The sequence below is a fragment of the Ranitomeya variabilis genome, chromosome 3 (assembly GCF_051348905.1).
Source record: "Ranitomeya variabilis isolate aRanVar5 chromosome 3, aRanVar5.hap1, whole genome shotgun sequence".
NCBI classification, from domain to species: domain Eukaryota; kingdom Metazoa; phylum Chordata; class Amphibia; order Anura; family Dendrobatidae; genus Ranitomeya; species Ranitomeya variabilis.
The window spans coordinates 342,003,815-342,075,903 of record NC_135234.1 but is presented as its reverse complement, the minus strand read 5'-3'; the positions used below and the strand labels follow the sequence as shown (position 1 = coordinate 342,075,903).

The following is a 72,089-nucleotide window of genomic DNA, read 5'->3' as shown; positions in this document are numbered from 1 at the left end:
TCCATTCAGTGTCGACGGCCCACCTCCTATACTCCATAGCATATTCTGCGACGGGACGTTTGCCTTGTCGTAATGCCAGCAACGTTGATTCAGCTGTAGCTGCACGATTTGGGTCATCAAACATCTGCTGCATCGCCCGAATAAACTCATTCAAATTGTCTAAACGTGCATCCCGAGTCTCAATCAGAGGATTAGCCCAAGCGATCGCTTTGTGGGTTAACAGCATAATGATGCATAACACCTTTGACCTATCGGTCGGGAACTGATTAGGATGTGTATCGAAGAACAGATAGCATTGGTTCAAAAATCCACGAAATTTATCTCGATCACCTCCAAAACGAAACGGTGGCAATTTGGGGGGCCTGTCAGACGTTGAGACGGAAGCTTGTCCTTCTAGCTGTGTAATTCGGACAGTCAACACCTGTACCGTATTCTGCAAATCTTGGATAGTTTGTTGGAGATTCTGTACATTATGGTCGTTTTGTATAATAAATGCATCCATCCGTGCTTTTCCATTCATCTGTTCGGCGTGCAAATTGGACATTGCACCCTGCAGCTTTCTGACACGTGTATCCATAGTTTCTGCCCCAGCGGCCTCCATTTTTGGGCTGAGTATCCTGTCACGTTACTGGCGATACAGGACTGAAGGTCAGTGGCCGAAGCAGATGTATACAAGTGACCGGACCGTGGAAAAACCTCTGGAGATGCAATATATGGCAGTGGCAGTTCAATATATCCGCAGATGCAAGGACCAGCCCAAGCAAGGGCCGGCCTGGATAACACACGTGCACAAAGTCCGTATGAGCAGCAGGAGTTCAGGGTAGTAGCAGCAGAATATCAATAATAAGCAGGAAGATGCCAGCAAGACACCTTCCAACCAGGAGCTCAGAGATTGCTTCACTCAGTTAGACTGAGCACACAAAATACTCAGCAACAGGAAGCTGCACAGGGCCAGGTATATATAGTAGGTCCAATCAAGCTCAATCAGGGCGGGGACAAATCAGCAGGGCAGGTGATGATCTCTATCCCAGACGAAGTTCATATGGTTTCAGGCAGAAGTCAAGCAAGTTCCAAATAGCTCATCAAGCAAAGGAACAGACTAGCAAACAAAGGGTCGCAGGTTCAAATCCTAACACATTGTATGCATGGCTCCCCCATTCCTGTCATTGTATGCATGGCTCCCCCATCCCTGTCATTGCATGCATGGCTCCCCGTCCCTGTATGCATGGCCCCCCGTCCCTGTCATTGTATGCATGGCTCCCCGTCCCTGTCATTGCATGCATGGCTCCCCGGTCCCTGTCATTGTATGCATGGCTTCCCCATTCCTGTCATTGTATGCATGGCTCCCCATCCCTGTATGCATGGCCCCCCGTCCCTGTCATTGCATGCATGGCTCCCCGTCCCTGTCATTGCATGCATGGCTCCCCGGTCCCTGTCATTGTATGCATGGCTTCCCCATTCCTGTCATTGTATGCATGGCTCCCCCATTGCTGTCATTGCATGCATGGCTCCTCGGTCCCTGTCATTGTATGCATGGCTCCCCCATTCCTGTCATTGTATGCATGGCTCCCCCATTGCTGTCATTGTATGCATGGCTCCCCCATTCCTGTCATTGTATGCATGGCTCCCCATCCCTGTATGCATGGCTCCCCGTCCCTGTATGCATGGCCCCCCGTCCCTGTCATTGCATGCATGGCTCAACGGTCCCTGTCATTGTATGCATGGCTCCCCCATTCCTGTCATTGTATGCATGGCTCAACCATTCCTGTCATTGTATGCATGGCTCCCCCATCCCTGTCATTGCATGCATGGCTCCCCATCCCTGTATGCATGGCCCCCCATCCCTGTCATGGCATGCATGGTTCCCCTGTCCCTCTCATTGTATGCATGGCTCCCCGGTCCCTGTCATTGTATGCATGGCTCCCCCATTCCTGTCATTGTATGCATGGCTCCCCCATTCCTGTCATTGTATGCATGGCTCCCCCTGTTGTGAACTCTATTTTTAGGCTCCCTCTAGTGGTCACAAGCGGTACTGTGTAGTGTTGTCTTTCTGTAGGTTGGCTGCATCAGCTGGTTCGTTATCCTTGGTTGGTTTCCTATTTAGCTCACCTGGATACTCAGTTCCTTGCCTGCTATCAATGTATTCAGTGCTCTTCAGATTCCTTGTGATTACCTTGCTCCCAGCCTCTCCAAGACAAGCTAAGTTTTTGTCCGTTCATTTTTTGATTATCAGCATTCATCATGTTTCTTGTCCAGCTTGCTAAGATGTGATCTCCTCGCTTGCTGGTTGCTCTAGGGAACTGAGTTTCTCCCCCCACACCGTTAGTTGGTGCGGGGGTTCTTGAATCTCAGTGTGGATATTTTGTAAGGGTTTTTTACTGACCGCACAGACCCCTTTACTATTTTCTGCTATCTAGTATTAGTGGGCCTCATTTGCTGAATCTGTTTTCACCCCTGTGTATGTGCCTTCCTCTTGCCTCACCGTTATTATTTGTTGGGGGCTTCTATATCTTTGGGGATTATTTCTCTGGAGGCAAGAGAGGTCTTTCTTTCTCTCTAGGGGTAGTTAGTTCCTCAGGCTGGCTCGAGACGTCTAGGATTTTTAGGCACGTTCACCGGCTACTTCTAGTGTTTTTGGATAGGTTCATATTTGCGGTCAGACCAGTTTGCCACCTCCCTAGAGCTTGTCCTATGTTTGTTACTTAGCTGGAGTAATTCGTGATCCTCAACCACTAAGGATCATAACAGTATAGCAGGCCAAAAAAGTGTTTAATGCATCGCAGAAGTGGGATAAAAAGAAGACCTGAGTACATTTTTTTTTTCTCCTCCCGCTTTTCCTTTGCTGCAGTCTGTTTAGCTTCTTTCATCCCCTTGAACTCTGGGTGGTTTTGAGCTCAGCTGCAGACATGAATGTTCAGACTCTGACATCTAGTGTGGATCATCTTACTGCACGGGTGCAAAGTATTCAGGATTTTGTTATTCATAGCCCTATGTCAGAACCAAAGATACCCATTCCTGAGTTGTTTTCTGGAGATAGATCTAGGTTTCAGAATTTTAAGAATAATTGTAAGTTATTTCTGTCTCTGAGACCTCGTTCCTCTGGTGATTCCGCTCAGCAAGTTAAAATTGTTATCTCCTTGTTGCGTGGCGACCCTCAAGATTGGGCTTTCTCTCTGGCACCAGGAGATCCTGCATTGCTTAATGTAGATGCATTTTTTCTGGCTCTTGGACTGCTTTATGAGGAGCCTAATCTTGAGAATCAGGCAGAAAAAGCGTTGCTGGCTATCTCTCAAGGTCAGGATGAAGCAGAGGTGTATTGTCAAAAATTTCGGAAATGGTCGGTGCTTACTCAATGGAATGAGTGTGCCCTGGCTGCAAATTTCAGAGAAGGTCTTTCTGAGGCCGTTAAGAATGTTATGGTGGGGTTTCCCACCCCTACAAGTCTGAGTGATTCTATGGCTTTAGCCATTCAGGTTGATCGGCGTTTGCGGGAGCACAAATCTGCTCATCCTTTGGCGGTATTTTCTGAACAGAGACCTGAGTCTATGCAATGTGACCGAACTCTGACCAGAATTGAGCGACAAAGTCATAGACGTCAAAATGGGTTGTGCTTTTACTGTGGTGATTCTACTCATGTTATCTCAGCATGCTCTAAATGTTTAAAAAAAATCGCTAAACCTGTCACCATTGGTACGATACAGCCTAAATTTATTTTGTCTGTTACTTTGATTTGTTCTTTGTCGTCCTACCCGGTTATGGCTTTTGTGGATTCGGGTGCTGCCCTGAATCTGATGGATTTGTCGTTTGCCAGGCGCTGTGGTTTTGTCCTGGAGCCTTTGGAATTTCCTATTCCTCTGAGGTTTTAGATTGGAAAGCTATGTCTGTGTCAAGTTGGGGTTGTCAGGGAATTCATGGCGATACTCCGTTGGTGTCTATTGCTTCTTCCACTCCTTCTGAGATCCCTGAGTTTTTGTCTGACTACCAGGATGTATTTGATGAGCCCAGGTCCAGTGCCCTGCCCCCTCATAGGAATTGTGACTGTGCTATAAATTTAATTCCTGGTAGTAAATTCCCTAAGGGACGACTTTTTAATTGGTCTATACCAGAGCATGCCGCCATGCGGAGTTATATAAAGGAGTCTTTGGAGAAGGGACATATTCGCCCATCCTCTTCCCCTCTTGGTGCAGGATTTTTTTTTGTGGCCAAGAAGGACGGTTCTTTGAGACCTTGTATAGATTATCGTCTTCTGAATAAAATCACAGTCAAATTTCAGTATCCTTTGCCACTATTGTCTGATTTGTTTGCTCGGATTAAGGGGGCCAGTTGGTTCACTAAGATAGATCTCCGTGGTGCGTATAACCTTGTGCGCATTAAGCAGGGAGATGAATGGAAAACAGCATTTAATACTCCCGAAGGCCATTTTGAGTACTTAGTGATGCCTTTTGGACTCTCTAATGCTCCTTCTGTGTTTCAGTCCTTCATGCATGACATCTTCCGAGAATATCTGGATAAATTTATGATTGTTTATCTGGATGACATTTTGGTCTTTTCTGATGATTGGGAGTCCCATGTGAAGCAGGTCAGGATGGTGTTTCAGGTCCTGCGTGCTAATGCTTTATTTGTGAAGGGCTCAAAATGCCTCTTCGGAGTACAGAAGGTCTCCTTTTTGGGTTTTATTTTTTCTCCTTCTACTGTGGAGATGGACCCAGTCAAGGTCCAGGCTATTCATGACTGGACTCAGCCTATGTCTGTTAAGAGTCTTCAGAAGTTCTTGGGTTTCGCTAATTTTTACCGTCGTTTCATCGCTAATTTTTCTAGCGTGGTTAAACCTTTGACGGATTTGACCAAGAAGGGTTCTGATGTGACTAATTGGTCTCCTGCGGCCATGGAGGCCTTTCGGGAATTGAAGCACCGGTTTTCTTCAGCTCCAGTCTTATGTCAACCAGATATCTCTCTCCCCTTCCAGGTCGAGGTTGATGCTTCTGAGATTGGAGCAGGGGCTGTTTTGTCGCAGAGAAGCTCGGATGGCTCTGTGATGAAGCCATGTGCTTTCTTCTCAAGAAAGTTTTCGCCTGCCGAGCGGAATTATGATGTTGGTAATTGGGAGTTGTTGGCTATGAAGTGGGCATTTGAGGAGTGGCGACATTGGCTCGAAGGAGCTAAACATCGTGTGGTGGTCTTGACTGATCACAAAAACCTGATTTACCTCGAATCTGCCAAGCGCCTGAATCCTAGACAGGCTCGTTGGTCGCTGTTTTTCTCCCGTTTCAACTTCGTGGTCTCATACCTGCCTGGTTCGAAGAACGTGAAGGCTGATGCACTTTCTAGGAGTTTTGTGCCTGACTCTCCGGGAGTTTCTGAGCCGGCTGGTATTCTCAGAGAGGGAGTGATTTTGTCTGCCATTTCCCCAGATTTGCGACGAGTGCTGCAGAAATTTCAGGCGGATAGACCTGACCGTTGTCCACCAGAGAGACTGTTTGTCCCGGATAGATGGACCAGCAGAGTTATTTCCGAGGTTCATTCTTCGGTGTTGGCGGGTCATCCTGGGATTTTTGGTACCAGAGATTTGGTGGCTAGGTCCTTCTGGTGGCCTTCCTTGTCGCGGGATGTGCGTTCCTTTGTGCAGTCTTGTGGGATTTGTGCTCGGGCTAAGCCTTGCTGTTCTCGTGCCAGCGGTTTGCTTTTGCCTTTGCCTGTCCCGAAAAGGCCTTGGACGCACATTTCCATGGATTTTATTTCAGATCTTCCTGTATCTCAGAAAATGTCTGTCATCTGGGTGGTGTGTGATCGTTTTTCCAAGATGGTCCATTTGGTGCCCTTGCCTAAGTTGCCTTCCTCCTCCGATTTGGTTCCTCTATTTTTTCAGAATGTGGTTCGCTTGCACGGCATTCCTGAAAATATTGTGTCTGATAGAGGATCCCAGTTTGTGTCCAGGTTTTGGCGGACTTTTTGTGCTAAGATGGGCATTGATTTATCTTTTTCGTCGGCCTTCCATCCTCAGACTAATGGCCAAACCGAGCGAACTAATCAGACGTTTTGGCCGAGTTTGCCCTTAATAATCGGGCTAGTTCTGCTACTTTGGTTTCGCCTTTTTTCTGCAATTCTGGTTTCCATCCTCGTTTTTCCTCGGGTCAAGTTGAGCCTTCTGACTGTCCTGGGGTGGATTCTGTGGTGGATAGGTTGCAGCAGATTTGGAACCATGTGGTGGACAATTTAAGTTTGTCACAGGAGAAGGCTCAGCGCTTTGCCAACCGCCGCCGCGGTGTGGGTCCCCGACTTCGTGTTGGGGATTTGGTGTGGCTGTCTTCTCGGTATGTTCCTATGAAGGTCTCCTCTCCTAAATTCAAGCCTCGCTTCATCGGTCCTTATAAGATCTTGGAAATCCTTAACCCGGTGTCTTTTCATTTGGATCTCCCAGCATCGTTTGCCATTCATAATGTGTTCCATAGGTCTTTGTTGCGGAGGTATGTGGTACCTGTGGTTCCTTCTGTTGAGCCTCCTGCTCCGGTGCTGGTCGAGGGAGAATTGGAGTACATGGTGGAGAAGATTTTGGATTCTCGTATCTCTAGACGGAGGCTTCAGTATTTGGTGAAGTGGAAGGGCTATGGTCAGGAGGATAATTCCTGGGTTGTCGCCTCTGATGTTCATGCGGCCGATTTGGTTCGTGCCTTCCACGCGGCTCATCCTGATCGCCCTGGGGGTCTTGATGAGGGTTCGGTGACTCCTCCTCAAGGGGGGGTACTGTTGTGAACTCTATTTTTAGGCTCCCTCTAGTGGTCACAAGCGGTACTGTGTAGTGTTGTCTTTCTGTAGGTTGGCTGCATCAGCTGGTTCGTTATCCTTGGTTGGTTTCCTATTTAGCTCACCTGGATACTCAGTTCCTTGCCTGCTATCAATGTATTCAGTGCTCTTCAGATTCCTTGTGATTACCTTGCTCCCAAGACAAGCTAAGTTTTTGTCCGTTCATTTTTTGATTATCAGCATTCATCATGTTTCTTGTCCAGCTTGCTAAGATGTGATCTCCTCGCTTGCTGGTTGCTCTAGGGGACTGAGTTTCTCCCCCCACAGTGTTAGTTGGTGCGGGGGTTCTTGAATCTCAGTGTGGATATTTTGTAAGGGTTTTTTACTGACCGCACAGACCCCCTTTACTATTTTCTGCTATCTAGTATTAGTGGGCCTCATTTGCTGAATCTGTTTTCACCCCTGTGTATGTGCCTTCCTCTTACCTCACCGTTATTATTTGTTGGGGGCTTCTATATCTTTGGGGATTATTTCTCTGGAGGCAAGAGAGGTCTTTCTTTCTCTCTAGGGGTAGTTAGTTCCTCAGGCTGGCTCGAGACGTCTAGGATTTTTAGGCACGTTCACCAGCTACTTCTAGTGTGTTTGGATAGGTTCATATTTGCGGTCAGTCCAGTTTGCCACCTCCCTAGAGCTTGTCCTATGTTAGTTACTTAGCTGGAGTAATTCGTGATGCTCAACCACTAAGGATCATAACATCCCCCGTCCTTGTATGCATGGCTCCCCCGTCCTTGTATGCATGGCTCCCCCGTCCCTGTATGCATGAGTCCCCCGTCCCTGTCACTGTATGCATGGCTCCCCCATTCCTGTCATTGTATGCATGGATTCCCCGTCCCTGTCCTTCTATGCATGGCTCCCACGTCGCTGTCCTAGTATAAATGGCTCCTTATCCCGTATCCTTGTATGTAAGGCTCTTTATCCCCTATCCTTGTATTATTATTATTATTTATTTATATAGCGCCATTAATTCCATTGTGCTGTACATGGATGCATGATTCCTGTTAAAAAACAAAAACATCCTATTTACCTGCCTGCGCGCCCTCTCTGGCACTGCACCTCGTTCCGGCACCAGCAGCTCTTCCGGCCGAGCGATCATGTGGCCCCACTCATTAAGGTAATGAATATGCACGCCACGCCTATGGGAGTGGAGAAGCATGAATATTCATTACCTTAATGAGCGGAGCTACATGATTGCTCAGCCAGAAGAGCTACTGGCACCAGAACGAATGAGATCCAGAGCCAGCGAGGGTGCGCAGGTAGGTGAGTAGGATGTGTGCTGGAAGCCGGCGGCTGCAGCTGGCACTGTGCGTTATTACAGCAGCGGCACAGGCTTTAGCCACTGTCGCCGGCTCCTGCCTCTGTGACCTGCTGCTCCGCCGATCCCCCTCCCCTGCCGGCTTTCTGGGACAATGACTCGTGTATAAGCCGAGGGGCACGTTTTCAGCACAAAAAAATGTGCTGAAAAAACTCGGCTTATACACGAGTAAATACGGTAGTAAAATAAATAATTGCAGAATTTTGGGGTCATTTCTATAAAAGAAAAAGACAAATCAGAATATACCAAATGCATACTTCACAATACAGAAACAATTGTCATATACAGTAACATGTAAACATTTGGGCACCCTGGTCAAAATTACTGTTATTGTACAGTCAAAAGGAACCTGTCAGGTCCCTCATGCCCTCCAACCCAGCAGAATTCACTTATTTATGAGTAAATTGTAACGAATAGAAATGGAGGCACAGATGGTGAAGTGCACATTCGTTTATTGAACTTATTGTGGAATCTCTGGACCACTACCCGGGGGGCTCCGAAGGGGGCATGACTAAGCGAGCCCTGGACTCCCGTGGTAAGACCCCTCAAACAGGGCCAGAATGGAAGCCCAGGAGACGCAAGATGCTACCTCCAGTTAGACCTCGGGCACGTGGTAGCTGACCCGGCTGGACTTGCAGGCAGACAGGTGCTCCAAGTACCGAAGAACCAGGCAGGAGACAAGCGGTACAGGCAGGTAGCAGGCGTAGTTCCAGGAGAAGTGGAAACATGGTGGAGACACTGAGGAAACAAACAGTGAGCGAGATGCAAGCAGAGCAAACACGCAGGAACAGGAAACCTGAATACTAGCAGCAGGAAACACTTGTTGCTCAGACACCTCCCTAAGAGCTGAGGTGCCTGAAATAGTACGAGACACTCAGCCATTGGCTGAAACATAATTAGGAAATAGCGTGCTGTCTCTTTAAGAGACCGGGAGTGCGCGCGCGCCCTTAGTGGCGTGCTAGGAGGACTGTCCCGATCAGAGTTACCTTGTCGTGGTGGTGTCATGTCGGACGCTGTTCAGACCAGGTCGTTCGACAGACAGCGGTAATTCCGCTTTTGACCACTATTTGCTCATTGGCGTCAGCTAGATTTTATCTAGCTGTTTCGGGGTTAATTTACCTGATCCTCGGATTGGAAGCTGGGCCATGCCCATTGCCTTTAAATAGTTTTCCTGATCATTGGGCGTCGCCGATTATAGCTTCTGTCTTGTGCGTTGTTATCTCAGTCTGGAGTGGAGAGCTGGTTGTTGGAGATTCGTTGCTGGTGGTGTATTTTCCTTAGTCTTATTTACTCCTACCTATATTTGTATTTATGTTGCCCTGCACATTTATAATGTATTCCTGAGTGACTGCGGCGTGGTGTATATTTTCCTTTATCCTTGTCTGTGCTAACTGTGGGTATTGGTGTATTACCTCTTCACTGGGTGGTGGGCGGAGGTTACAGCCTAGGGTTGAAACAGGAGACAGGGTGAGGTTCGAGGTCTGGACATGCACACCATCAGTGTAAACTCCAGGTAGAGGGTCAGTCAGGATTTCCCTAGTCTGAGGGAAATTGCAGGGGCCCGGGTTATTCGCCCTCGCTCACCTAGTCTCCCCGTGACATTATAATCGGCCCAACAACAAAAAAGAAAAAAAAAAAGAGGTTTATTTTTGTTTTCTTTTGTCATGGATCCCATGACTTTCATAACCCGCCAGTTGGAGGCGCTGTCCCTACAGGTCACTGAGTTGAGGGGGGCAGTTCAGCAACAGGGACTAGCAGTATCTAATGTGCAAGCTGGAGCGACAGGAAGAGTTGCTGAGCCTAAATTTACCCTTTGCCTGAAAAATTTGCTGGGGAACGCAGTAAATTTGTTTCTTTTCGTGAAGCTTGCAAACTATATTTCCGTATGCGCCCGATCTCCTCGGGTAATGAGGCTCAGCGTGTGGGCCTGGTGTTGTCATTGTTAAGCGGGGATCCCCAAGCATGGGCGTTTTCTTTGCCATCTGATTCTGCTGCATTTGACTCTGTGGAGAGTTTTTTTCCTCTCTTGGAAAAATCTACGATGAACCTGACAGAATGGCTCTAGCAGAATCTAAGATACGCACTATTCACCAGGGGAGCGAGTTGCAGAGGATTACTGTTCTGAATTTCGTCGCTGGGCGATCGATACACAATGGAATGATCCAGCATTGCGGAGTCAGTTTATTCATGGGGTTTCTGGAAGGGTTAAAAAAGCCCTTCTGATGTACGAGACTCCTGCTTCTCTAGATTCCGCTATGAGTCTGGTTGTCCGCATTGATCGCCGTTTGCGTCAGGGGGAGCATGAGACACCGCCTATGGGAGAGGGTTTAGGTTCACGTGAGGTTGCTGCAGGTGAACCCACGGAAACTATGCAAATCGCAGAGGTGTCACATGTGAAGCGTCGAGCCCCTGAGCTCAGGAAGCAGGGAGCCTGTTTTTACTGTGTTAAAACTGGTCATGTTATTAACATCTGTCCTCTGCTATCTAAGAAAAACGCAATGGCGGAAAACTTCTAAGCTCAGAGGGTGTGGAGGAGAACAATCTGAGCTTATGTATATCCTCCATGGTGGTTTCTTAATGCATGCTCCCTGCTAAGGTTTTTATCGCTGGCAGTGAGCTGCCAATTACTGTTTTTGTGGATAGTGGTTCAGCCACAAATCTCATTGATGAGGAGTTTGTGCGCACAGCAGGTTTTAGGATTGAAAAACTGTCTCATCCTATCCGCGTGGTCACCATCAATGCTGCTCCTCTCTCTCAGGGGGAGATTACTGAATTTGTGGCTGAGGTGAAACTCCACATTGGGGTTCTACATTCCGAGCAGGTTACATGTAAGGTGCTCAGGAATCTTCCTGCTCAGGTGGTTTTGGGTTTTCCTTGGTTGTCCATGCACAACCCGGTAATTGACTGGAAAACTCAGGACATAATTCGGTGGAGCGAGTTCTGCCAGGAGAATTGCCTGGCCACATGTGTGGCTGCGGTGACTTCAAGCGTTCCGGAGTCACTTCTGGATTTTGTGGATGTGTTCTCTGAAAAGGGTTGTTCAGAGTTGCCGCCACATCGTCCCTATGACTGTTCTATCAGGTTTAAACCAGGGGCCAAGTTGCCTAAAGCAAGGATGTTTAACATCTCCGGTCCGGAGAGACAAGCGTTAAAAGATTATATTGCTGAAAGCTTGAGCAAAGGGCACATCAGGCCGTCATCCTCGCCGGTGGCAGCAGGGTTCTTCTTCGTGAAGAAGAAAGATGGCGGATTACGCCCGTGTTTGGATTTCAGGGAGTTGAACCAGATTACGGTTCGTGATCCATACCCGATGCCACTGATACCAGATTTGTTCAACCAGGTGGCGGGTGCTAAGTGGTTTACCAAGCTTGACCTCAGGGGGGCGTACAACCTCATAAGAGTCCGTCAAGGTGATGTGTGGAAGACGGCTTTTAATACCCCTGAGGGTCATTTTGAAAATTTGGTGATGCCTTTTGGGTTGACTAACGCACCTGCAGTGTTCCAACATTTCATCAATGATGTGTTCTCGCATGTTTTGGGGAAATTCGTTATCGTGTACCTAGATGACATCCTCATATATTCTTGCGACCGTGATGCTCATTTAAATCATGTCAGACAGGTGTTACAGCTTCTCAGAGAGAATAAGCTGTATGCTAAACTTGAGAAATGTGTATTTTCTGTTCAAGAGTTGCCTTTCTTGGGTTATATTGTGTCTGCTTCTGGTTTTAAAATGGACGCCGCTAAGGTGCAAGCGGTGCTGCGTTGGGAACGTCCTGATAACCTGAAAGCACTTCAGCGGTTCCTTGGGTTTTCTAACTACTATAGGAAATTTATCAAGGATTTTTCCATCATTGCTAAACCGCTAACTGACATGACAAAAAAGGGTACCAATTTTTCCGTTTGGCCTGAGGCTGCTGTGCGCGCATTTGAATTTCTTAAGAACAGTTTTGTTTCAGCCCACATTCTTGTGCAGCCAGATGTATCAAAACCCTTTGTTGTGGAAGTCGATGCGTCTGAGGTTGGTGTGGGGGCGGTACTATCTCAAGGCTCATCTTTGAGTGGTTTGCGTCCGTGCGCCTATTTCTCCAAGAAACTGTCGTCCGCCGAACGTAACTACGATATCGGCAACAGGGAGTTGTTGGCAATCAAGTTGGCCTTTGAGGAATGGCAACACTTCTTGGAGGGGTCGGTACATCTGGTTACGGTTATTACCGATCATAAGAATCTGCTGTATTTGGAGTCAGCCAAGCGTCTGTCCCCCAGGCAGGCTCGCTGCGCATTGTTTTTCACGCGGTTCAATTTTGTTGTCACTCACAGACCGGGGTCTAAAAACACTAAGGTGGATGCTTTGTCCAGGTGTTTTCCGGGGGGTGAACCTCGGGAAGATCCAGTACCCATCCTCCAAAAGGGTGTTGTGGTTTCGGCTCTCACTACCGAGGTTGAGGCTGAGATTGCCGAGGCTCAGGAGGAGGTACCATCTGAGCTTCCCATCAACAAATCTTTTGTGCCGCTTCATCTCCGCTTAAAGGTTTTGGCGGAGCATCATGATGCTGTCCTGGCCGGCCACCCAGGGGTTAGAGGTACCTTGGAGTTGGTGTCACGTCGGTTTTGGTGGCCCAAGATCCGACAGGACGTGGTATCATACGTGTCAGCTTGTACCACGTGCGCTAGGGCTAAGACGCCCCGCTCCCGTCCTGTTGGCACACTACTTCCTCTTGAAGTACCTAGTAAGCCATGGATGGAAATCTCCATGGATTTCATCACTGATTTGCCCTCATCAGCTGGGAACACGGTCATCTTGGTGATTGTTGATCAGTTTTCAAAAATGACGCACTTTGTGTCTTTGCCTTCGTTGCCTAACGCTAAGACTCTGTCTCAGGTATTTGTGCAGGAGGTGGTCAGACTTCATGGGGTTCCGTCTGACATCGTGTCTGATAGGGGTACTCAGTTTGTGGCAAAATTTTGGAAAGCATTTTGCTCACGGCTGGGGATCAAGTTGTCTCATTCTTCGGCGTTCCATCCTCAGTCAAATGGTCAGACTGAGCATATGAACCAAAATTTGGAACAGTACTTACGCTGCTTTGTCTCTGATAACCAGGAGGAGTGGTCTACCTTTCTTCCTTTGGCTGAGTTTGCCATCAATAATCACCGCCAGGAGTCGTCTGGGGAGTCTCCTTTTTTGTGTTTACGGCCTACATCCTCAATTTTGTACCTTGAGTCAGAGGGGCTCCTCCGGCGTTCTGGAGGAGGATCAGTTAGGAGCACAATTGTCATCAGTCTGGAGGAAAGTTAAACAGCACCTGTTGAGTGTGGGTGCTAGGTACAAATGTGTAGCTGACAGTAGGCGTGTGCCAGGTCCGGACCTGAGTGTGGATGACTGGGTGTGGTTATCCACAAAAAACATAAGACTCAAAATACCGTCCCTTAAATTGGGTCCACGGTTTATTGGTCCATTTAGGGTCACCGCCGTCATTAACCCAGTAGCGTACCGATTGGAGCTCCCTACGGTGTATAAGATACACAACGTGTTCCACAGGTCTCTTCTAAAGAAGGTGGTGGGTTCTTTGGACGCGGCGCCTATGCCACCTCCAGTCTTGGTGGATGGTAATTTGGAGTTTGAAGTCTCCAAGGTGGTTGACTCTCGTGTAGTGCATCGCACTTTACAGTACTTGGTACACTGGTGTGGTTATGGGCCTGAGGAGAGGTCCTGGGTACCAGCCTCGGATATTCATGCGGATCGGCTGGTCAGGTTTTTTCATCGCCGCCATCCAGACAAGCCGGGTCCTATAAGCCGTGAGGGCCCTGGGGTCCCTCGTAGAAGGCGGGGTACTGTCATGTCGGACGCTGTTCAGACCAGGTCGTTCAACAGACAGCGGTAATTCCGCTTTGACCACTATTTGCTCATTGGCGTCGGCTAGATTTTATCTAGCTGTTCCGGGGTTAATTTACCTGATCCTCGGATTTGAAGCTGGGCCATGCCCATTGCCTTTAAATAGTTTTCCTGATCATTGGGCGTCGCCGATTATAGCTTCTGTCTTGTGCGTTGTTATCTCGGTCTGGAGTGGAGAGCTGGTTGTTGGAGATTCGTTGCTGGTGGTGTATTTTCCTTAGTCTTATTTACTCCTATCTATATTTGTATTTATTTTGCCCTGCACATTTATAGTGTATTCCTGAGTGACTGCGGCGTGGTGTATATTTTCCTTTATCCTTGTCTGTGCTAACTGTGGGTAATGGTGTATTACCTCTTCACTGGGTGGTGGGCGGAGGTTTCAGCCTAGGGTTGAAACAGGAGACAGGGTGAGGTTCGAGGCCTGGACATGCACACCATCAGTGTAAACTCCAGGTAGAGGGTCAGTCAGCATTTCCCTAGTCTGAGGGAAATTGCAGGGGCCCGGGTTATTAGCTCTCGCTCACCTGGTCTCCCCGTGACAGGTGGGATGGCTTTTATGCTATTTTTGATCAAAAACAGTATTGCTAAAAACTTTGTTATTTAAATGCACATTTTTCTTTTTATTTACTTAGTTACAGCAGGGTTTTTGCTCATTTTTTTCTCTTGTAGGTTTTATGTTTAATTGCCAATATGAACATGCGTGTATATGCTGCATGTGTACCAACTCAAGTCAAGCACAATTTTTGTATTTTTCTTTGTATTATGGGATTCTGTGCAAGCCGGGGTGTGGCCTCCCTCTCCTGAGCTGGAAATTGTATATAAGGCTTCCCCAGACTGGTGTTCGATTGGTTTTGACCAGTCCTTTTTTTCTGCCCTTATTCACACACTGAGGTCAAATTTGACACATGGTAAGGTTTTTAATATTAGACAGTGTAGGACTGTCTTGATCAAAGTTACCTTGTCATGGTGGGATGGCTTTTATGCTATTTTTGATCAAAAATAGTATTACTAAAAACTGTGTTATTTAAATGCACATTTTGCTTTTTATTTACTTAGTTACACCAAGTTCTTGCTAATTTTTTCTCTTGTAGCCATGATCGGAGGTATAAAGTTTACCACTGGTCACTGGTGTCAGCTGATGGGACTACTGCTCCCACCAGACGATGCCTGCTACTCCTAATTACAATGAGAGCAGAAGCGGCTGATGAGAGTATTCATCATCCGGCTTATGTGCTCTAAATAAATAGTTAAAAAAACAGCGTGGGTTCCCCTATATTTTTGATAACCAGCCAGGCAAAACTCACAGCTGGGGGCTGCAAATTTCAGCTGTCAGCTTCAGCAAGGCTGGTTAACAAGAATAGAGGGGTCCCCACACCGTATTTTTTAATCATTTAAATAAATAATTTAAAAAACAGCATGGGGTCCCCCCCATTTTTAACAACCAGTCTTGCTAAAGTAGACAGCTGGAGGCTGGTATTCTAAGGCTGGTAAGGGGCCATGGATATTGGACCCCATCAGCCTTATAATAGAAGTCCACAGCTACCCAGAAAAGGAGCATCTATTCTGGTGCTTTGCCTGGCTCTTCCCACTTGCCCTGTAGCGGTGGCACATGGGGTTCATATTTGTGGGATTGATGACACCTTTGTATTGTCAGGTGACATCAAGCCCACAGCTTAGTAATGGAGAGGTGTCTATAAAGACGCCTATACATTACTAATCCTATAGTTATATTGTAATATCCGGAATAACGTATTTTTTTAAATAAAACAAAACACACTTTTACTTATTTAAAAGTAACAAATACAGTTATACTCACCTAACGCCTATTCCACCAAAGCTCTTGTCTTCTGTAATAAAACAAACAAAAAAAAATATCCCTCCCCTGTCCGTCGTTCTGTCCCACACCGTAATCCATGTCTCGGGGATAAATAGTTTTCAACCTAGACGGTGCCAAGATGCGACAGTCCAACCTGATAACCACTGCTGAAGGAGCTGCTGCGAATGCAGCATCAGTGACTAGCGGTGACGTCATTGAGGTTACCTCTGCACCGTGCGAAAAATCTCACAGTGCAGATGCGAGTTCTGTTATGATCCGGTGACCTTGGAGCCGCATGAGAGACTTTCTCAGGAGTAGGTGGTACCTGTACTGACCGCAACCCCTAAACTAACTCCGCAACTAGAAGTAGCCGTGGGATGTACCTAACACGTCCTAGACACCTCGACACAGCCGGAGGACTAAATACCCCTATAGATGGAAATGGGAATTCTATCTTGCCTCAGAGCAGAACCCCAAAGGATAGGCAGCCCCCCACAAATATTGACTGTGAGTATAAGAGGAAAAACACACGCAGGCAGAAAAACAGGATTTAGCAAAAGAGGCACTTCTAGCTAAATAGAAAAGGATAGGACAGAATTCTAAGCGGTCAGTATTAAAATCCTAAAAATATCCACAGCAGATAATACAAATATTCTACATCTAACTAAAGACATAGAAAGTATATCTGCATCTCCTGAGAATCCAGCATGACTGAAAAATCCAAACAAAGTCTAAGCTGGACAAAAACACAATGAATTGCAGTGAATTGCAAAGCACACTGCATGTGTGCACAGAGACAAAAAAAAAGACACTTATCTTAGCTGAATTGGCAGCAGGGCATGAGGAGCCAGAGAGAGATGCAATCCCTCCAAGTACAATGGACAACTGGCATGGACTCATGGATCCTGCACGCCTAAATACCTAATAGAGCTGCAATCAGCAGAAACACCTGCCCGGATTACAACCCAAGACAACTGCACTACCAGCAACAACCACCGGAGGGAGCCCAAGAGCAGAATTCACAACAGTACCCCCCCCTTGAAGAGGGGTCACCGAACCCTCACCAGAGCCCCCAGGCCGATCAGGACGAGCCAGATGAAAGGCACGGACCAAATCAGCAGCATGGACATCAGAGGCAAAAACCCAAGAATTATCCTCCTGGCCATAACCCTTCCATTTGACAAGGTACTGAAGCCTCCGCCTCGAAAAGCGAGAATCCAAAATCTTCTCAACCACATACTCCAACTCCCCATCAACCAACACAGGAGCAGGAGGATCAACCGAGGGAACAACGGGCATCACATATCTCCGCAATAAAGATCTATGGAAAACATTATGGATGGCAAAAGAGGCCGGAAGGGCCAAACGAAAAGACACCGGATTGATAATCTCAGAAATCCTATAAGGACCAATAAACCGAGGCTTACACTTAGGGGAAGAAACCTTCATAGGAACATGACGGGAAGACAACCAGACCAAATCCCCAACCCAAAGCCGGGAACCAACACACCGACGATGACCTCTTCCTGAGACAACACCAAATTGTCCACCACATGAGCCCAAATCTGCTGCAACCTGTCAACCACAGAATCCACACCAGGACAATCAGAAGGTTCAACTTGCCCAGAAGAAAAACGAGGATGAAAACCAAAATTACAAAAGAAGGGCGAAACCAAGGTAGCCGAACTAGCCCGATTATTAAGGGCAAACTCGGCCAATGGCAAGAAAGCCACCCAATCATCCTGATCAGCAGACACAAAGCATCTCAAATAAGTTTCCAAAGTCTGATTAGTTTGCTCGGTCTGGCCATTTGTCTGAGGATGAAATGCGGAAGAAAAAGACAAATCAATGCCCAGCCTAGCACAAAAGGCCCGCCAAAACCTAGAAACAAACTGGGAACCTCTGTCGGACACAATATTCTCCGGAAAACCATGCAAACGAACCACATGCTGAAAAAACAACGGAACCAAATCAGAAGAGGAAGGCAATTTAGGCAAAGGCACCAAATGAACCATCTTAGAAAACCGGTCACAAACCACCCAGATAACTGACATCCTCTGGGAAACCGGAAGATCTGAAATAAAATCCATAGAAATATGCGTTCAGGGCCTTTCAGGGACCGGCAAAGGCAAAAGCAACCCACTAGCATGGGAACAACAAGGCTTGGCCCGCGCACAAATCCCACAACTAGAAGTAGCCGTGGGATGTACCTAACACGTCCTAGACACCTCGACACAGCCGGAGGACTAAATACCCCTATAGATGGAAATGGGAATTCTATCTTGCCTCAGAGCAGAACCCCAAAGGATAGGCAGCCCCCCACAAATATTGACTGTGAGTATAAGAGGAAAAACACACGCAGGCAGAAAAACAGGATTTAGCAAAAGAGGCACTTCTAGCTAAATAGAAAAGGATAGGACAGAATTCTAAGCGGTCAGTATGAAAATCCTAAAAATGACCACAGCAGATAATACAAATATTCTACATCTAACTAAAGACATAGAAAGTATATCTGCATCTCCTGAGAATCCAGCATGACTGAAAAATCCAAACAAAGTCTAAGCTGGACAAAAACACAATTAATTGCACTGAATTGCAAAGCACACTGCATGTGTGCACAGAGACAAAAAAACAGACACTTATCTTAGCTGAATTGGCAGCAGGGCATGAGGAGCCAGAGAGAGATGCAATCCCTCCAAGTACAATGGACAACTGGCATGGACTCATGGATCCTGCACGCCTAAATACCTAATAGAGCTGCAATCAGCAGAAACACCTGCCCGGATTACAACCCCAAGACAACTGCACTACCACCAACAACCACCGGAGGGAGCCCAAGAGCAGAATTCACAACAGAGTTCACAGGGAGAATTTCACTGCAGTGAATTTGAACTGCTATGAACACGTCTCTGCACCGTGAGATTTTTCTCACGGTGCAGACATCACTGAAGTTCATTTACCATATAACTATAGGATTAGTAATGGATAGGCATCTTATAGACTTCTCTCCATTACTAAGTGGTGGGTTTGATGTCACCTGACAATACAAAGGTGACATCAACCCCACAAATATGAACCCCACTTGCCACCGCTGCATAGCAAGTGGGAAGAGCAGGTCAAAGCGCCAGAATTGGCACATCTAGTATATGCGCCTTTTCTGGGTGGCTGCGAGCTGCTAATTATAGGCTGGGGGGCCAATATCCATGGCCTCTTACCAGCCTGAGAATACCAGCTCCCAGCTATCTGCTTTAGCAAGGCTGTTTATCAAAAATGGGGGGGACCTCATGCTGTTTTTTTTATTATTTATTTAAATAATTAAAAAATATGGCGTGGGGACCCCTCTATTCTTGATAACCAGCTTTGCTGAAGTTGACAGCTAAGGGTTGCAGCCCCCAGCTGTGAGTTTTGTCTGGCTGATTATCAAAAATACAAGGGAATCCATGCTGGTTTTTTTAATTATTTATTTACAGCGCATGCGGCGGCTGATTAATACTCCCATAAGCCGCTGCAGCTGTCACTGTTATCAGCGCGGAGCAGTAGTCCCATCAGCTGACACCAGTGACCGGAGGTAAACTTTATACCTCCGACCACATCTGTGGGCTCATTTGACAGCGTAGGAAGCGCGGCTGTCTAACCAGCGGTGATGATTTTACCGCCGATCAGAAGAGGTGTTTGCTGCCCTGTCATGCACATAACAGTGACAAACACCCAGCGTTCGGGCAGCCGAACCCGAACAGTAGCACATCTGTGTTCGGTGTCCGTGCCTGAACAGTAGGTGTTCGGTATGGACGCCAAACTTTACTGTCCGGGTTCGCCCATTTCTAGTTCTGGGAGTTCACATCCAATTCACTCACTTCACTTGACGTCAGCACTAGCACCGTAAGAAATTTTCCCACAGTGCTCGTGCTGACTTCAGTTAGGTGAAGTGAGTCCATTGGATGTGAACTCCCAAGATCTTTGTGTTAGCACCGCAAGCAAGAGAATTTTCTCACTCGAGGTAACGTCATACATGTTCACCACGAGACACTGCTCAGTGTCTCTGCTGGATGACAGGCTGTATGGTCGCAAGATGCAACCATGCAGCCTGCCATTTAGATGTAGCAGAGCTAGACCCATCATGGGACAAATGGATTATCATCTTCTCTACGGATAGGTGAGGAATATTGTTATTCGTTTAAAGTTGACAATAGCATCTCTGGAATGGGCAATGTCATAAGTATGGTTTACTTAAGATTTATTAAAGGAGTTTGTGTCATTCTTTCAATTAAAGGACTTTATTCTGGGTTTATGAGTTTTTATACAATATGACTGTAGGGTTAATAATGGGGGCACCTTATAGACGCCTCTCCATTACTAACCTATGTGCTTGATGTCACCTGACAATTTAAAGGTGACATTAACCCCCTCAACTATTACCCCACTTGCCACCGCTATAGGGCAAGTGGGAAGAGCGAGGCTAAGTGCCAGAATTTGCACATCTTAAAGATGCGCTTTTTCTGGGGCGGTTGAGGGCTGATATTTTTAGCCTGATGGGGGCCAGTATCCATAGCCCCTTCCTAGGCTATTTTTATCAGCATGCACCTGTCTGCCTAGCCTTTGCTTGTTAATAATTTATAGGGGAACCCTACATCATTTTTTTGGGGGTCCCCTATTTTAATAGCCAGTAATGAGTAAGTATACAGCTGTGAGCTGATATTAATAGCATGGGAAGCTCCATGGGTAGTACCCTCTTTAAAGGCTATAAACATCTGCCAAAAGCTGTTGGCTTTACCTCTGCTGGTTAAGAAAATTACACTGGAGCCCACTCTATTTTTTTTTTTTTTAGAAAAATAATCTTTTAATAATTATATACCTGTCCAGTGAGCTGCACATGCATAGTACTAATTGTATGTAACTGACATCTGTATATCTATTCTATGTCTATATACTGTATGCAATCCATCTACTCTATCCTGTTGGGTCCTGCTGTGATTTTACTGTGTGTGTGTATATATATATATATATATATATATATATATATATATATACACAGTGGGGAAAAAAGCATTTAGTCAGCAACCAATTGTGCAAGTTCCTTCACTTAAAAAGATGAGAGAGGCCTGTAATTGACATCATAGGTAGACCACAACTATGAGAGTCAAAATGAGAAAACAAATCCAGAAAACCACTTTGTCTGATTTGGCAAGATTTATTTTGCAAATTATGGTGGAAAATGAGTATTTGGTCATCAACAAAAGTTCATCTCAATATTTTGATATATATCCTTTGTTGGCAATGACAGAGGTCAAACGTTTACAAGGTTGGCACACACTGTTGTTGGGATGTTGGCCCATTCCTCCATGCAGATATCCTCTAGAGCAGTGATGTTTTGGGCCTGTCGCTGGGCAACATGGACTTTCAACTCCCTCCAAAGGTTTTCTATGGGATTGAGATCTGGAGACTGGCTAGACCACTCCAGGACCTTCATATGCTTCTTACGAAGCCACTCCTTCATTGCCCTGGAAGTGTACTTTGGATCATTATCATGCTGAAAGACCCATCTACGTTTCATCTTCAATGCCCTTGCTGATGGAAGGAGGTTTGCACTCAAAATTTCATGATACATGGCCCCATTCATTCGTTCATGTACATGGATCAGTCTTCCTGGTCCGTTTGCAGAGAAACAGCCCCAAAGCATGATGTTGCCACCCCCATGCTTCACAGTAGGTATGGTGCTCTTTGGATGCAACTCAGCATTCTGTCTCCTCCAAACAGTTCTACTTTGGTTTCATCAGACCATATAACATTCTCCCAATACTCTTCTGAATAATCCAAATGCTCTCTAGCAAACTTCAGACGGGTCTGGACATGTACTTGCATTTTGCGTATTTTCTTTTCTTTTTATTTGCAGCGATTACGTGACAAAGGCTCTGGTTGAGCCGAAACGTTGTATAAATAATCGCATATGCTGTAATATTCTGTTACGCTCCCAGTTTATGTATAATAAATTCATACCAAATTTTGCATAAGAAACCTAGAGAGAGTGTGGTGAATTTTAACTTTTACTGTTATTCTGGGCCATTGGTCCATTACACCAGCACCTCGCCCTATTAAGGCTGAGTGCACACCTAAACCTTTACCTTATCGGTGTGTAAAAATCAGACAGCAGTTGCTTGGTCCCAGTGCTGTTCCATTTTTTTCTCGCACCCATTGATTTCTATTGCCGAATGTGATCCAATTTCCGATTATAATCGCAGCATGCAACGTTGTTTCCCAGTCCGATTGTGATCCGATCCGAGCTGGAAAAAAAATTGCAGATGAACACACAATGATAGAATAACATTGGTCCAAGTACAATCCAATTTTTAATCGGATTGCATTCGTCCGATTTCATCACAAGTGAGAATGAGCCCTAACACCTAAGGCCTACATTAAATGAACTGTAAAAAAGTTGGAAAAGTTGTGTGTGAGGCAAGAAGACAATTGTGTCTTGTGGTTTATGGTCCTATATTCTGTTAATAAAAGAAAGCACTTACATGTAAATGGACATTGTGTCTTCAGCATCTTTGAGGGTACATAACCCCTGTTGTGTTTGGAGTCTAAAGGCCCCGTCTCACATAGCGAGATCGCTAGCGAGATCGCTGCTGAGTCACAAGTTTTGTGACGCAACAGCGACCTCAGTAGCGATCTCGCTATGTGTGACACGTACCAGCGATCAGGCCCCTGCTGCGAGATCGCTGGTCGTGTCAGAATGGCCTGGACCTTTTTTTGGTCGTTGAGGTCCCGCTGACATCGCTGAATCGGTCTGTGTGACACCGATCCAGCGATGTCTTCACTGGTAACCAGGGTAAACATCGGGTTACTAAGCGCAGGGCCGCGCTTAGTAACCCGATGTTTACCCTGGTTACCAGCGTAAATGTAAAAAAAACAAACACTACATACTCACCATCTGTTGCCCGTCAGGTCCCTTGGCGTCTGCTTCCTGCTCTGACTGAGCCGCCGGAAAGTGAGAGCGCAGCAGTAACGTCACCGCTGCGCTCTGCTCTCACTGTACGGCACTCAGAGCAGGAAGCAGACGCCAAGGGACCTGACGGACATCAGATGGTGAGTATGTACTGTTTGTTTTTTTTACATTTACGCTGGTAACCAGGGTAAACATCGGGTTACTAAGCGCGGCCCTGCGCTTAGTAACCCGATGTTTACCCTGGATACCCGGGTGCTGCAGGGGGACTTCGGCATCGTTGAAGACAGTTTCAACGATGCCGAAGTCGTTCCCCTGATCGTTGGTCGCTGGAGAGAGCTGTCTGTGTGACAGCTCCCCAGCGACCACACAGCGACCACACAGCGACGCTGCAGCGATCAGCATCGTTGTCTGTATCGCTGCAGCGTCGCTGTGTGAGACGGGGCCTTAAACCATTGCTCTTAAATTGAACATCCTATCTCTGGCTTCTTTGAAGATACATCTGTACACACCCCCTGTGAAATTGGATTAGGAACAATTGTTCTTGAGATGGACAACTAATCTCTGGCCCAAATGAATACCCTCAGGCCTTTTGGCACGGGGACTTTATCCTACATTCAAGGATGCCATCCATCCACAGGAAGATGATGACCACTGCACCCATATACATTTCTCATAATACCGGATACAAGAACTTTATCCTAGATACAAGGACGCCATCTGCCGGAAGATGGTGACCACTGCACCCATATAATTTCTCATGTTATCAGAAGTTGGACAATCTATCACAAAGGAAACCGGAGCAAGGGTGGAGTTGTAGATTCTTTGTGGATGTGAATGTGATCTTGTTTAGTAAATATATAAGGGATCAATTGCATCTCTCTCTCGTGAAGGATTACTGTTTGGACTATTGCCTATAAATTAGACATTCAGGTTAGGATAGGTAATGTGAAAATAGAACCAACAACGACGTACATAGGAAAAATTGCACATGAAATTGTACTGTTTTCTCCTGCTACCCTTGTAAAAATAAAAAATATGGGTCTAAATGAACATTTTTGTTGGAAAAATTAAAATGTAAATTTTTTCCTTTCACATTGCTTTGATTTTTGTGAAACACCTGAAGGGCTAATAAACGTATTGAAAGTGGTTTTGAGCACTTTGAGGGGTACGGTGTTTAAAAGGGTGGTATTTTCTGCGACATAGGCCCCTCAAAGGCACTTCAAACATGGTATGGTACATAAAAAAAAATGGCTTTGTAAATTTTGTTGGAAAAAAGAGAAATTGCTGATAAATTTTTAACCCTTTCTACCCTAACAAAAAATGTTTTAAAAATTATGCTGATGTAGAAAGAAATTATTTTGTACAGCATGACGAACTGGCTTAGGCCAGTCTCACACGTCCAGATATTTCCGGTACCGGAAGAAACGGTCGAGGAGCTATCCGTGTCCATGTGTGCACGTAGGCCATCCGTGTTCTGCTGTCCGTGTCCGTGTATTGAAACAATTTGTTTGAATTTTAACCCTATGACTTTAAAAAAAGCACACGGACGGTATCTGTGTGCGGTACGTGTTTACATGCACCCATTGACTTTAATGGGTCCGTGTGATCCGTGCGCTCCCACGAACACTGACATGTCTCTGTGTTTTGCACAGGGACACACGGTCCGTGAAAACACGCTGACATCTGCAGAGACACATTTATTTTAATATGTCTACGTGTGTCAGTGTCTCCGGTACGTGAGGAAACTGTCACCACACGTACCGGAGCCACTGACGTGTGAAACCGGCCTTAAGGATATAAAAATTGAAAGCTTGACATTTGTGAAATTTTCAAAACGTTCACCAAAATTCCTATATTTTCACAAATAAACACAAAAAATGTTGAACTAAATTTAACACTAACATGAAGTACAATGTGTCACAAAAAAAGTCTCAGAATCACCGAGATTAGTTGAAGCGTTTCAGAGTTATTACCACATAAAGTGACAGTGGTCAGAATTGTAAAATTTGGCCTTTTCAGGAAGGTGAAAATAGGCTTGAGGGTGAAGGGGTTAAAGGGGTTGTGCCACAACCAAAGTACATTTTAATCAATAGATCTTGGAATAAAAAGTTTCATAATTGGATGTCATAAATAAAATGTCCCAGTGCTGAGATAATCTTATAAATGTGCCCCTGCTGTGTACTGTGTAATGCCATGTCTGACCGTACAGGAACATGGTCTAATCATACCACCTCTTCTGGGCAGGGAGAAAGCAAAGGAGAATATACAGACAGGACAGCACGGAATCACAGCTGCTGGTTTCTGTAGGAAAAATATTTCCCTGCCTGTTTAAAATCGGATTTTACCTCTCAGAAAAAAATCAGCTGTGATCCCATGCTGCCCTGTCTGTATATTCTCTTTTACATCCTTGCCTTCCCAGTAGATGTGGTATGATCAGACCATGTCCCTGTACATTACACAGTACATAGCATTATTACATTTATAAGATCAGCACAGGAACAATTTTGAAACTTATTTTATTTTAAGATCTATTAATTAAAATGCACTTTGTTTGTGGGTCAGCCCCTTTAAGGCCTTTTAATAGCATCCTAGTGAGATGTATATAAGTCCCTAATCCCCTTTGCATAGCACAAAAAAGAACTTTTATTATACCCCCATACTGCACGGCCTGGTCTGATAGGTGTCACTGGTCTTGATCCAGCGCCTCCCTTCTCATCGTAATCACCGTCCGCCTGCCTTCTTTATGTGGATGATGTGTCGTACATAATCCAGTGTCTCCAAATTGTGCTCCTGCTCAGGCGTACTTCTTTCTGCCCTGCTGAGGGTAGAGCAAAGTACTGCAATGCGTATGCGCTGGCTTTACTTCCGGGTCATTGGCGTTCTTCGGCCTTTCCCGCCACATGCACATTGTAGTACTTTGCTCTGATCTCAGGAGGCAGAGAGAAGCGTACCTGCACAGGCGCGCGATTGGGGGACATTGTATGGATGACATAAGATGCGCCATCCACATGAATCAAGCAAGAGGATGGCGATTGTGGGAAGGAGGCATTAGATGAAGAACAGAGATGCCCAATGGACCGGAACGCACTGTATGTATGCAGAGGGGACTGGCCGATTACATACAGTTTAATAGAATGCTGTAAAAAGATGCCTTAGATGTGGTGGCCGTATTTATATTGGGAAAACTTTCATATTCGTACATCTCCTTATTGTGATTTTAAGAATCCAGGGACCCATGAGGCTAATCTTTTATATACCCAGCTAATAAGGAGACAATCCTCATTGACTTTGTTAGTTGAGGCCAAATGGAAGATAATAGTTTCCATAATCAGAGGAGGATTGAAGAGAGGCCGTGACCTCCCTGCAATATATTTCACCAGCAATTAGTAAAAAGCTAGTCAAAATGTACATAGTCCATCAATGCTTCTGGACACCAAGCAGGTTGCACAAGATGGGTTGATCCACCACTGCAGATGGCCGTACGTGTGGGGAACAGATTTTATATACCTGATGTGGTATTGCCCTCCTATTGCAGACTTTGGGAAAGAGATCACAGGCATCCTCACTGATACCTTACAATCTCTTATACCACCATTCTTTTATGGTGTGATTATTGGTCATTTTCATGAGGCCTGGCCTCACTTTCCTCACACTTTTCACAGGGAAAGGTCTTTTGGTTGTAAGGCTATTACCATTGTGACGTCACAACACAGATGTTGGGTGACCTGGGACTCCTTCCCTGTCTCTAACACTAGGGGGCGCCCTACTCCCTAGGATACTTCAGATGGCAAAGATGCCGGGGCCTTTGCCCTTGCCTTATCTCCTAAGTTAGCCCTCCATCTGTTCTCTTTCCCCACCCAGGGAAGACGGGCGCTACTGTGCACCATAGTACACCAACCTGACAAACAAGGGTTAACAGAAAACTGCAGCCGTACAAAATATTCACGTACATGTAACAGGAATGCACTGGGGTGTGAATGTAGGGGAATAAACAAAAACAGAGAAGGATAAGGAACTAGATGGGTATTTCCTGAAGGAACTACAGATAGTGCTTTGGAATGGTGCCCGGGCTGCCCCTGCAAGACTTTCACACTTGGGTGCCCCTCAGGCGGTCCGATTTGGTGGGTTGGGTCAATCTGGGTCTGATTTTGTGGGCGGGGTAAATCTAGGTCCGATTCGGTGGGCGGGGTCACTTTTGGTCCGATTATGTGGGCGCGGCCACTCTGGGTCCGATTCGGTGGGCGGAGCCACTCTGGGTCCGATTTGGTGGGCGGGGCACCTTAGGGACCAATTTGGTGGGTGGGGTCACTCGGTCCGATTTGGTGGGCTGGGCACCTCAGGGTCTCATTTGGTGGGCTGGGCACCTCAGGGTCCGATTTGGTGGGTGGGGTCACTCTGGGTCCGATTTGGTGGAAGGGGTCACTCTGGGTCTGATTTGGTGGAAGGGGTCACTCTGGGTTCGATTTGGTGGGCGGAGCCACTCTGGGTCCGATTTGGTGGGCGGGGTCACTCTGGGTCCGATTTGGTGGGCGGGGTCACTCTGGGTCCGATTTGGTGAGCCGGGCCCCTCGGGGTCCGATTTGGTGAGCGGGGTAATCTACTATATAATTGTCTAAGGGCACTTCCATCTTTCTGTCTCACAACACCGCTACGTCATCATCTCATGAGACCGCAATGCACTCTTGGGACCGGAGCGCGCAACAAGCATCGGGTACCGGCCACTCCAGGTGCAACAAGCATCGTGTACCGGCCGCTCTAGGAGGTGCAACAACCATCAGATACCGGCCGCTCCAGGAGGTGAGTATGTAACTTTTTTATTTTAATTCTTTTTTTTTTTTTTAACAGGGATATGCAGTATACTATGTGACTGGACAATATACTACGTGACTGGGCAGTATAACTACGTGGCTCTGCACTGTATACTGCGTGGCTCTGCGCTGTATACTGCGTGGCTCTGCGCTGTATACTACGCGGCTCTGCGCTGTATACTACGCGGCTCTGCGCTGTATACTGCGCGGCTCTGCGCTTTGTACTGCGCGGCTCTGCGCTATATACTGCGTGGCTCTTCGCTGTATACTACGCGGCTCTGCGCTGTGTACTGCGCGGCTCTGCGCTGTGTACTGCGCGTGTCCGTGCTGTGTACTGCGTGTGTCTGCGCTGTATACTGCGCGGCTCTGCGCTGTGTACTGCGCGGCTCTGCACTGTGTACTGCACGGCTCTGCGCTGTATACTGCGGGGCTCTGCACTGTATACTGCGGGGCTCTGCGCTGTATACTACGCGGCTCTGCGCTGTATACTGCGCGGCTCTGCGCTGTATACTGCGTGGCTCTACGCTGTGTACTGCGCGGCTCTGCGCTGTATACTGGGCGGCTCTGCGCTGTATATTGGGCGGCTCTGCGCTGTGTACTGCGCGGCTCTGCGCTGTATACTGCGCGGCTCTGCGCTGTGTACTGCGCGGCTCTGCGCTGTGTACTGCGCGGCTCTGCGCTGTGTACTGCGCGGCTCTGCGCTGTGTACTGCGCGGCTCTGCGCTGTGTACTGCGCGGCTCTGCGCTTTACACTGCGCGGCTCTGCGCTTTATACTGCGCGGCTCTGCGCTGTGTACTGCGCGGCTCTGCGCTGTGCACTGCACGGCTCTGCGCGGTATACTGCGCGGCTCTGCGCTCTGTACTGCGCGGCTCTGCGCTGTGTACTGCGCGGCTCTGCGCTGTATACTGCGCGGCTCTGCGCTGTGTACTGCGCGGCTCTGCGCTGTGTACTGCGCGGCTCTGCGCTGTGTACTGCGCGGCTCTGCGCTGTGTACTGCGCGGCTCTCCGCTTTATACTGCGCGGCTCTGTGCTGTGTACTGCGCGGCTCTGCGCTGTGTACTGCGCGGCTCTGCGCTTTATACTGCGCGGCTCTGCGCTTTGTACTGCGCGGCTCTGCGCTGTGTACTGCGCGGCTCTGCGCTGTGTACTGCGCGGCTCTGCGCTGTGTACTGCGCGGCTCTGCGCTGTATACTGCGCGGCTCTGCGCTGTGTACTGCGCGGCTCTGCGCTGTGTACTGCGCGGCTCTGCGCTGTGTACTGCGCGGCTCTGCGCTTTATACTGCGCGACTCTGCGCTGTGTACTGCGCGGCTCTGCGCTGTGTACTGCGCGGCTCTGCGCTGTGTACTGCGCGGCTCTGCGCTGTGTACTGCGCGGCTCTGCGCTGTGTACTGCGCGGCTCTGCGCTGTGTACTGCGCGGCTCTGCGCTGTGTACTGCGCGGCTCTGCGCTTTATACTGCGCGACTCTGCGCTGTGTACTGCGCGGCTCTGCGCTGTGTACTGCGCGGCTCTGCGCTGTGTACTGCGCGGCTCTGCGCTGTGTACTGCGCGGCTCTGCGCTGTGTACTGCGCGGCTCTGCGCTGTGTACTGCGCGACTCTGCGCTTTGTACTGCGCGGCTCTGCGCTGTGTACTGCGCGGCTCTGCGCTGTGTACTGCGCGGCTCTGCGCTGTGTACTGCGCGGCTCTGCGCTTTATACTGCGCGGCTCTGCGCTGTGTACTGCGCGGCTCTGCGCTTTGTACTGCGCGGCACTGCGCTGTGTACTGCGCGGCTCTGCGCTGTGTACTGCGCGGCTCTGCGCTGTGTACTGCGCGGCTCTGCGCTGTATACTGCGCGGCTCTGCGCTGTATACTGGGCGGCTCTGCGCTGTGTACTGCGCGGCTCTGCGCTGTATACTGCGCGGCTCTGCGCTGTGTACTGCGCGGCTCTGCGCTGTGTACTGCGCGGCTCTGCGCTGTGTACTGCGCGGCTCTGCGCTGTGTACTGCGCGGCTCTGCGCTGTGTACTGCGCGGCTCTGCGCTGTGTACTGCGTGGCTCTGCGCTTTACACTGCGCGGCTCTGCGCTTTATACTGCGCGGCTCTGCGCTGTGTACTGCGCGGCTCTGCGCTGTGCACTGCATGGCTCTGCGCGGTATACTGCGCGGCTCTGCGCTCTGTACTGCGCGGCTCTGCGCTGTGTACTGCGCGGCTCTGCGCTGTATACTGCGCGGCTCTGCGCTGTGTACTGCGCGGCTCTGCGCTGTGTACTGCGCGGCTCTGCGCTGTGTACTGCGCGGCTCTCCGCTTTATACTGCGCGGCTCTGCGCTGTGTACTGCGCGGCTCTGCGCTGTGTACTGCGCAGCTCTGCGCTTTATACTGCGCGGCTCTGCGCTTTGTACTGCGCGGCTCTGCGCTGTGTACTGCGCGGCTCTGCGCTGTGTACTGCGCGGCTCTGCGCTGTGTACTGCGCGGCTCTGCGCTGTGTACTGCGCGGCTCTGCGCTGTATACTGCGCGGCTCTGCGCTGTGTACTGCGCGGCTCTGCGCTGTGTACTGCGCGGCTCTGCGCTGTGTACTGCGCGGCTCTGCGCTTTATACTGCGCGACTCTGCGCTGTGTACTGCGCGGCTCTGCGCTGTGTACTGCGCGGCTCTGCGCTGTGTACTGCGCGGCTCTGCGCTGTGTACTGCGCGGCTCTGCGCTGTGTACTGCGCGGCTCTGCGCTGTATACTGCGCGGCTCTGCGCTGTGTACTGCGCGGCTCTGCGCTGTGTACTGCGCGGCTCTGCGCTTTATACTGCGCGACTCTGCGCTTTGTACTGCGCGGCTCTGCGCTGTGTACTGCGCGGCTCTGCGCTTTGTACTGCGCGGCACTGCGCTGTGTACTGCGCGGCTCTGCGCTGTGTACTGCGCGGCTCTGCGCGGTATACTGCGCGGCTCTGCGCTCTGTACTGCGCGGCTCTGCGCTGTGTACTGCGCGGCTCTGCGCTGTATACTGCGCGGCTCTGCGCTGTGTACTGCGCGGCTCTGCGCTGTGTACTGCGCGGCTCTGCGCTGTGTACTGCGCGGCTCTCCGCTTTATACTGCGCGGCTCTGCGCTGTGTACTGCGCGGCTCTGCGCTGTGTACTGCGCAGCTCTGCGCTTTATACTGCGCGGCTCTGCGCTTTGTACTGCGCGGCTCTGCGCTGTGTACTGCGCGGCTCTGCGCTGTGTACTGCGCGGCTCTGCGCTGTGTACTGCGCGGCTCTGCGCTGTGTACTGCGCGGCTCTGCGCTGTATACTGCGCGGCTCTGCGCTGTGTACTGCGCGGCTCTGCGCTGTGTACTGCGCGGCTCTGCGCTGTGTACTGCGCGGCTCTGCGCTTTATACTGCGCGACTCTGCGCTCTGTACTGCGCGGCTCTGCGCTGTGTACTGCGCGGCTCTGCGCTGTGTACTGCGCGGCTCTGCGCTGTGTACTGCGCGGCTCTGCGCTGTGTACTGCGCGGCTCTGCGCTGTATACTGCGCGGCTCTGCGCTGTGTACTGCGCGGCTCTGCGCTGTGTACTGCGCGGCTCTGCGCTTTATACTGCGCGACTCTGCGCTTTGTACTGCGCGGCTCTGCGCTGTGTACTGCGCGGCTCTGCGCTTTGTACTGCGCGGCACTGCGCTGTGTACTGCGCGGCTCTGCGCTGTGTACTGCGCGGCTCTGCGCTGTGTACTGCGCGGCTCTGCGCTGTATACTGCGCGGCTCTGCGCTGTATACTGGGCGGCTCTGCGCTGTGTACTGCGCGGCTCTGCACTGTATACTGCGCGGCTCTGCGCTGTGTACTGCGTGGCTCTGCGCTGTGTACTGCGCGGCTCTGCGCTGTGTACTGCGCGGCTCTGCGCTGTGTACTGCGCGGCTCTGCGCTGTGTACTGCGCGGCTCTGCGCTGTGTACTGCGCGGCTCTGCGCTGTGTACTGCGCGGCTCTGCGCTGTGTACTGCGCGGCTCTGCGCTGTGTACTGCGCGGCTCTGCGCTTTATACTGCGCGACTCTGCGCTGTGTACTGCGCGGCTCTGCGCTGTGTACTGCGCGGCTCTGCGCTGTGTACTGCGCGGCTCTGCGCTGTGTACAGCGCGGCTCTGCGCTTTGTACTGCGCGGCTCTGCGCTGTGTACTGCGCGGCTCTGCGCTGTGTACTGCGCGACTCTGCGCTTTGTACTGCGTGGCTCTGCGCTGTGTACTGCGCGGCTCTGCGCTGTGTACTGCGCGGCTCTGCGCTTTATACTGCGCGACTCTGCGCTTTGTACTGCGCGGCTCTGCGCTGTGTACTGCGCGGCTCTGCGCTGTGTACTGCGCGGCTCTGCGCTGTGTACTGCGCGGCTCTGCGCTGTGTACTGCGCGGCTCTGCGCTGTGTACTGCGCGGCTCTGCGCTTTATACTGCGCGACTCTGCGCTTTGTACTGCGCGGCTCTGCGCTGTGTACTGCGCGGCTCTGCGCTGTGTACTGCGCGGCTCTGCGCTGTGTACTGCGCGGCTCTGCGCTTTGTACTGCGCGGCTCTGCGCTGTGTACTGCGCGGCTCTGCGCTGTGTACTGCGCGGCTCTGCGCTGTGTACTGCGCGGCTCTGCGCTGTGTACTGCGCGGCTCTGCGCTGTGTACTGCGCGGCTCTGCGCTGTGTACTGCGCGGCTCTGCGCTGTGTACTGCGCGGCTCTGCGCTGTGTACTGCGCGGCTCTGCGCTTTATACTGCGCGACTCTGCGCTGTGTACTGCGCGGCTCTGCGCTGTGTACTGCGCGGCTCTGCGCTGTGTACTGCGCGGCTCTGCGCTGTGTACTGCGCGGCTCTGCGCTGTGTACTGCGCGGCTCTGCGCTGTATACTGCGCGGCTCTGCGCTGTGTACTGCGCGGCTCTGCGCTGTGTACTGCGCGGCTCTGCGCTTTATACTGCGCGACTCTGCGCTTTGTACTGCGCGGCTCTGCGCTGTGTACTGCGCGGCTCTGCGCTTTGTACTGCGCGGCACTGCGCTGTGTACTGCGCGGCTCTGCGCTGTGTACTGCGCGGCTCTGCGCTGTGTACTGCGCGGCTCTGCGCTGTATACTGCGCGGCTCTGCGCTGTATACTGGGCGGCTCTGCGCTGTGTACTGCGCGGCTCTGCGCTGTATACTGCGCGGCTCTGCGCTGTGTACTGCGCGGCTCTGCGCTGTGTACTGCGCGGCTCTGCGCTGTGTACTGCGCGGCTCTGCGCTGTGTACTGCGCGGCTCTGCGCTGTGTACTGCGCGGCTCTGCGCTTTACACTGCGCGGCTCTGCGCTTTATACTGCGCGGCTCTGCGCTGTGTACTGCGCGGCTCTGCGCTGTGCACTGCATGGCTCTGCGCGGTATACTGCGCGGCTCTGCGCTCTGTACTGCGCGGCTCTGCGCTGTGTACTGCGCGGCTCTGCGCTGTATACTGCGCGGCTCTGCGCTGTGTACTGCGCGGCTCTGCGCTGTGTACTGCGCGGCTCTGCGCTGTGTACTGCGCGGCTCTGCGCTGTGTACTGCGCGGCTCTCCGCTTTATACTGCGCGGCTCTGCGCTGTGTACTGCGCGGCTCTGCGCTGTGTACTGCGCGGCTCTGCGCTTTATACTGCGCGGCTCTGCGCTTTGTACTGCGCGGCTCTGCGCTGTGTACTGCGCGGCTCTGCGCTGTGTACTGCGCGGCTCTGCGCTGTGTACTGCGCGGCTCTGCGCTGTGTACTGCGCGGCTCTGCGCTGTATACTGCGCGGCTCTGCGCTGTGTACTGCGCGGCTCTGCGCTGTGTACTGCGCGGCTCTGCGCTGTGTACTGCGCGGCTCTGCGCTTTATACTGCGCGACTCTGCGCTGTGTACTGCGCGGCTCTGCGCTGTGTACTGCGCGGCTCTGCGCTGTGTACTGCGCGGCTCTGCGCTGTGTACTGCGCGGCTCTGCGCTGTATACTGCGCGGCTCTGCGCTGTGTACTGCGCGGCTCTGCGCTGTGTACTGCGCGGCTCTGCGCTTTATACTGCGCGACTCTGCGCTGTGTACTGCGCGGCTCTGCGCTGTGTACTGCGCGGCTCTGCGCTGTGTACTGCGCGGCTCTGCGCTGTGTACTGCGCGGCTCTGCGCTGTGTACTGCGCGGCTCTGCGCTTTGTACTGCGCGGCTCTGCGCTGTGTACTGCGCGGCTCTGCGCTGTGTACTGCGCGACTCTGCGCTTTGTACTGCGCGGCTCTGCGCTGTGTACTGCGCGGCTCTGCGCTGTGTACTGCGCGGCTCTGCGCTGTGTACTGCGCGGCTCTGCGCTTTATACTGCGCGACTCTGCGCTTTGTACTGCGCGGCTCTGCGCTGTGTACTGCGCGGCTCTGCGCTGTGTACTGCGCGGCTCTGCGCTGTGTACTGCGCGGCTCTGCGCTGTGTACTGCGCGGCTCTGCGCTTTATACTGCGCGACTCTGCGCTTTGTACTGCGCGGCTCTGCGCTGTGTACTGCGCGGCTCTGCGCTGTGTACTGCGCGGCTCTGCGCTGTGTACTGCGCGGCTCTGCGCTTTGTACTGCGCGGCTCTGCGCTGTGTACTGCGCGGCTCTGCGCTGTGTACTGCGCGGCTCTGCGCTGTGTACTGCGCGGCTCTGCGCTGTGTACTGCGCGGCTCTGCGCTGTGTACTGCGCGGCTCTGCGCTGTGTACTGCGCGGCTCTGCGCTGTATACTGCGTGGCTGTGCAATATACTTCGTGGACATACATATTCTAGAATACCCGATGAGTTAGATTCGGGCCACAGTCTAATAATCATAAGACTACAGATAGTGGTTTGGAATTGTGCTGTACTGTCACTTTAAGAGCTGATATTATCTGACAAAACTTGTGACCTGGTGAGCTGATGTAGACTTCATAGGCGTTGGCATAGTAACTGTGTCTGACTGCGCATATCAATGAGCTAATCAGCCAGGTGGCAGTTATTTTTAGAAATTGCCTCAGAAACCAGCCCATTATAAAAGTATGGGACAATTTCCCTATTGTAACGCATTGAAAGACTTTTTTCAAACACAAATTGCGCAAAAACTACAAATCCGATCGGCACGAAAAATACTTAGCACACCTCTCAGGAACGCTGGCTTCGAAATGACACCTCACTGGAGTCTGTGAGTTTAGCGGTTCGGGCCGCATTACGTGCGGACTGAATAATAAGAATAAGAAGAAGTTTACCACGGTGGAATAACAGTATAGTGCTTTGTTCCAAAGCACTATAACTAGATGGGTATTTCCTGAAGGAACTACAGATAGTGCTTTGGAATGGTGCCCGGGCTGCCCCTGCAAGACTTTGACACTTGGGTGCCCCTCAGGCGGTCCGATTTGGTGGGTTGGGTCAATCTGGGTCTGATTTTGTGGGCGGGGTAAATCTAGGTCCGATTCGGTGGGCGGGGTCACTTTTGGTCCAATTCTGTGGGCGCGGCCACTCTGGGTCCGATTCGGTGGGCGGAGCCACTCTTGGTCCGATTTGGTGGGCGGGGCACCTTAGGGACCAATTTGGTGGGTGGGGTCACTCGGTCCGATTTGGTGGGCTGGGCACCTCAGGGTCTGATTTGGTGGGCTGGGCACCTCAGGGTCCGATTTGGTGGGTGGGGTCACTCTGGGTCCGATTTGGTGGGCGGGGTCACTCTGGGCCTGATTTGGTGGAAGGGGTCACTCTGGGTCCGATTTGGTGGAAGGAGTCACTCTGGGTCTGATTTGGTGGAAGGGGTCACTCTGGGTCCGATTTGGTGGGCGGAGCCACTCTGGGTCCGATTTGGTGGGCGGGGTCACTCTGGGACTGATTTAGGGGGCGGGGTCACTCTGGGTCCGATTTGGTGGGCCGGGCCCCTCGGGGTCCGATTTGGTGAGCGGGGTAATCTACTATATAATTGTCTAAGGGCACTTCCGTCTTTCTGTCTCACAACACCGCTACGTCATCATCTCGTGAGACCGCAATGCACTCTTGGGACCGGAGCGCGCAACAAGCATCGGGTACCGGCCACTCCAGGTGCAACAAGCATCGTGTACCGGCCGCTCTAGGAGGTGCAACAACCATCAGATACCGGCCGCTCCAGGAGGTGAGTATGTAACTTTTTTATTTTAATTCTTTTTTTTTTTTAACAGGGATATGCAGTATACTATGTGACTGGACAATATACTACGTGACTGGGCAGTATAACTACGTGGCTCTGTGCTGTATACTGCGTGGCTCTGCGCTGTATACTGCGTGGCTCTGCGCTGTATACTACGCGGCTCTGCGCTGTATACTACGCGGCTCTGCGCTGTATACTGCGTGGCTCTGCGCTGTGTACTGCGCGGCTCTGCGCTGTTTACTGCACGGCTCTGCGCTGTGTACTGCGCGGCTCTGCACTGTGTACTGCGCGTTCTGCGCTGTATACTGCGCGGCTCTGCGCTGTATACTGCGCGGCTCTGCGCTTTGTACTGCGCGGCTCTGCGCTGTATACTGCGGGGCTCTGCGCTGTATACTGCGCGGCTCTGCGCTGCATACTGCGTGGCTCTACGCTGTGTACTGCGTGGCTCTGCGCTGTATACTGCGCGGCTCTGCGCTGTATACTGGGTGGCTCTGCGCTGTGTACTGCGCGGCTCTGTGCTGTGTACTGCGCGGCTCTGCACTGTGTACTGCGCGGCTCTGCGCTGTGTACTGCGCGGCTCTGCGCTGTGTACTGCGCGGCTCTGCGCTTTATACTGCGCGGCTCTGCGCTCTGTACTGCGCGGCTCTGCGCTGTGTACTGCGTGGCTCTCCGCTGTGTACTGCGCGGCGCTGCGCTGTGTACTGCGCGGCTCTGCGCTGTGTACTGCGCGGCTCTCCGCTGTGTACTGCGCGGCTCTGCGCTGTGTACTGCGCGGCTCTGCGCTGTGTACTGCTCGGCTCTGTGCTGTGTACTGCGCGGCTCTCCGCTGTGTACTGCGCGGCTCTGCGCTGTGTACTGCGCGGCTCTGTGCTGTGTACTGCGCGGCTCTGCGCTGTGTACTGCTCGGCTCTGCGCTGTGTACTGCGTGGCTCTCCGCTTTATACTGCGCGGCTCTGCGCTGTGTACTGCGCGGCTCTGCGCTGTGTACTGCGCGGCTCTGCGCTGTGTATTGCGCAGCTCTGCGCTGTGTACTGCTCGGCTCTGCACTGTGTACTGCGCGGCTCTCCGCTTTATACTGCGCGGCTCTGCGCTGTGTACTGCGCGGCTCTGCGCTGTGTACTGCGTGGCTCTGTGCTGTGTACTGCGCGGTTCTGCGCTGTGTACTGCTCGGCTCTGCGCTGTGTACTGCTCGGCTCTGCGCTGTGTACTACGCGGCTCTGCGCTGTGTACTGCGCGGCTCTGCGCTGTGTACTGCGCGGCTCTGCGCTGTGTACTGCGCGGCTCTGTGCTGTGTACTGCGCGGCTCTGCGCTGTGTACTACGCGGCTCTCCGCTTTATACTGCGCGGCTCTGCGCTGTGTACTGCGCGGCTCTGCGCTGTGTACTGCGCGGCTCTGCGCTGTGTACTGCGCGGCTCTGCGCTTTATACTGCGCGGCTTTGCGCTGTGTATTGCATGGCTCTGCGCTGTGTACTGCGCGGCTCTGCGCTGTGTACTGCGCGGCTCTGCGCTGTGTACTGCGCGGCTCTGCGCTGTGTACTGCGCGGCTCTGCGCTTTATACTGCGCGGCTCTGCGCTTTATACTGCGCGGCTCTGCGCTTTATACTGCGCGGCTCTGCGCTGTGTACTGCGCGGCTCTGCGCTTTATACTGCGCGGCTCTGCACTGTGTACTGCGCGGCTCTGCGCTGTGTACTGCGTGGCTCTGCGCTGTGTACTGCGTGGCTCTGCGCTTTGTACTCTGTGGCTGTGCAATATACTACGTGGACATACATATTCTAGAATACCCGATGAGTTAGAATCGGGCCACAGTCTAATAATTATAAGACTACAGATAGTGGTTTGGAATTGTGCTGTACTGTCACTTTAAGAGCTGATATTATCTGACAAAACTTGTGACCTGGTGAGCTGATGTAGACTTCATAGGCGTTGGCATAGTAACTGTGTCTGACTGCGCATATCAATGAGCTAATCAGCCAGGTGGCAGTTATTTTTAGAAATTGCCTCAGAAACCAGCCCATTATAAACGTATAGGAAAATTTCCCTATTGAAACGCATTGAAATACTTTTTTCAAACACAAATTGCGCAAAAACTACAAATCCGATCGGCACGAAAAATACTTAGCACACCTCTTGGGGACGCTGGCTTCGAAATGACACCTCACTGGAGTCTGTGAGTTTAGCGGTTCGGGCCGCATTACGTGCGGACTGAATAATAAGAATAAGAAGTTTACCACGGTGGAATAACAGTATAGTGCTTTGTTCCAAAGCACTATAATTACCACCTGTACAAACCAAATAACAGTCACAGATTACTCCTCTCCCTGTTAGCCATGCAGCAACAAAGCTACTCTGACCAGGATTAGTAACAGAACCCAGATCATAAATGGAAAAGGAGTGGCTAACCGAGCACAGGAATTTCCAACAAGGCCGATTAACCTCTGTTCTGCCAGAAGAAATACACACATTTAAAATGAAGGAGAAGTGCTTCTTCTCTACGCCGGAGTAGGAGCAATCATATGCTGCAGTCTTCTGGCTCCACACTGTCGCGGGAACTCCGTGACAGCCATGCAATGGATTGATAGAAGACCCCCGTGGATTTCACCCTGGGTCAAAATGGTAAATTCTGCAGCTGCCTAGGAGAGTGTGATATATAAAATACACATTGTCCTCAAAAGTTTTATAAAGGTATGGAAGCCTTTGACTCAAAGAAATGAAGAGTATTCGCTCATGAGTAAAGTACAGTCATGGTCAAAAGTGTTGGCACCCTTGAAATCGTTCCAAAAAATGAAGTATTTCTCCCAGAAAATTATTGCAATTACGAATGTTTTGTTATACATGTTTATTTTGTACGTGACAGAGGTGCCTTATACTTTTGATTAAGGTACATGTTAAGAGCAAGGTTACCTTCCTTCGTCAGCAATACGCGTGGGGCTCTAGCCTCACCCCTCCTCTTGCCTTTGATCCCGGGCTGATTTGGCTCTGACTATCCTCTTCAGAACTGGCACTATGGCCACCATAATTGACAGTTCATGGGCAAATACAACCTCTTTAAATTCCTATGTGTCATGCCGGGTGATTTCCTGCCAGGTTGTATATTTGGGCTTCATTTCCCAGACTTGTGATACAACTGTTATTGTGGCACTTTCGCCCTCATGTTTGGTGTACATATATTATTCCTTTATATGGGATCCTACAACTGTGGGAATTGACCCCCATGGCTTCCTAGGGGGGAATGTATCTACATGTTGGGATTTATTATACGGTATTGTGTTTTATACTGTGCCACATACAATGGTTCAGGTACACCACTGCCAATTACTATATAGTTGTGCACTGATATATTTCTTATCTGTGACTTTAACACAATTGTGATGTAGTATGGGCTGTCGTTGGTATACAATTGTTCAACATACATGTGTCTAATTCACTAGGTTTATGGACCATGATTTAATATTGACATGTGTGTGTACTCATAGCCAGTTCAACTATGTATTTGTCTCATTTCTATGGCCTGTATAGCCTGGAGTGGTGTTGGTTCATCGGTTATGTATGTTTTTAAATGGTTTTATCATTGTGTTACATGAGGTGTAATAAAGGTTTTTTCTATTTTCTTACAAATGGTGGATGTGCATACCATTATTAGTCTGGTCTTTTTCTCTTCTCTTTAGTTCATGATATTTTGAGATTTACTTTTTTTTTTTTTACTTCGTCCCTGTATGGGACTTTAAATTTTATTAATTTGATAACTGGTATAATGCATTGCAATACACATGTACTGCAATGCATCACACCTGTCAAGTGTTTACTGACAAAGCCGTTTAGAACATGCCTCCTGGCTTGATCAAATAAGCCACCCTACCTGGAGGTCACTATTTGACCTCCTGTTGCCATGGCTACCATTGATTACACCATCGCATGCCAATCATGTAGAAGAGGCCCTACCCTCAAAATGCCGTTATTGATCATAGCATTAAGGGGCTTAAACAGCTAGGGACAACAGCACAGTCCCGACTGTGACAGTCGGAACTCGACTATTACTTAAGCCGAGCACCTGGCAGCGACCGGGCAGGCACATAAGTTGTACCAGTATGATCACCATGACATCATGGTACATCACTTTGCGGTAATCCCTTCCCAATCATGACGTACAGTTATGTTAAAGTGGTTAATGAGCAATGACACATGCTGTTTGTTCAATGATGAAACTTGTTATGTTGTATATTCTTTAATCCAATGAGTTAAAAAAAAAAACCTCCAGCATCATAGATCCCACAGCGGTACCCATCAAACCTTATTACAAGTTGGTCTACTGGCATTAGGTGCACAACAAATGGATCACTTACATCGTCTTCTGTTTGTAACGAAAAGCATGACACAGATGTTAAAGAATCTCAGAGAAATAAACCGCACAAAAATTCATACAAAAGAAGTTTAATAACTGATATTTTAGCTTCAATAAGAATGAACCTTGAACTTTTATTTTGGAGAGGTACTAAGCACTTCAAGAACAAATGCATTCTGAAGCCACATGGATGTACCCAGGGTAATTTCCTAGCATACATTTCACAGTTCTCTTCATTTTCAGATAATCTACCCAACAGCAATTTCTTTGCACTGGAATATCGGGTATGGAAAAACTGTCAACTGTGCTTTCACTTTGTAATGGAGGGGCTTGGAAATCATTTGGACTTTTTTGAGGGAAACTCTTTTCTTCCCTTTCCACCGAAGCCACGAATACTTTGTATCTTCTTTAACTGTTCTTCAATGGTGTGGATTATATCTACTTCTTCTGGAATATGAACATATCTCACGTTGCGGCCAGTAACAAACAAGTCCTCTAATTTAGCCTCCTGGCCATGGCGATCTGTGTAGATAACCTTTTCCAGGCGTATATTCATAAAAGCATCTACATTTAGGATAGTCCCCCTGGCAGAGCTTTCATTTCGTAAGTCAACAGTGGTGACAAGACCATGTAACCCCTGCAAGAGGATTATTAGACTGTTTTCAGCAATTGTTCTCTCTTTCACCGAGTGACTGACCTCCATGACAGCGCCTATAAAACAACAGTAACTTGTTAATCTCAATATATGATTACTAGGTACATCACAATGCAAACACCAACTTTATACATGAAATACAGGCCAAACAGAAAAACAGAAACAAATATACCCCAATTTTAACCCCTTAACCCCCAAGGGTGGTTTGCACGTTAATGACCGGGCCAATTTTTACAATTCTGACCACTGTCCCTCTATGAGGTTATAACTCTGGAACGCTTCAACGGATCCTGATGACAATGTTTTCTCGTGACATATTGTACTTCATGACAGTGGTAAAATTTCTTTGATATTACCTGCGCCTATTTGTGCAAAAAAAACGAAAATTTGGCGAAAATTTTGAAAATTTTCACAACTTTGAATTTGTATGCCCTTAAATCACAGAGATATGTCACACAAAATACTTAAGTAACATTTCCCACATGTCTACTTTACATCAGCACAATTTTGCAACCAAAATTTTTTTTTGTTAGGGAGTTAAGGATTAAAAGTTGACCAGCAATTTCTAATTTTTACACCATTTTTTTTTTTTTTTAGGGACTACATTACATTTGAGGGGTCTATATGATAGAAAATACCCAAGTGTGACACCATTCTAAAATCTGCACATCTCAAGGTGCTCAAAACCACATTCAAGAAGTTTATTAACCCTTCATGTGCGTAACAGGAATTTTTGGAATGTTAAAAAAAAAAATAAAAAATGAACATTTAACTTTTTTTTTCCTTCACAAAAATTTTTATTTCAGCTCCAATTTGTTTTATTTTACCAAGGGTAATGGGACAAATTTTACAACAACTTTTGGGGTCCAATTTCTCCTGAGTACGCTGATACCCCATATGTGGGTGTAAACCACTGTTTGGGCGCATGGCAGAGCTCGGAAGGGAAGGAGCGCCGTTTGACTTTTCAATGCAAAATTGACTGGAATGGAGATGGGACGCCATGTTGCGTTTGGAGAGCCCCTGATGTGCCTAATCATTGAAACCACCCACAAGTGACACCATTTTGGAAAGTAGACTCCCTAAGGAACTTATCTAGATGTGTGGTGAGCACTTTGACCCACCAAGTGCTTCACAGAAGTTTATAATGTAGAGCCGTAAAAATAAAAAATCATATATTTTTTCACAAAAATGATCTTTTCTCCCAATTTGTTATTTTCCCAAGAGTAACAGAAGAAACTGGACCCCCAAAAATGTGCAATTTGTCTTGCGTACGCTGATACCCCATATGTGGGGGTAAAACACTGTTTGAGCGCATGGCAGAGCTCGGAAGGGAAGGCGCGCCGTTTGACTTTTTAATGCAAAATTGACTGGAATTGAGATGGGATGCCATATCGCATTTGGATAGCACCTGATGTGCCTAAACAGTAGAAACCCCCCACAAGTGACCCCATATTGGAAACTAGACCCCCCAAGGAACTTATCTAGATGTGTTGTGAGAACTTTGAACCCCCAAGTGTTTCACTACAGTTTATTCACAGAGCCGTGAAAATAATAAAAAAAAAATGTTCTTTTCCACAAAAATTATTTTTTAGCCCCCGGTTTTGTATTTTCCCAAGGGTAACAGAAAAGTTGAAATTGGACCCCAAAAGTTGTTGTCCAATTTGTGCTGAGTACGCGGATACCCCATATGTTGGGGTAAACCCCTGTTTGGGCGCACGGGAGAGCTCGGAAGGGAAGGAGCACTGTTTTACTTTTTCAACGCAGAATTGGCTGGAATTGAGATCGGACGCCATGTCACGTTTGGAGAGCCCCTGATGTGCCTAAACAGTGGAAACCCCACAATTCTAACTGAAACCCTAACCACACCCCTAACCCTAATCCCAACCGTAAATGTAATCCAAACCCTAACTTCAGCCCCAACCCTAACTGTAGCACCAACCCTAACGGGAAAATGGAAATAAATACATTTTTTAAAATTTTATTATTTTTCCCTAACTAAGGTGGTGATGAAGGGGGGTTTGATTTACTTTTATAGCGGGTTTTTTAGCGGATTTTTATGATTGGCAGCAGTCACACACTAAAAGACGCTTTTTATTGCAAAAAATAGTTTTTGCGTCTCCACATTTTGACAGCTATAATTTTTCCACATTCTGGTCCACAGAGTCATGTGAGGTCTTGTTTTTTGCAGGACGAGTTGACGTTTTTATTGATACCATTTTTGGGCACGTGACATTTTTTGATCACTTTTTATTCCGATTTTTGTGAGGTAGAATAAACAAAAAACAGCTATTCATGAATTTCCACGTTTGATAATATTGGTAAAGCAGTTTTATTCTTCGGGTCAGAACAATTACAGCGATACCTCATTTATATCATTTAACATAGTAACATAGTTATTAAGGTTGGCAAAAAAATTTGGAAGGCAAAAAAAAAAACCATGTGGCAAAAAGTAAGCTCCACTTTGGGGAAAAAAATTCCTTCCCGACTCCACATACGGCAATCAGACTAGTTCCCTGGATCAACGCCCTATCAAGGAATCTAGTATATATACCCTGTAACATTATACTTTTCCAGAAAGGCATCCAGTCCCATCTTAAATTTAAGTAATGAATCACTCATTACAACATCATACGGCACAGAGTTCCATAGTCTCACTGCTCTTACAGTAAAGAATCCGCGTCTGTTATTATGCTTAAACCTTCTTTCCTCCAGACGTAGAGGATGCCCCCTTGTCCCTGTCTCAGGTCTATGATTAAAAAGATCATCAGAAAGGTCTTTGTACTGTCCCCTCATATATTTATACATTAAAATAAGATAACCCCTTAGTCTTCACTTTTCCAATCTAAATAGCTCCAAGTGTAATAACCTATCTTGGTATTGCAGACCCCCCAGTCCTCTAATAACCTTGGTCGCTCTTCTCTGCACCCGCTCCAGTTCAGCTATGTCTTTTTTATACACCGGAGACCAGAACTATGCACAGTGTTCTAAGTGTGGTCGAACTAGTGACTTGTATAGAGGTAAAATTATGTTCTCCTCATGAGCATCTATGCCTCTTAATGCATCCCATTATTTTATTTGCCTTTGTAGCAGCGGCCTAACACTGGCCACTGAATATGAGTTTGTCATCCACCCATACACCCAGGTCTTTTTCATTGACGGTTTTGCCCAGAGTTTTAGAATTAAGCACATAGTTATACATCTTATTACTTCTACCCAAGTGCATGACCTTACATTTATCCCCATTAAAGCTCACTTGCCATTTATCAGCCCAAGCTTCTAGTTTACATAAATCATCCTGTAATATAAAATTGTCCTCCTCTGTATTGATTACCCTGCAGAGTTTAGGGTCATCTGCAAATATTGAAATTCTGCTCTGAATGCCCCATACAAGGTCATTAATATGTTAAAAAGAAGAGGGCCCAATACTGACCCCTGTGGTACCCCACTGCTAACCGCGACCCAGTCCGAGTGTGCTCCATTAATAACCACCCTTTGTTTTCTATCCCTGAGCCAGCTCTCAATCCACTTCCACATATTTTCCCCTATCCCCATTATTCTCATTTTGTGTATCAACCTTTTGTGTGGCACCGTATCAAAAGCTTTTGAAAAGTTCATATACACTACATCTACTGGGTTCCGTTGGTCCAGTCCGGAACGGTCCCTAGTAAACCCGTGCTGATACTGGGTCATGAGGTTATTCCTCTTCAGATACTCCAGTATAGCATCCCTTAGAATGCCCTACAGGATTTTACCCACAGTAGAGGTTAAGCTTACTGGCCTATAATTTCCGAGTTCAGTTTTTGTCCCCTTTTTGAATATTGGCACCACATTTACTATACGCCAGTCCTGTGGTACAGACCCTGTTATTATGGAGTCTTTAAAGATTAAAAATAATGGTCTATCAATGACTGTACTTAATTCCTGCAGTACTCGGGGGTGTATCCCATCCGGGCCCGGAGATTTGTCAATTTTAGTGATTTTTAGACGCCGCCGTACTTCCTGCTGGGTTAAGCAGGTGACTTTTAATGGGGAATTTTTGTTATCACTGATCATATTGTCTGCCATGGGATTTTCTTGTGTAAACACTGATGAAAAAAAAAGTCATTTAGCATATTGGCTTTTTCCTCATCCACCATTTCCCCCAGACTATTTTTAAGGGGGCCAACACTATCACTTTTTAGTTTCTTACTATTTTGGCTATGTTCACACGATGCGGTTTTTGCTGCGGATCCGCAGCGGAATTGCAGCTGCGGATCCGCAGCAGTTTTCCATGCAGGGTACAGTACAATGCTACCCTATGGAAAACAAAATCCGCTGTGCCGACGATCCTTTTTTTCGCCGGCAAATCCGCGCAGATTTGCCTGCAGAAAAAAGAAGTACCATGTCAATTCTTTCTGCGGATTCCGCTGCGGGTTTCCAACAGCACCAATCGGAAACTGCAGTTGGAAACCCGCAGTGGAATCCGCAGTAGAAAAAGGACACAAAACCGCAGAGAGAAGCACCGCCGTTTTTCACTGCGGATTTTCCCGAAAAAGGACCTGAAAAATCCGCAGTGAAAAAAGGATCGTGTGAACGTAGCCTTTTACTTAGTTAAAGAATATTCTGGGATTATTTTTACTCTCTCTGGCAATGAGTCTCTCTGTCTCAATTTTTGCTGCCTTGATTTGCTTTTTACAGAATTTATTTAAATTTTCTGTATTTATTTAGTGCCTCCTCACTACCTACTTCCTTTAATTCTCTAAATGCTTTCTTTTTGTCCCTTATTGCGCCCCTTACAGCTCTATTTAGCCATATTCGTTTCCTCCTATTTCTAGTATGTTTATTCCCATACGGTATATACTGTGCACAGGTCCTATCCAGGATGCTAATAAACGTCTCCCATTTTCTTTGTGTATTTTTATGTCTCAGGATATCGTCCTAGTTAATTGCACCAAGATCCTCTCTCATCCGTTGGAAATTTGCCCTCCTGAAGTTTAGTGTCCTTGTCACCCCTCTACTACACATCTTATTAAAGGATACATGAAAACTTATTATTTTGTGATCACTATTCCCCAAGTGACCCCCAACCCTTATATTTGATATGCGGTCTGGCCTGTTGGTTAATATTAGGTCTAGCAGTGCCCCCCTTCTTGTTGGGTCCTGAACCAATTGTGAAAGGTAATTGTCTCTCATAGTTGTCAAAAACCGATTACCTTTGCTGGAACTGCAGGTTTCTGTTCCCCAATCTATTTCAGGGTAGTTGAAGTCCCCCATAATAATGACTTCTCCTTGAGTCGCAGCTTCATCTATTTGCTTTACGAGGATATTCTCCATTGCTTCCATTATTTTTGGAGATTTATAACAAACCCCTATCAGTAATTTATTTTTTCCCCCTCCCCTTATCTCCACCCACAAGGACTCTACATTTTCATTAAATTCACCTATATTATCACGCCGGATGGGTTTTAAGGACGATTTTACATATAGACACACCCCTCCCCCTCGCTTATCCGTTCGGTCATTTCTGAACAGACTATAACCCTGCAAGTTAACAGCCCAGTCATGGCTCTGATCCAGCCATGTTTCAGATATCCCCACCATGTCAATTATGCTCCAACAACATTAGTTCTAATTCGTCCATTTTGTTGGCGAGGCTTCTGGCATTAGTATACATGCACTTGATGTTCCTCTCTGTACCTCTATTCTTTCTTAATTAACTGTTCTAACCCCACCCCCCATGCCACTGCCACCCCCAACTTCCTTATTTGTGCCCAGGTCTCTATCTGCACTATCTTCCCCTCCTATAAATTGAATACCCTCCCCCCCATTCCCTAGTTTAAACACTCCTCCAACCTTCTAGCCATTTTCTCCCCCAACACAGCTGCACCTTCCCAATTGAGATGCAGCCCGTCCCTAGCGTAGAACCTGTAGCCAACTGAGAAGTCGGCCCAGTTCTGTAGGAACCCAAACCCCTCCTTCCTATACCAATTTTTGAGCCACTTATTAACCTCCCTAATCTCCTGTTGCCTCTCTGGCGTGGCACAGGTAGTATTTCGGAAAATACCACGTTAGAGGTCCTTGCTTTCAGCTTGCAGCCTAATTCCCTGAAATTATGTTTTGGCGCTTTTATACGATAAAAACTTTTATAAATTATTTTTGCATCGCTTTTTTCTGAGGACTATAACTTATTTTTTCACTGATGACGCTGTATGGTGGCTCGTTTTTTGCGGGACAAGATGACTTTTTCAGCGGTACCATGGTTATATCTGTCTTTTGATCGCGTGTTATTCCACTTTTTGTTTGGCGGTATGATAATAAAGCGTCGTCTTTTGCCTCTTTTACGGTGTTCACTGAAGGGGTTAACTAGTGGGACAGTTTTATAGGTCGGGTCGTTACGGACGCGGCGATACTAAATATGTGTACTTTTATTTAGATAAAGAAATGTATTTATTGGAACTTTTTTTTTTTTTTTTTTTTTTTTTTTTTTACACATGTAAATATATATACCGTATTTTCCGGCGTATAAGACGACTGGGCGTATAAGGACCGGGCGTATAAGAAAAATCTTCTTAAAAGTCGGGGGTCTTCTTATACGCTGTATGTTGTCCTATAGGGCCGGTGACTAATGTGCCTTTTGGGGGGTGGGGGTGTGGTCCTGATGAATAGAGGGGGCGTCTCACAGGAAAGTGTGAGTGGAGTATCCCCCATTACTTCATTGTAGCTGCAGCGTGGGGTGCTGGGGAGCGGCGGCGGCTGCTCCTCTTTGTGCCGCGTGGGTGCTGTGCTGTGGGGCGGCGGCTTCTCTTCGTGCAGCTTCGGGGCTATGTGCTGTGGGGCGGCGTATCTTCGTGCAGAGTCAGTCGGGGCTCCTCCGGCATTTCCTCAAAGCCCGGAGGCCCCGGCAGCTCCATTGCTGCGATGCGGTGGCCTCCGGGAAAATGGCCGCTGGGGGCGGAGCATGCTCAGATTCAGATCTCGTCTCCCGAGATCTCGGGACGAGATCTGAATCTGAGCATGCGCCGCCCCCAGCGGCCATTTTCCCGGAGGCCACCGGATCGCAGCAATGGAGCTGCCGGGGCCTCCGGGCTTTGAGGAAATTCCGGAGGAGCCCCGACTGATTCTGCACGAATATACGCCGCCCCACAGCACAGAGCCCCGACGCTGCACGAAGAGGAGCCGCCGCTCCACAGCACCCACGCGGCACAAAGAGGTGCAGCAGCCGCAGCCTCTCCCCAGCACAGACACCCCACACTGCAGCTACAATGAGGTAATGGGGGATACTCCACTCACACTTTCCTGTGAGACGCCCCCTCTTCGTTATCGGGACCACTCCCCCCCACCCACATACACAATGGTGTCTGCACTCGGCGTACAAGACGACTCCCGGCGTATAAGACGACCCCCGACTTTTAAGGGGTTAAAAAGTCGTCTTATACGCCGGAAAATACGGTATATATTTTTTAAACTTTTTTACATTGCCCTGGGGGAGGGACATCACTATATATTATCAGATCGCTGATCTGACACTTTGCAGAGCAGTGTCAGATCAGCGATCTGACAGGCAGTGCAGGAGGCTTGCCGATGCCTTCTCTGAGCAGGCGCTTGAATGCCACCTCCCTGTAGGACTCAGAAGGCCCCCCACGGCCATTTTGGATCCACTATGATGTACTATCCCGTCACTGGGAATTAAGTCCCAGGTCACCTCGATGGGATAGTACGTCATATGGGATAAATGGGGTTAAGTTACTACAGGGTGGTTCAATGTTGAGGATTCTCATCCTTTGGAGAGAATGGAGAGTGGTTACATAGATCTCTCACTCTGGGAAGACCTGTGATGTTCTGCATTTCAGAGAGAAGATTCAATTGAATGGATCCTGTGAAACGCTTTATGTCTCTTGTGATGACAATGTTGGGAAAATGAACACGTATGTCTCAGCTCACCCACAGAAAACTGCTGATCTTTGGAGTACTCTCTGATCTGCTTATTGTCAAGCCACCCCTCTAACAAGTAGAGGACATAGAAATTCTTGTTAAAAGGGGGTTTCTAGTTTGTAACATTTGTATGTGCAATTTGAGTAATATGGGTGACATATTTGGACACACTAGATTTGAAGGTGTAAAAAAATAGAATATGCAAAAAATTCCCAAATCAGGAGTCTACGACACGCAGTCCGAGTATAGACTGTGATGTTCGGACTGGCCTTCGGTCTTCTGACCTAATCTCAATAGCTTCATGTACATATATCAGAGTGCTGAGTTCAGAAAAGAGGAACCTTGGTGGGTCAGGACATTGCAGTCCATACTCAGACCGTGTATAACAGATCTGCATTTGGCTTCAAAGTGAATACACTAGCTTCAGATTTTTATTGCCCATTATGCAAGAAAGACACATGGAGATTTTTAAAAATGCAATTTCTAAGCCACAGCACTTGAGTGTCTATAACAAGATCTGTTTGGCTACTCTTTGGTGTCCATTCTTTAGCTGAATAAGAAGTTCTGTGAGCAGCTCTTTTTGGCATGTTCAATAAAAGGACACGATGGAGACTAAATAGTCCCCTATATAGTCAACTTCTACTTCTGTTTGCATCTGTTCTGTTATGGATCCATCAATCTCAGCTCCCAACTGATCCCTCTCAGGTTGGAGCAGAAATCATTATTACCGTAATTTTCAGCTCACAAATTAATGTTCCATAGTTGATGTACCAAAAAAACCTAAAAATCTGTCCAGTAATAGTCAGCATCCATGGACAAAAGACAATGGCATGTTTTGTTTTATAATGATTCTTAATGATAAAGCCTGGGTTGCCAACTGTCCAGAAATGTATGGACAGTCCACAAAAAGTTGGCGATTCTTTGCCATTTCCAGACCTGGCTCTCCACAGCAGAAGCCAGGCAAACAAAGATTGTGTGACTCCATGAAATTGTGTTAGTGGAGTGTCCTATACAAGAGGAAAAAAGAGCAGTGTGGTCAGTGCCTATACAACAGGAAGTGACATGACCAACTACATTTTTGAATGACCCTCTATAAATTAAGTTTGAAGAAGCTATTGAACTCTAGCGCCATCTGTTGGGTGCAGCAATACTAAAAGTCTATATCGACCCTTTAAAGGGAACCTGTCATCCCCATAATCGAAGGTGAGCTAAGGCCACCGGCATCAGGGACTTATCTACAGCATTCTGGAATGCTGTAGATAAGCCCCCACCCATGTAATCTGAAAGATAAGAAAAACAAGTTAGGGTACTGTCACACAGTGCAATTTTGATCGCTACGACGGTACGATCCGTGACGTTCCAGCGATATCCATACGATATCGCAGTGTCTGACATGCAGCAGCGATCAGGGACCCTGCTGAGAATCGTACGTCGTAGCAGATCGTTTGGAACTTTCTTTCGTCGCTTGATCTCCCGCTGACATCGCTGGATCGTTGTGTGTGACAGCGATCCAGCGATGTGTTCGCTTGTAACCAGGGTAAACATCGGGTTACTAAGCGCAGGGCCGCGCTTAGTAACCCGATGTTTACCCTGGTTACCAGCGTAAACGTAAAAAAAAACCAAACAGTACATACTCACATTCCGGTGTCTGTCCTCCGGCGTCTCAGCTTCTCTGCACTGTGAGCGCCGGCCAGCCGGAAAGCGGACACAGCGGTGACGCGGTGACGTCACCGCTCTGCTTTCCGGCTATGGTGCTTACACAGTGCAGAGAAGCTGAGACACCGGGGGACAGACACCGGAATGTGAGTATGTACGTTTTTTTTTTTTTTACGTTTACGCTGGTAACCAGGGTAAACATCGGGTTACTAAGCGCGGCCCTGCGCTTAGTAACCCGATGTTTACCCTGGTTACCCGGGGACTTCGGCATCGCTACAGCGCCGTGATTGCAAAGTGTGACCGCAGTCTACGACGCTGGAGCGATAATCATATGACGCTGCGACGTCACGAATCGTGCCGTCGTAGCGATCAAAATTGCACTGTGTGACAGTACCCTTAGATTATACTCACCCAGGGGCATTCTGGAATGCTGTAGATAAGCCCCCGATGTATCCTGAAAGATGAGAAAAAGTTTAGATAGATTATACTCATCCAGGGGCGGTCCGATCCGATGGGTGTCACGGTCCGGGGCCTCCCATCTTCTTATGATGACGTCCTCTTCTTGTCTTCAGGCTGCGGCTCTGGCGCACGCATACTTTATCTGCCCTGTTGAGGGCAGAGCAAAGTACTCCAGTGTGCAGGCGCCGGGAAAGGTCAGAGAGGCCCAGCACCTGCGCACTGCAGTACTTTGCTCTGCCCTCAACAGGGCAGATAAAGTATGCCTGCGCCGGAGCCGCAGCGTGAATGCAAGAATAGGACGTCATCATAAGATGGGAGGCCCCGGACCGCGACGCCCATCGGATCGGATCGGACCGCCCCTGGGTGAGTATAATTTAACCTTTTTTTCTCATCATTCAGGATACATCGGGGGCTTATCTACAGCATTCCAGAATGCTGTAGATAAGCCCCTGATGCCGGTGGCCTTAACTTGCCTTCAATTTTTGGGGTGACAGGTTCCCTTTAACCCCTTCCCGACCTCCACCATACTAGTACTGCGGAGGTCGGGTCCCCTGCTTTGATGTGGGCTCCGGCGCTGAGCCCACCTCAAAGCCAGGACATGTCAGCTGTTTTGAACAGCTGACATATGCCCGCAATAGCGGCGGGTGAAATCAAGATTCACCCGCCGCTATTAACCAGTTAAATGCCGCTGTCAAACGCTGACAGCGGCATTTAACCAGTGCTTCCGGCCACGCGGCCGGAAATGATCGCATCGCCGACCCCCGTCACATGATCGGGGGTCGGCAATGCGTCAGGATGGTAACCATAGATGTCCTTGAGACCTCTATGGTTACTGATGCCGGCCTGCCTGCTGTGAGCGCCACCCTGTGGTCGGCACTCATAGCAAGCCTGTAATTCAGCTGCATAGGAGCGATTTGATGATCGCTGCTATGTAGCTGAGCCGACCCAGTTGTGCCAGCTTCTAGCCTCTTCTAGCTATTGAAGCATGGCAAAAGTAAAAAAAAAAAAATATATGAAAAAAAAAATATATATAAAAGTTTAAACCACCCACCCTTCGCCCCATTCAAATTAAAATAAAAAAATCAAAAAAAAAAAAAAATCAAACCTACGGGTCATTCCATGTCAAGTGAACCAATGATTTTTACCACTATATTTTTAATTCTTTTGAGATTTTGTTATTTGGCAATAGTGTGTCAGAGAATGCAAAATATGAAGAAGAAAAAAAAATCTAGATTTTTTATTTTTTATTGATTTTCAAAGTTCGGAAAAAGTGTGAATTTCGGTGTTGTCTGCCTTTACATTTCTCCCCATAACTCAGGCTAGAAAAGAGATAGTGAAACAAAATAAACACCATTCTACTCAGAACTGTACAGGCTTTCACCAGATATGTCACAAGAGCATCTTTAATAAAATTTTACCTATGCAAACGCAAGCGCAAAACTTTAAAATATATTTCCGAAACAAACGTTTAATTAAAAAATTTCAAAAACAGCACATGTGCCTGTTATGGTCCTAGCCACATCTAGACCAAAATACAAGCTGGGATCGTGATGGGATCATATTTTAAAAAATAAAACTATTACAGTGTCAGTTCAAAAATCTTGATTTCAGGTCTGTTCAGCCTGTGGTGTAGAAGTGTGGGGTCCATATTTACCAAATAATCCATGATTGTTAGATATTCCTGTATTATTTTATTATGTTAGAGCTTAGAAGCAGGAGAGAACAGAGGAGAAGCTTTGTTAGGGCCCAACCTGAGATTGAACAGGGGTAGACAGTGACTGCAGAGCAGATGACAGGCCGGCAGCTCGGGCCTCCAGAGGCCAGATTCACACCAAGTCTTATCACCCAGGAAACTCCTCAAATGGAGGGAGAAAAATACTCTTAACATCCAGTTCATGTATTGTACAAACCAGGATTATGGGGAGGAGGAGAGTTTGCTATAACATCGGTTACAGGAAGCAGAACCCATCACAGGGACTCGGCAATACCGGACTGTCATCCCATGTAGGGAAAATAAAGACAGTGACGTCCATGATGTGGTAGAAGGCGGCACAAGAGCGGCCATGGATGACAGAACTGGCGATGTGACCTGTGAATATGATCGGCGCTGGTGGCTACTGGACTCTCCAAAGATTGTGAAAATTTAGACATAGAAGTGACACAAAAGGAAACAGCCATTGCTAGGGAGCGCTTATGAGCAAGATGACATTTCATCCTCTAGAAGGGACACATTGATGATAGAAGGCCAGTGTAAAAACCTACTATTAATTGTTTGATTAGTTCATATTTTATAGTACGAGGATTTAACTACTGGACTATTCTTCTTAAACACTTCATAAATGACATGTTTAGTGATATAGTAGAAAAAAAATTGTTCCATGTATAAATAGCTGGTAAAAATATTGGTTCTTTTAATCTGGTTTTTAACATATAATTAGGATCAGACTGTATTTAGAAAATCACACTTGAGGATGTGATCACCTTTTGGCTGGGGTCACACATGGCGTAAGACAATACGCCACGTATTATACGTCCGTACTACGGCCGTAATACGGAGAAATGTTCCCAAAATAGTGATCCGTAGTCAGGGTGTGTCAGCGTATTTTGCGCATGGCATCCTCCGTATGTAATCCGTATGGCATCCGTACTGCGAGATTTTCGCGCAGGCTTGCAAAACCGACATCTAATGGATTTATGTGCTCAAATGTTCGGGAAAACATATATACAGTATATATATATATATATATACAGTATATATATATATATATATATATATATATATATATATATACAGTATATATATATATATATATATATATATATATATATATATATATATATATACACACAATATATATATATATATACACAATATATATATATATATATATATATATATATATATATATATATATATATATATATGTCATTGTGACACATATATATATATATATATATATATATATTCTGTATTTAGATTTCAATCAGCGCGATATCTGTGAACAGCCGGTAATTCAATTGCCGGCTTTTCATTTCTCCTGCACAAACCCGACAGGATATGAGACATGGTTTACATACAGTAAACCATCTCATATCCCCCTTTTTTTGCATATTCCACACTACTAATGTTAGTAGTGTGTATGTGCAAAATTTCTGCGCTGTAGCTGCTAAAATAAAGGGTTAAATGGCGGAAAAAATTGGCGTGGGCTCCCGCGCAATTTTCTCCGCCAGAGCGGTAAAGCCAGTGACTGAGGGCAGATATTAATAGCCAGGAGAGGGTCCATGGTTATTGGCCCCCCCCTGGCTACAAACATCTGCCCCCAGCCACCCCAGAAAAGGCACATCTGGAAGATGCGCCTATTCTGGCACTTGGCCACTCTCTTCCCACTCCCTGTAGCGGTGGGATATGGGGTAATGAAGGGTTAATGCCACCTTGCTATTGGAAGGTGACATTAAGCCAGATTAATAATGGAGAGGCGTCAATTATGACACCTATCCATTATTAATCCAATTGTAGGAAAGGGTTAAAAAACACACACACGATTGAAAAGTATTTTAATGAAATAAACACAGCGGTTGTTGTAATAATTTATTGTTCTCTCAAATCCATTTGCAGTCCCTCGCTTGGCAACATAATAAACGCACAAGATACATACCTTCTGATGTACTGTCAGGTCCAACGATGTAATCCATCTGAAGGGGTTAACTAATATTACAGGCAGGAGCCCTGCTAAATGCAGCGGTGCTCCGTGCCTGTAATCCCCGGCGAATGAATGAAATGTAGGTCATTGACCTACATTTCATTCATTCGCGGTGAGGCGCCCTCTGGTGGATGTTCTCATGAACTGCAGCCTGGGAACTTTTTCCCACGCTCCAGGTCATATGAGGACATCCACCAGGGGGCGCATCACCGCGACTGAAGGAAATGTAGGTCAATGACCTACATTTCATTCATTCGCCGGGGATTACAGGCACGGAGCACACCTGCATTAGCAGGGCTCCTGCCTGTAATATTAGTTAACCCCTTCAGATGGATTACATCGTTGGACCTGACAGTACATCAGAAGGTATGTATCTTGTGCGTTTATTATGTTGCCAAGCGAGGGACTGCAAATGGATTTGAGAGAACAATAAATTATTACAACAACCGCTGTGTTTATTTCATTAAAATACTTTTCAATCATGTGTGTGTGTTTTTTAACCCTTTCCTACAATTGGATTAATAATTGATAGGTGTCATAATTGACGCCTCTCCATCATTAATCTGGCTTAATGTCACCTTCCAATAGCAAGGTGGCATTAACCCTTCATTACCCCATATCCCACCGCTACAGGGAGTGGGAAGAGAGTGGCCAAGTGCCAGAATAGGCGCATCTTCCAGATGTGCCTTTTCTGGGGTGGCTGGGGGCAGATGTTTGTAGCCACGGGGGGGCCAATAACCATGGACCCTCTCCTGGCTATTAATATCTGCCCTCAGTCACTGGCTTTACCGCTCTGGCGGAGAAAATTGCGCGGGAGCCCACGCCAATTTTTTCCGCCATTTAACCCTTTATTTCAGCAGCTACAGCGCTGAAATTTTGCACATACACACTACTAACATTAGTAGTGTGGAATATGCAAAAAAAAAAGGGGATATGAGATGGTTTACTGTATGTAAACCACGTCTCATATCCTGTCGGGTTTGTGCAGGAGAAATGAAAAGCCGGCAATTGAATTACCGACTTTTCACTAACACCGCTGCGTATTTCTCGCAAGTCACACTGCTGGTCCGTGTGGAATCCGTATTTTTCTCGCCCCCATAGACTTTCATTGGCGTATTATTTGCGCAATACGCTGACAAACGCAGCATGCTGCGATTTTGTACGGCCGTAGAAAGCCGTATAATACTGAACCGTAATATACGGCTAATAGGAGCAGCCCCATTGAGAAGCATTGTGCCGTATGTAATGCGAGTTTTACGTACGTAGTTTTTGCGCTCTTACGTACGTAAAACACGCATGTGTGACCCCAGCCTTTATCTTTTGGCTTGTTCAATGAATTCAGGTTGAAAATGCTGAGCAGGTTGTTATGATGATTAAGATGCATTTATTCTGGCACTTTGGTAATTGTTTTTTGTGTTTCTTTATTGTTACATATAAATGCTGAATGCAATAAGTTGTAGTTTGAAAAGAAAAAGGGAAGAAACTCACACAAACATAAAATCAGATGATTCAAGGCTTAAAAAAAAAATACAAATGTGATAGATCCCAAGTTGAATCCCTGTACAAATATAAACAAGGACACAAGTAACACACATGCATGTTTTCACAATTTTAAAACATACGTTTTTTTCAGAATTGCACATCAAAATGTTTAATTTGATTTCACCAAAACAAAATATAAAGAAACATAGTCTTGTGACATATCAAATGAAAGCCGGTACCGTTCTGAGAAAAATGATGCCTCTCCCACCTCTATATCTTAATTCTAGCCCGAGATATGATAAAAAATGTAAAGCCATACCAGGCCAAAATCCGCACTTTTTTAAAACTTTAAAAATCTGTAAAAAATTAACTGATAAAGAAAAAAATTCTAAACTTTTAATTTGTAATTAACTAAAGTTGTACTTCATAAAAACAAAAAATAAAAAAAATCTAAAGACGTCAGGTAAAAAAAATATTCATATTTGGATCACTTGATATGGAATGACCCCTACACATATTTGGTATCGCCGCATTCAGAATCGCCCGATCAATAAAAAAAAAAAAAAAAAGGATTAACATGATCGCTAAACGGCGTAGCGAGAAAACAAATTTGAAACGCCAGTATTACGGTTTTTTGGTCGACGCGACATTGCATTAAAATGTAATAACGGGCAATCAAAAGAAAGTATCTGCACCAAAATGGTAACATTAAAAACGCCAGCTCAGCACGCAAAAAAACCCCCACCTGACCCCAGATCACGAAAAATGGAGACGCTACGGGTATTGGAAAATTGCGCAATTTTTTTTTTGTTACAAAGTTTGGAATTTTTTTTTTTACCACTTAGATAAAACATAACCTAGACATGTTTGGTGTCTATGAACTCGTAATGACGTGGAGAATCACAATGGCAGGTAAATTTTAGCATTTAGTGAACCTAGCAAAAAAGCCAAAGAAAAAACTAGTGTGGGATTGCACTTTTTTTTTGCAATTTCACTGCACTTAGAATTTTTTTCCCCATTTTCTAGTACACGACATGCTAAAACCAATGATGGTGTTGAAAAGTGCAACTTATCCCACAAAATAAGCCCTCACGTGGCCATATTGATGGAAAAATAAAAAAAGTTATGGCTCTGGGAAGGAGGGGAGCGGAAAACGAAAATGCAAAAACAGAAAAGGGCAAGGTCGTGAAGGAGTTAATGAACCTTGCCACATGACTTGGGATAATAAGCCAAACCAGAAACTCCTTTTGCAGACACATGCTTTGGGGTGTTGCCCCTGCTCAGTGCAAAGCAAGAAATCTAATTTTGGTTTCTGACTGGTAGTGGGAATGTTTCTGCTTGTGTTGAGTGTCAAGCTGGCCTAAGGAAACTCTCAGGCTATGCAATGCTCCTGCTACATACAATAGGTGGCGCTAGAGTTCAAGTCTGCTTCCTCTCTGAAGAGGCTTTTTGCATATTTAAATTATCAACGAAGCATTGCTTGGCCTATAAGTCTCGTAACGCAGGCCTGTCACTTTCCACAAGGAGGAAAACATTCCCCCTTGGATCCCAAATCATTATAAATTATGTGAGAAGAGCATGCTAAGAGTAGGTATTTATATTTAAGTGGACATCAATCTCTAGTCAGTTTTAAGTTTGCACATGGTAGTAGCAGTAGTTCTAGATGACCAGTTGACTTGCAGGTTGTATAACATTGCTATTCTGTGAACAGATGACTAGCCTAAAGGTACCTTCACACGCAGCAACTTTACAACGAGAACGACAACGATCCGTGACGTTGCAGCGTCCTGGTTAGCGATCTCGTTGTGTTTGACACGCAGCAGCGATGTGGATCCTGCTGTGATATCGCTGGTCGGAGCTAGAAGTCCAGAACTTTATTTGATCATCAGGTCGGCGTGTATCGTCGTGTTTGACAGCAAAAGCAACGATGTCAGCAATGTTTTACATGGAGCTAACGACCTGTGAGAACGATAAGTGAGTCGCCGTTACGTCACAGGATCGCTCCTGCATCGTTGTGGAGCTGCTGTGTTTGACGTCTCTACAGCGACCTAAACAGCGACGCTCCAGCGATCGGATCATTGTCTATATCACTGCAGCGTCGCTGAGTGTGACGGTACCTTTAGGTGAGCCAACTAAAAGGTCTGTAAGTCTTTGAATAGTCCACTGAATGCATGATCTGCAGAATCTAACCATATACAGGTCCTTCTCAAAAAATTAGCATATAGTGTTAAATTTCATTATTTACCATAATGTAATGATTACAATTAAACTTTCATATATTATAGATTCATTATCCACCAACTGAAATTTGTCAGGTCTTTTATTGTTTTAATACTGATGATTTTGGCATACAACTCCTGATAACCCAAAAAACCTGTCTCAATAAATTAGCATATTTCACCCGACCAATCAAATAAAAGTGTTTTTTAATACCAAACAAAAAAACCATCAAATAATAATGTTCAGTTATGCACTCAATACTTGGTCGGGAATCCTTTGGCAGAAATGACTGCTTCAATGCGGCGTGGCATGGAGGCAATCAGCCTGTGACACTGCTGAGATGTTATGGAGGCCCAGGATGCTTCAATAGCGGCCTTAAGCTCATCCAGAGTGTTGGGTCTTGCGTCTCTCAACTTTCTCTTCACAATATCCCACAGATTCTCTATGGGGTTCAGGTCAGGAGAGTTGGCAGGCCAATTGAGCACAGTAATACCATGGTCAGTAAACCATTTACCAGTGGTTTTGGCACTGTGAGCAGGTGCCAGGTCGTGCTGAAAAATGAAATCTTCATCTCCATAAAGCATTTCAGCCGATGGAAGCATGAAGTGCTCCAAAATCTCCTGATAGCTAGCTGCATTGACCCTGCCCTTGATGAAACACAGTGGACCAACACCAGCAGCTGACATGGCACCCCACACCATCACTGACTGTGGGTACTTGACACTGGACTTCAGGCATTTTGGCATTTCCTTCTCCCCAGTCTTCCTCCAGACTCTGGCACCTTGATTTCCGAATGACATGCAAAATTTGCTTTCATCAGAAAAAAGTACTTGGGACCACTTAGCAACAGTCCAGTGCTGCTTCTCTGTAGCCCAGGTCAGGCGCTTCTGCCGCTGTTTATGGTTCAAAAGTGGCTTTACCTGGGGAATGCGGCACCTGTAGCCCATTTCCTGCACACGCCTTTCCACACCAGACTCAGTCCACTGCTTCCTCAGGTTCTCCAAGGTCTGGAATCGGTCCTTCTCCACAATCTTCCTCAGGCTCCGGTCACCTCTTCTCGTTGTACAGCGTTTTCTGCCACATTGTTTCCTTCCAACAGACTTACCATTGAGGTGCCTTGATACAGCACTCTGGGAACAGCCTATTTGTTGAGAAATTTCTTTCTGGGTCTTACCCTCTTGCTTGAGGGTGTCAATGATGGCCTTCTTGACATCTGTCAGGTCGCTAGTCTTACCCATGATGGGGGTTTTGAGTAATGAACCAGGCAGGGAGTTTTTAAAAGCCTCAGGTATCTTTTGCATGTGTTTAGAGTTAATTAGTTGATTCAGAAGATTAGGGTAATAGGTCATTTAGAGAACCTTTTCTTGATATGCTAATTTATTGAGACAGGTTTTTTGGGTTATCAGGAGTTGTATGCCAAAATCATCAGTATTAAAACAATAAAAGACCTGACAAATTTCAGTTGGTGGATAATGAATCTATAGTATATGAAAGTTTAATTGTAATCATTACATTATGGTAAATAATGAAATTTAACACTATATGCTAATTTTTTGAGAAGGACCTGTATAACCAGCTGGTGGATAAGATTAAGAAACAGAACAAGGGAGCGATAAAGAGGCAATTATACGAATCATCTGCTGTAAATGTGGTAACCATAGATCTCCAGCTATTACAGGATGCTTTGCCTGATACCATCATGTGCTGAGCATGCTATCTGATATTGTGTAACTATAAAGGCCTATCTGATTTGGTTCCCCCCCTTTCCTAGAACCAGCACTACTCTTGACAACAGACTTATGTTACCATGTCTGACAGATTTTTTTTTTTCCTTTTAACTTAAAGGTCATCTGTCACCTAAATTTGGTCCTATAATCTGCGGCCACCGCCATCAGGGGCTTATCTACAGCATTCTGACCTTTCCCGACACCTGCGCACTGCAGTACTTTGCTCTGCCCTCAACAGGGCAAATCAGTACGCCTTTGCCGGAGCTGCAACAGGAAGCAGAGGACATCGTATAAAGATGGGAGGCACCGGACATGGACCGCGACGCCCATCGGACCAGACCGTCCCGGGGTGAGTATAATCTAACCTCTCTTTCTCATCTTTCGGGATACATCGGGGGCTTATCTACAGCATTCCAGAATGCCCCTGGGTGAGTGTAATCTAACTTGTTTTTCTTATGTTCTTATCTTTCAGGTTACATTAGGGGGGGGGGGGGGTACAGATTCCCTTTAATGGACAAAGCTATTTTGAGGGCACGATGCATGGGCTGGGTGTGAATCCATACAAATTTTCAGCCATCTGATTTTTGCTCCAATTTTCCAGAAAAAAAAATGAAAGAGGAGGTTGAAAACTTATGATCTAGCACCTCTATAAACTGGTGCACGGAGCTCTTGGCCACACCGAGGGTGCACCGAAAGCCACTCATTTGCATATGGAAAATTAGTTGTGAAAGTAATTAGAAAATGTAAATATATGCTGCTAATTTTTATAGGGGCCAATTCCCCCGTATATAACTGTTCAATTAGTTTTCTGGAGGTGACAAGATCCTTTTTACGTCGCCCTCTTCATGTCCTTGTGATAATAGGAGGAATGAAGTTTTCCCTTCCCGATGTTAGATTCCATTTCAGATGGTTATCCTTCCTGAGAAGTGTCTTATGGGGCAAGAGGAGGAAGTATGCATTTCATCTTTCAGCCACAGTATCACCATTTCTGGATCAAGTACACATTTCCCATATTTCTACACAGAAAAAGTAATAATTCATGCTCACATTTTCTCTCCCACTTCCTTTTTTAGCACTTTTCTGCCATTATGTGCTAGTGGAAAGTACAAATCGTGACATTTCCCAGGCAAATTTGGAAAGTAAAACTTTGAATATTTGTACAAGACAAAATGTTTTATGCACATGATGTAGTGACCTACAGCCTAAAGTTTACACACACTTAGAATAGAAAATTCCAGCTTAACCCCTTAGTGACAGCTAATTTTGACCTTAAAGGTGTTTTCCACTACTAGGACAACCCCTTCTTAAACTAAATGTCCGGCCCAATAAAAAAAAAGCCTAAACTCACCTGCCGTGCTGGCGCCGTTCCAACGGTGTCAGTACTTGCGATACTGGGGCTGTGATGCGGTGGAATGACACATGATGCCCGGCGCCCAATCGATGCTGGCAACAATGTCTCCAGCTTCGAACAAACTGATCATGAAGAGGAAGCCAGGGATGAGCTGCAGCGCTGATTGGGCGCCAGTGTTACATGTCACAGAACCAAAGCACAGCCCTGGTGAGTGTCAACACCATGGGAAAGCTGGCACTGAAGGGGAGTACAGGCTTTATTATTTTATCAGGGCCGAACATTTAGTTTAAGAAGGGGTTGTCCTAGTAGTGAACCCCTTTTATTACCACGACACATTTTACAATTCTGACTAGTGTCACTATGTGGTAATAACGCTGGAATGTTTCCACACAAATTATAAAAAAATAAAATAATAATCTAAGGGAAGGACACGGAGGATTTACTAACTATTCGGATTTTGATCACTGTGATAGGGGATATCACAATGGTCAAAGGTGTGTAACCAATAGGAAAATGCTCTGCTGTTACCGGCCGCAGGCGCCAGCTATTTTTCTTCATGAATAGGAAGCAAAGTGCCAAGGGACAGAGCAAGAGGGCCTGGGGTATGGTGGAGGTACTGAGGGGGGCTCTGGTGGGGGGACATCATTTCTCTCTCCTGTGACGAGATACAGAGATATATATATATATACATATATATATATATACACACACACACACACACACACAGTACAGATCAAACGTTTGGACACACCTTCTCATTTAAAGATTTTTCTGTATTTTCATGACCATGAAAATTGTACATTCACACTGAAGGCATCAAAACTATGAATTAACACATGTGGAATTATATACTTAACAAAAAAGTGTGAAACAACTGAAAATATGTCTTATATTCTAGGTTCTTCAAAGTAGCCACCTTTTGCTTTGATGACCGCTTTGCACACTCTTGGCATTCTCTTGATGAGCTTCAAGAGGTAGTGTAGTGTGAATGTACAATTTTCATAGTCATGAAAATACAGAAAAATCTTTAAATGAGAAGGTGTGTCCAAACTTTTGGTCTGTGTATATACATATACACATACATACATCTCAATTATTTTTTTCTTGCGTAATTGCAGACCGGACAACCTGACCTTGATCATGTTCTCCATAGTCTCAGCTACCCCCTATAGCCGAGACCCTGGAGATTTTCAGACTTATTCACAGTCGCCGTTTTTTTAACCTCTTAGTGGAGCAAACATTTTTTTTTTTTTTTTTTTTAAATGTGACCAGTGTCACTTGTGGTAATAACTCTGAAACGCTTCAACAAATTCCAGCGACTGAGACTTTTTTCGTGACACATTCTTTATGATAATGGTAAATTTAGGTTGATATGTTTTGTGTTTATTTATTAAAAAAAAAAAAAAAAAAAAAAAACAGAAATTTGAGAAAAATGTTAAAAAATTAGCAATTTTCAAACTTTGCATGATTATCCCTTTAAGGCCGGGGACACACTTAACGTATAAAAAAACGGTCCGTTTTTCACGGCCGAGAATCGCACAAATGTTTCAAAAACAGTGATCCGTGTGCAGTGCGAGGATGCGATTTCCTCGCATCAAATGATCCGTGTGACATCCGTGTGACATCCGTATGGCATCCGTATGCCGAGATTTTCTCGCAAGCTTGCAAAACCGACATCTAATGGATTTATGTGCTCAAATGTTCGGGAAAACATATATACAGTATATATATATATATATATGTCATTGAGACACATATATATATATTCTGTATTTATATTTCATTCAGCGCGATATCTGTGAAAAGCCGGTAATTCAATTGCCGGCTTTGCATTTCTCCTTCCCAAACCCGACAGGATATGAGACATGGTTTACATACAGTAAACCATCTCATATTCCCATTTTTTTTGCATATTCCACAGTACTAATGTTAGTAGTGTGTATGTGCAAAATTTGGCCGCTGTAGCTGCTCAAATAAAGGGTTAAATGGCGGAAAAAATTGGCGTGGGCTCCCGCGCAATTTTCTCCGCCAGAATGGTAAAGCCAGTGACTGAGGGCAGATATTAATAGCCAGGAGAGGGTCCATGGTTATTGGCCCCCCCGTGGCTAAAAACATCTGCCCCCAGCCACCCCAGAAAAGGCACATCTGGAAGATGCGCCTATTCTGGCACTTGGCCACTCTCTTCCCACTCCCTGTAGCGGTGGGATATGGGGTAATGAAGGGTTAATGCCACCTTGCTATTGGAAGGTGACATTAAGCCAGATTAATAATGGAGAGGCGTCAATTATGACACCTATCCATTATTAATCCAATTGTTTGAAAGGGTTAAAAAACACACACACACACGATTAAAAAGTATTTTAATGAAATAAACACAGCGGTTGTTTTAATATTTTATTGCTCTCTCATTCCATTTTCAGACCCTCGCTTTGCAAAACAATAAACACACAACATACATACCCTCTCTGATGAACTGTCACGTCCCACGAAGTAATCCATCTGAAGGGGTTAACTAATATTACAGGCAGAGCTGCGATAATCCACTCGCTCGTGCCTGTAATCCCCGGGTGCTGAAAGGAAAGCAGTGATCTGTACTTACATTGAGTCGCGGTGATGCGCCCCTGCTGGATGTTCTCATGAACTGCAGCCTGGGAACTTTTTCCCACGCTCCAGGTCATATGAGGACATCCACCAGGGGGCGCATCACCGCGACTGAAGGTAACTATAGGTCATTGACCTACATTTCCTTCAGTCGCGGTGATGCGCCCCCTGGTGGATGTCCTCATATGACCTGGAGCCTGGGGAAAAGTTCCCAGGCTGCAGTTCATGAGAACATCCAGCAGAGGCGCATCACCGCGACTGAATGTAAGTACACATCACTGCTTTCCTTTCAGCACCCGGGGATTACAGGCACGAGCGAGTGGATTATCGCAGCTCTGCCTGTAATATTAGTTAACCCCTTCAGATGGATTACCTCATGGGACGTGACAGTTCATCAGAGAGGGTATGTATGTTGTGTGTTTATTGTTTTGCCAAGCGAGGGTCTGAAAATGGAATGAGAGAGCAATAAATTATTAAAACAACTGCTGTGTTTATTTCATTAAAATACTTTTTAATCATGTGTGTGTGTTTTAACCCTTTCAAACAATTGGATTAATAATGGATAGGTGTCATAATTGACGCCTCTCCATTATTAATCTGGCTTAATGTCACCTTCCAATAGCAAGGTGGCATTAACCCTTCATTACCCCATATCCCACCGCTACAGGGAGTGGGAAGAGAGTGGCCAAGTGCCAGAATAGGCGCATCTTCCAGATGTGCCTTTTCTGGGGTGGCTGGGGGCAGATGTTTTTAGCCACGGGGGGGCCAATAACCATGGACCCTCTCCTGGCTATTAATATCTGCCCTCAGTCACTGGCTTTACCATTCTGGCGGAGAAAATTGCGCGGGAGCCCACGCCAATTTTTTCCGCCATTTAACCCTTTATTTGAGCAGCTACAGCGGCCAAATTTTGCACATACACACTACTAACATTAGTAGTGTGGAATATGCAAAAAAAAAGGGGATATGAGATGGTTTACTGTATGTAAACCATGTCTCATATCCTGTCGGGTTTGTGAAGGAGAAATGCAAAACCGGCAATTGAATTACCGGCTTTTCTATAGAACACCGCTGCGTATTTCTCGCAATGCACACGCATGGTCCGTGTGTAATCCGATTTTTTCTCGCACCCATAGACTTGCATTGGCGAGTCTCGGCCGAGATACGCTGACAATCGCAGCCTGCTGCGAGTTCCCTCGGATCCGAAATACGGTGGAGAAAATATCGGATGATGGGAGCTGCACCATAGATTAACATTGGGCCGAGTGCTATGCGATTTTTTATCGCATAGCACTCGTCCGTATTACGGTCTAGTGTGACCCCGGCCTAATCCAGATAGTCATACCACAGCAAAACATTAATACACTGTTAACCATTTATAATGTCACTATTGACAGCAGCATCTAAGGGGTTAAACAGATATGGACGGTGCCAACACTGATCGTGGCTGATGCAGCAAGTTGTCAGCTATAGTGTACAGCTGCTGGATTGTCACCTGTATGGGGAGATGCTAGTCTCTTACATCTCAGGTCAGTAAAAAGACGTATGGCTGTCATTAAGGGGTTAAAACTGTGATGAGGGAATAAGGCCCCTTAGCGGACGCTGTTTTAATGCAGTTAAGAGGTCAGAAGGAAGACGGTTCAACAAGACTATCTGTTGAATGACTAAAGCTGCAAAACATTGTATAAACAGAAAAGTTTAGTCATTCAATGGGTCACACTGAACGTCATGGGGAAAAGGACAGGCAATTTTTCTGTGACTCCTCTTTAATAGACATATCGCTCATGGACAAAACTTCTTTCATCCGACTATGGACAAAAGATTCAAACATGTCCGATTTCATTCTAGACAATGACACTGTCTGTAACTCTGCTAAAAGCAATCACTCATTGTTTAATTTCAGCTAATCAATGTTGGTCATGGTTAACTTCATCAGTTTTCATAGGCTATAGTCTAATGTGCACGAGACCCTAACGGGGGCAGCGGATGCATTTTTCCAGCGCATCCGCTGCCCCATTGTGAGATGCGGGGAGGTGGGGGCGGAGTTCCGGCCGCGCATGCGCGGTCGGAAAAAGCGGACCGTCGGGAGCAAAAACGTTACATGTAGCGTTTTTTGGTCCCGACGGTCCGCCACAACACGGCGCAACCGTCGCACGACGGTTGCGACGTGTGTCAATCCGTCGCTTAATGTAAGTCTATGGGGAAAAAACGCATCCTGCAAGCACTTTTGCAGGATGCGTTTTTTTGGCAAAACGACGCATTGTGGCTGATTGCAGTTAACGCTAGTGTGAAAGTAGCCTTTGGCTACTTTCACACCAGGGTGGATAAAAATCAATGTTTTTTAAAAAAAATCAAAAAAATCGGATTTTTTTGATTTAAATCGGATTTTTTTGATTTAAATCGGATTTTTTTCAATAAACTGCTTTTTGAGGAAAATATTTTACCATCCAAAGGTTCTTCCATCATGAGATAAAGCTGAGTTGTTTAACTCAGTAGAATAAAGGCTGTATATGTGTAACATTCACAATGCCATGCTCTTCCAGAGGTTTCTGTAGGATGCTGACTATCCAACAAGTTTGGGCATGTCAACTGAATGGAAAAAGAAACTAAACCAAAAGTGAAACCAAGCTAGAAGTGTGGAATTAAAGGGGCAGTATGAACAAAATGTGGAGGCTATTAATAGTTTATACAATTAAGACATGCTGCTTTTAAACACCTACCTATTGCCATATAGTAAAACAAAAAAGATTTTTACTTACTTTGGGGTCCCCCCCTCACCCTGGCGTTAGATCGTTGCCCCTAGTTTCGTCCGTGTAACTATGGGCGCACATGCGCACTGCTCTCACTTCTCATTTTAATCGTGATTTATATTAAAAAAAACCTTTTGATTTAAATCAGTGATTTAAATCATGATTAAAATCATGATTTAAATCGATCCGATTTAAATAGAAAAAAATCTTTTGATTTAAATCGTGATTTAAATCATGATTTAAATCGGCGTGATTTAAATCAATCCACCCTGTTTCACACTAGCGTTAACTGCATTCCGTCACAATGCGTCGTTTTGCCGAAAAAACGCATCCTGCAAAAGTGTTTGCAGGATGCGTTTTTTCGCCATTGATTAACATGAAGCGACGCATTGTGACGGATTGCTACACGTCGCACCCGCCGTGCGACGAATGCGTCGTGCAGTGGCGGACCGTCGGGAGCAAAAAAAACCAAACCATGTAACGTTCTTTGCTCACGACGGTCCGCTTTTTCCGACCGCGCATGCGCGGCCGGAACTCCGCCCCCACCTCCCCGCACCTCACAATGGGGCAGCGGATGCGCTGGAAAAATGCATCCACTGCCCCCGTTGTGCGGCGGGGACAACGCTAGCGTCGGGAACCTCGGCCCGACGCACAGCGACGGGCCGAGCCCGACGCTAGTGTGAAAGAAGCCTTAGGGAACAAGTAATGTCCTAGCAGTTAGAAAATGTGCAAGGTTGTTTTATATTGAAAGATTCAACAAAAATGTATCTTATTTTAAAAAAAGAAAATGCACAAGGCGTGTGCGGTAAGGGATGGGAAAGTGCTGATGATGGCGCACGCAGACACAGAGGACTTGGGGCAGGTGTGACCGTTGCTGGAGCACAAGAAACATGCCCATATATTACACATAGCTTCCTGTCCCACTTAGCAGGGAGGCAGCCAGAGCAGATCAAACAGATGGCCGGTTGGATAGCAGATAATGCTTGGCAGCAGCAACCAGTCCAGTCTCATCAGCCAACAGTTTTGATCACTTAAAGGGAACCTGTCACCCCGGTTTTTGAAGATGAGCTAAAAATAGCGTTAAATAGGGGCAGAGCTGGGCATTACATTAGTGTCTTTTGTGTGCCTTTATTACCCACCTAAGCTGCTGAAATACCTTTGTAAAGTCGCCGTTTTCTGCTGTCACTCACGCTGGTCTGGTCCTATGGGCGTGGTGACAGCGCTGTTTCTCCCCCAGAATCCTGCTCATCATTCCGTTGGTGGCGTAGTGGTGTGCGCATGTCCAAAAGGCTAATCCACTGCACAGGTGATGAAAAACAGCGCGATCTGCGCTATTCAGCCGTTTACCGGTGGGCGCGGCCATCTTTCCTGTGGCCGCGCGTGCGCAGATGGAGCGCTCTCCTGCCCTGGGCTTCAGGAAAATGGCCGCGGGATTCCGCGCGTGCGCAGATGGAGATCGCGGCGGCCATTTTCCTGAAGCCCCGGGCAGCAGAGCGCTCCATCTGCGCACGCGCGGCCACAGGAAAGATGGCCGCGCCCACCGGTAAACGGCTGAATAGCGCAGATCGCGCTGTTTTTCATCACCTGGGCAGTGGATATTCTCTGTTGGACATGCGCACACCACTACGCCACCAACGGAATGATGAGCCTGATCTGGGGGAGAAACAGCGCTGTGACCACGCCCATAGGACCAGACCAGCGTGAGTGACAGCAGAAAACGGCGACTTTACAAAGGTATTTCAGCAGCATAGGTGGGTAATAAAGGCACACAAAAGACACTAATGTAACGCCCAGCTCTGCCCCTATTTAACGCTATTTTTAGCTCATCTTCAAAAAACGGGGTGGATGATGATGATGATGATGATGATGATGATCAGTTTCCAATAAGTTAGGTTGTTGTGAAGTCCACAAGTCAGGAAGACAAGGGTGCTGTAGTGGAAGATGAGGTGGTGGATGACAAATTTACCGACCCAACCTGGGAAGCTGGCATGTAGAGTGAGGCCGGCAACGCTGAGGGGGAGAAATCTGCAGCACCGAAACAGGCAGGAAGAGACGGTGGAGTGACCAGAGAGCAATGGCGGGCAACTGTTCCACAGAGCACCCACACTTGTAAATTTCTCTGTTAAAATTAGTTGTTCCCCAGTTTGTTTGTTTTTTTTTTTTGTTTTTTTTTTTAAGAGTGCCAAGACAAAAAATAAAATAAAAGCTCATGTACATCCTGTGCCATGCCAAGATCAGCAGGGGACTCACCACTAAAAGCCTAACCACCACCACAATGATCAGGCACGTCATCTAAGCCGACTCAGTGGGCCGAATGCCAGGGTCTACGATTGGTGCCAGCCGGGGAGACCACTGCCTCTTCCCCTGTATTAAGTGCTTCCCAATCCCTGTTCATGACACTGGCACAAATGCCTCCGGCCCTGCATATTCTGAGGCACCATCATCAGGCACTTCCAAAAACTTGTACCAGCACATCATTCAGCTGTCACTACCCCAGGCCTTGGAACGAAAAGGAAAGTTCCTAAAGGGCTAAACGGGTACATTTCCAGGCTACTTGCTGTAGGAATGTTGGCGTTTAAGCTTGTAAACACTGCGGATTTCGCCGACTCATGGCAGCAGAAGTCCCTCGGTACTCGGTCCCCAACAGGCTCTGCTGAATCTAAATTTGTCTAGGAGACAAACATTACACTATGGCAAAGTTATTGAAAGGAAAAACAGACCAAACAAATCTGTGCCGCTTGTCACTGAACCTATAACCAGGCATTGTCTTGTGTGATAATGGCTGTAACCTGGCGGCGGCTATGAAGCTCACACACGTACCACGCTTGGCCCATGAGTTTAACTTGGTGGTTCAGCAGCTTCTGATATGCCACGTCAGTGCCCATTTCTGCTACAGCTGCCGCTGCTCTGGCAGTGCTGCAGCAGCGCATGCAAGTGCCAGCTCACCAACTGGTGTGCGACGTCACCACAAGCTGGAACGCCACAATGCACATGAGAAACTACCCAGCTCAGCCTCATCTCACTGGCACAGCACGGATTGGGTAACAATGAAAAGGTGCAAGCGCAACAGGGGCTAGTACACACACAAACTTCGTCCCGTTTCTCCTACATGGATGGGCTGAAAAAATGAATGAGGAGGAATAGAGTGAAAATGAGATGGAGAGCCGTCATCATGGAGGAGACAGTGAATTGTTGGCTGTAGGGAGATTGGCACATATGGCAGACTTTTTGCACCACTGCCTTTCCCATGACCCTCGTGTTACATTCATCTTAGGAGAAAAAAAATAAAAATAAATAAGAGTACTGGTTGTTCACCCTGCTAGACTTATGCTACAAGGAGAACCTTGCATCTCTCCTTCCTTGGACGGAAAGATCTACTGAAATGGTGCTATACCAGAAGGCCACTGTGGAAAATATGTTGAAAAAAATCCCATCAGTCAACGCTAGTGGCATGGGGCAAGCTTCCTTGCCTAACAAAGGAGGGGAGGCATGGGAGACACACACCAGGTACAGAAGGGAAGTAGTACAGTGTCAAAGGTCTGGGCCAATTTCATGACACCCTCCCTAGCATCCATGCCCTGACGACCTGGTATTTTTGACAATGAGGGAAAGGATTATAAAGATGGTCAAGCAAAAACTGGTCAACAAAACCAGCGTACTCCCCAATTACTCTGCAACCTTCAACTATTGGGTCTCAAATTTGGACACCTGGCCCTCTATGCCTCGGAGGGGTTGTGCTGCCCTGACACTGGCATCTTATCTGAGCAGGTTTTTAGTGCCGCTGGGGTGGGGGGTCATAACAGACAGGTGCTTTCGGCTGTCAACAGAAAATGTCAACAGGTTCACTCTGATAAAAACGAACCAAGCCTGGATTAGGCCCGAGTATTGACCTCACAGCTAATGACTGATGGACAGTACTGGTATCAAATCCCACCAAAGGCAACATCTACAAGGAGTTGGTGTGTTCTCCCTAGGTTTCCTCCCACACTCCAGACATACTGAGAATGTGAGCCCCAGTGGGGACAGTGATAGGTCTGGAAAGTGCTGTAGAATATGGTGGTTATACAAGGAAATACGGGCCAAGTGCCTATTGCAGGATGCAGTCCTAGTAGAACAAAGACTCCGCATGAGAAAGCGCTAATATGCCCAGAATTGTTCTGGTGGCCAGACCGTGGGTCCGCGCCATCGTCACGTTACACAGGTAGCACCCTGCTGATTGTGGCGCTGACAAATATGGAGCAAGTCGGGTGAGGAGCGCTCACTAGAGATCTATGGCGCCATGCGGAAGCCATACAAAGAAAGGCTTCAGTCTTAGCTGTACTTGGTGGAGACCACAGTGCTTGGGAGTGCTCCAACATGGAGCAGAGGGCATTAGTCCTGCATGGGAAGACACCACAACAAAATGGCAGAGGAGCAGCTAACCAAGCGGATTTTCTAACCAGATACCGCAGTGTGAAGACGGGGGCAAGACAGCTCAGGACTTTATCGCTGATTGGCTGCTATGGTCATGTGACACCACGCTGCCGGAAGAGCAAGAGAGTAGATTGTAGACAATTTACTGTGCGACAAGTGTCGGCAGCCATCTGTGGAACCAGAGCTAGGTCCGTGAGCGGCAGGGTCAGGTGAGAGTCAGTCTGCACCGACAGCAATACCGGAACCATTGGGCTCACGTGCTCCCCTGGTGGCCGCTAGAGCGATTACACCTTTCTCAGACTTCTACCTCTGGCTGATGATTGGACAGGAGAGGGTCCTACACGGGGCACAGCCCACACACACCCGCGATATGGTCAGTGCGATCAGCACAGTAGCCGAGTACCCCGAGCTGTGGGAACTGGTGCGCGGACACATAAGCTCCTACTACTTACAGTCACAGTGCTGTGGAACCCACGCCAGTCATCCGCTCACGGCGGAGCAGCGCTTCTTCTTTGTCACATGATCACCTCGCAACCAACCAGAGTATCTGCTTTCATAACCGACAGTTGTTTTCACCTATGGCTGTAACTATGCCTCAACCAATCAAACTGTTGGAGTGGCTGCACCAATCCTGGAGGCGGGGAGGAGGACAGTGTGAGCGGTCCTTTGTGTAGTGGGAGTGTCGGTCTCTGGGAGCTGCAGCCGCTCATTGGCTGTGCAGTTCCGTGATTTGATTGGCTGCCAGGCTGCAATTGGCCTGACGCTGATTGGTGCATCAGGGCAGCGTGGGGCAGGCTGAAGGTGGAAGGCGCGCTGGCAGTCCGAGTCCGGCGCACCTCGCCAAAAAAGAGCCGGCTCTAAAGCCCCCGTCTCACTAAGCGAGATCACTAGCGAGATCGCTGCTGAGTCACAAGTTTTGTGACGCAACAGCGACCTCAGTAGCGATCTCGCTATGTGTGACACGTAGCAGCGACCAGGCCCCTGCTGTGAGATCGCTGGTCGTGTCGGAATGGCCTGGACCATTTTTTGATCGTTGAGGTCCCGCTGGGTAGCACACATCGCTGTGTTTGACACCTTACCAACGACCTCGTTGACGACTCAGACACTGAATCGTCATAATAGCTCCCATGTGACATCGTTGTACAGGTCGCTGGTGAGATGTCAAACAGTGAGATCGCAGCAGCGATCGTTGGAAGATCTCACTGTT

The 72,089-nt window shown here is 47.3% G+C and overlaps 1 protein-coding gene across 2 annotated transcripts; it reads right to left on the bottom strand.

The window, feature by feature from the left end:
* Window positions 1–40,029: 40,029 nt before the first annotated feature.
* Window positions 40,030–71,488, bottom strand: LSM10 (LSM10, U7 small nuclear RNA associated). Of its 2 annotated transcripts, none has more exons than XM_077295864.1 (2): window positions 71,335–71,488; window positions 40,030–40,667 (listed from the first exon to the last, which is right to left on the bottom strand). In XM_077295864.1, exon 2 carries the CDS (start codon window positions 40,657–40,659, stop codon window positions 40,294–40,296), a length of 366 nt encoding a protein of 121 aa, XP_077151979.1. In that variant the 5' UTR covers window positions 40,660–40,667; window positions 71,335–71,488; the 3' UTR covers window positions 40,030–40,293. The 2 variants fall into 2 exon arrangements, with proteins under 2 accessions (XP_077151979.1, XP_077151980.1); XM_077295865.1 differs by lacking the exon at window positions 71,335–71,488 and adding an exon at window positions 71,190–71,207.
* Between the last annotated feature and the right edge of the window lie 601 nt (window positions 71,489–72,089).

What these genes read in the sequence shown, in the direction of transcription:
- LSM10 (XM_077295864.1), bottom strand. Translation starts at nt 40,659, where the DNA reads ATGGAGGTCAGTCACTCGGTGAAAGAGAGAACAATTGCTGAAAACAGT.